The 72,089-nt window shown below is 28.7% G+C and overlaps 10 protein-coding genes across 10 annotated transcripts; 9 read left to right on the top strand and 1 right to left on the bottom strand.

Moving 5' to 3' along the window:
• Positions 1-561: 561 nt before the first annotated feature.
• OCT59_026668 (uncharacterized protein) lies at positions 562-2,378 on the top strand (the record flags this gene model as incomplete). Its single annotated transcript, XM_066143331.1, has 12 exons — positions 562-579; positions 805-904; positions 978-1,119; positions 1,201-1,260; positions 1,372-1,496; positions 1,581-1,598; positions 1,696-1,712; positions 1,798-1,850; positions 1,935-1,950; positions 2,031-2,083; positions 2,146-2,283; positions 2,369-2,378. The coding sequence occupies 12 exons, from the start codon at positions 562-564 to the stop codon at positions 2,376-2,378; spliced, it is 750 nt and encodes a 249-aa protein (XP_065992860.1).
• A 1,887-nt stretch (positions 2,379-4,265) lies between these two features.
• OCT59_026667 (uncharacterized protein) lies at positions 4,266-5,067 on the top strand (the record flags this gene model as incomplete). Its single annotated transcript, XM_066143330.1, has 6 exons — positions 4,266-4,275; positions 4,399-4,410; positions 4,496-4,513; positions 4,564-4,645; positions 4,745-4,772; positions 5,002-5,067. 6 exons carry the CDS (start codon positions 4,266-4,268, stop codon positions 5,065-5,067), a joined length of 216 nt encoding a protein of 71 aa, XP_065992859.1.
• A 4,765-nt stretch (positions 5,068-9,832) lies between these two features.
• Positions 9,833-10,980, top strand: OCT59_026666 (uncharacterized protein; the record flags this gene model as incomplete). Its single annotated transcript, XM_066143329.1, has 2 exons — positions 9,833-10,137; positions 10,249-10,980. The coding sequence occupies exon 2, from the start codon at positions 10,543-10,545 to the stop codon at positions 10,978-10,980; it is 438 nt and encodes a 145-aa protein (XP_065992858.1). The 5' UTR covers positions 9,833-10,137; positions 10,249-10,542.
• Positions 10,981-12,640: 1,660 nt separating this feature from the next.
• On the bottom strand, positions 12,641-13,351 carry OCT59_026665 (uncharacterized protein; the record flags this gene model as incomplete). Its single annotated transcript, XM_066143328.1, has 3 exons — positions 12,641-12,654; positions 12,810-12,853; positions 13,134-13,351. The coding sequence occupies 3 exons, from the start codon at positions 13,349-13,351 to the stop codon at positions 12,641-12,643; spliced, it is 276 nt and encodes a 91-aa protein (XP_065992857.1).
• Positions 13,352-17,387: 4,036 nt separating this feature from the next.
• On the top strand, positions 17,388-19,297 carry OCT59_026664 (uncharacterized protein). Its single transcript, XM_066143327.1, has one exon. It carries the CDS (start codon positions 18,564-18,566, stop codon positions 18,852-18,854), a length of 291 nt encoding a protein of 96 aa, XP_065992856.1. The 5' UTR covers positions 17,388-18,563; the 3' UTR covers positions 18,855-19,297.
• Positions 19,298-26,958: 7,661 nt separating this feature from the next.
• Positions 26,959-28,063, top strand: OCT59_026663 (uncharacterized protein; the record flags this gene model as incomplete). Its single annotated transcript, XM_066143326.1, has 4 exons — positions 26,959-27,051; positions 27,201-27,333; positions 27,411-27,485; positions 27,567-28,063. 4 exons carry the CDS (start codon positions 26,959-26,961, stop codon positions 28,061-28,063), a joined length of 798 nt encoding a protein of 265 aa, XP_065992855.1.
• A 564-nt stretch (positions 28,064-28,627) lies between these two features.
• Positions 28,628-31,442, top strand: OCT59_026662 (uncharacterized protein; the record flags this gene model as incomplete). The annotated part of the gene is made up of 9 exons (XM_025310630.2): positions 28,628-28,687; positions 28,764-28,898; positions 29,044-29,078; positions 29,174-29,218; positions 29,313-29,442; positions 29,508-29,716; positions 29,784-29,862; positions 29,947-30,186; positions 30,267-31,442. The coding sequence occupies 9 exons, from the start codon at positions 28,628-28,630 to the stop codon at positions 30,381-30,383; spliced, it is 1,050 nt and encodes a 349-aa protein (XP_025180488.2). The 3' UTR covers positions 30,384-31,442.
• A 13,311-nt stretch (positions 31,443-44,753) lies between these two features.
• Positions 44,754-45,286, top strand: OCT59_026661 (uncharacterized protein; the record flags this gene model as incomplete). The annotated part of the gene is made up of 4 exons (XM_066143324.1): positions 44,754-44,863; positions 45,015-45,028; positions 45,098-45,173; positions 45,262-45,286. 4 exons carry the CDS (start codon positions 44,754-44,756, stop codon positions 45,284-45,286), a joined length of 225 nt encoding a protein of 74 aa, XP_065992854.1.
• A 4,222-nt stretch (positions 45,287-49,508) lies between these two features.
• On the top strand, positions 49,509-49,950 carry OCT59_026660 (uncharacterized protein; the record flags this gene model as incomplete). The annotated part of the gene is made up of 3 exons (XM_066143323.1): positions 49,509-49,552; positions 49,648-49,693; positions 49,768-49,950. 3 exons carry the CDS (start codon positions 49,509-49,511, stop codon positions 49,948-49,950), a joined length of 273 nt encoding a protein of 90 aa, XP_065992853.1.
• A 9,950-nt stretch (positions 49,951-59,900) lies between these two features.
• Positions 59,901-60,370, top strand: OCT59_026659 (uncharacterized protein; the record flags this gene model as incomplete). The annotated part of the gene is made up of 2 exons (XM_066143322.1): positions 59,901-60,263; positions 60,335-60,370. 2 exons carry the CDS (start codon positions 59,901-59,903, stop codon positions 60,368-60,370), a joined length of 399 nt encoding a protein of 132 aa, XP_065992852.1.
• Between the last annotated feature and the right edge of the window lie 11,719 nt (positions 60,371-72,089).

Genomic DNA, 72,089 nt, shown 5'->3' with positions numbered 1-72,089 from the left:
ATTGCACAAAATAAAAGCGCGTTTAAGTCTGATTGTAATATATACTTTTTAATTCATACATCAGGAAATTCCTTTGTGATCAAATGATTTTGATCATATGGTTCAATGTAAAGTAAGAATCTTTCAATAAATTATATGTTATCTGAAATCTCATTTACACTTGTGTGCTTGCAGACAGCTTGCTCATGAGGCTTACGAATGCATTTGAACTAAGCTCAATAGGATTTAGCCGTTAATTTACAAATCACATTTCACGCGAAAAAAAATATAATCAACTCACACTGAGTTATTCCCGAAAACATATATTTATACAATAATTGTACAACTTTCATGTATGACAATCAATCACTCATGGAATTATTATAAAAATCGTTCATTTTTGCCCAAGCTTGAATCAGAAAAAAAAAAAAAAAATACCTCCTAAATAAAATTTTATAACAATACCTATTTTCACTGTTATTAAGCACTCGTGCTTAATACAGTCAAACCTCTATAAATGCACAATGTGCAATTATGGAGGTCTGACTGTAACAGTGAAATATTATTATATTCTTATCCATCATGGAGATTACAGAATTCGTAAGAAGACCACGTGAAGGAAGACCGATTTAAGTTACATTACGATGTATCGATTACACCTGAAAATATAGAACTTGTTTTGTGACTCAATGCCTTTTTTGTTTTCCTTAGTCTACTTGATTTCCTTAGTTTATACTATTTGGTTTTCTTAAGTCTATTCTATGTGGTTTTCTTTAGTCTATTCTGTTTGGTTTTCTTTAAGTCTATTCTATCGGTTTTCTTTAGTCTATTCTATTTGGTTTAGTTTATTGCGGCGAGAAATTGGTGTTTAGTAATAGTGGGAGAATGGTACTACTCCTTGGATGCGCGAGACCAATATTCGATAGTAAGTAAAAAAAAATTATTTTTCGTTAAAAATGTGTCAGTATTGAATATTAATATTATTAAATAAAATTTAGTGCAACTAGAAAACAAAGTCGTGACGAGTGGACCTTCACCACAAGAATTTACGATAAAAATAAAGAGTTGGGCACATAGTGATGCAGAACTAAATCAATTTTTTATAAGCAAGAAGCAGCATGACCAACAATTGCCGAACGGGTAAGTTTTTTTATTATTTTCCTTTCTTTCTTTTTAATAAAAATGAATCTCATAATGGATTATAATCATTTATGTAATAAGTAATAATGGCGCTGGACGTAATAATCGGTCACAAGGTTTCTACCGCACATGTTACTGTAGGTAGATCATTCTTTACCCAGAAGGAAGCAAGTCCTATTACTGGAAGAGCTGAGGATATTATCAATCCGCCCGTCCCAAACATTGACTTAAGTGCAATCGCTTTCTATCAAGGTGGTCCACATATACAAATTGTAACAAAATATTGGGACTCGGATCTCCTGACGAACTACGTAGGGGCCTTTCTGAAAGGGACCATCAAATGGTTGAGAAAACAATCAAAAACTTCAAAATAAAAGGTAACCATAGAAACGAAGCCCGAACTAGTTATAATATTGAAAGATTAACACAAACTTCCGCATCGCAAACTATGTTTAAAAAAGATGATAATACCCATCGATGTAAGAGCCTATTTCCAAATAGCGCGCAATAAGCTTTTAATTTATCCCTTCCTTCCTTGCGTTGTCGTAAGAAGGGACATTTTCCATCCTCTTGAAGTTTGCGACGTAATTCCGGTAAATTATGTGATCCATCTAGCAATATCACATAATTATAAGAATTTATTTTCTAAACAAAAAAAAAACATCCTGTATATAACAGGATCAACGATATATGAGGAAACTGAATGGAAGACTGGTGGACGAGATGATGACGTTAGTCTTCATTTCGTACCAATAAGGTTTGAACCGGGGTCAAAATACTAAATGACCAAAACGAATTTATGCAACAATCCGGAGTGATCAAATGGCCGTGGTAGGTTTAAAATATGTATTATTGCGATATAGGAATGAATTATATTTTGATTATAATTTTATCTTTAATAACGCAAACAGGTGAATGCGAGAGTTCTTCCCCCCTTATCACCCGCTATCAAGAGTTCATTCGCGTGGAACTTACATGAGAAGAAACTCGCAACTCGGCTCTTGGTGTGTTTTGGCTTTTTTTAAGGCCTGACGTTTTATCCGGTCATGTTGTCTCTTCGTTTGTCAGAGAACTAGCGACCCGTGTGTCAAGATACAGGGAAGAAATATATCCGGATCATCTGACAGATAAGAACATTCGTATTTTTGTATTAAATTTTTTGATGTAAGTGTACTTTATAATTTTTTAATAATTATGTGAATATTCTTGTTTGGATGATGATAATAATTAATTTTTATAAAATTTATAGGTTTCTATAATTTATTTTATATGAAGCGGGATATATTATAATATATGATTATACGATGTTGCAAAAAATATTAATTATCCAAAATTGGGAGATTTTTTGTAATAATTTAGATTTAATTTTATTCACAATTGTTATCGCAGCTTGTAATATAATAATTATAAGTAATAAGTGAAAATGTTTCGAGTGTTGTGGCTGTTGGGATGGAACGGAAGCCGAGGTCGAAGATATCGAAGCAATCAAAGAAGTACACATTTATATCTAAACAACATAATGTTTGGACAACAAGATTGCGTACACGTGCAACAGAATATAAGCAGCAAAACATTAAAAATTCAAAGGGACCGAGATGGGAGGTTGTTAACGAAGGGGAAGGTTCTTTCGGAAGTTCCGTTGACCAACTTTAAATGAAAGTGAATATCTTAACGCATAAATTTCATAAACTAACTTCTTATAAACACCTTTTTCTTGAGTTAACGATTTCTAAAAAATCTCTTTCACAAATCATTGAATTTTGTAGACTACAAAATTTTTTCAAACTTAATTTGATAATATTAATATTAAATATTATAAATATAAACAGCAGTAAATAAAAATACGTTTTTAAAGTCCAATGTCATGCTGCTTAGTATAAAGTTTATATTAATAAATTATAATAAACGTTTTTTATAATAATTATTCTGCAATTTCTACAAAAAATTTTATATATATAAATTCTGATCCAGAGAAATTTGACCGTCAAAGCAAACAGTAATTGTTTATTTTGGGTACCTTGCAACACCGATAACTGTATCGTTAACACGTTTAATTTGGCGTATAATGATTAATTTGAATAGAAGATAATAAGGGTACTGTCAGATATTACCTAATATCACTTTAATATAAGAGCTTCCCCCAGGACCCCCAGGTAGATATGTTATAGATATAATTCCTTATATAATATTATATGTAACCTAAGATCTTTAGTTATATATAATTCATATTATTTCATTTTAAAACTTAAGAACTAATCGACATACATTGTTCATCTAAATGGATGATCATGAAAAAATGTTTATTAGCGGACTTTTTAATCTCGCAAGATTTATGATTATTATCTCAGAAATATTTCATTATCTCAATAAGTTATTGTAATAGAATCTTTAAATACATTCGCTATAATATGGCATCCATACATACCATTCATATATTTGATAGATCTTGTAAATGATGTTACTATTTGTATGTTTTCTTCATTAGCCAAATAAAATAAATTTCATTGTCGCCAGATTGTGCATTAAAAGAAAGTTTTTTTTACAATCGATTGAACATTTAATTTTACGGGTCCCTTAATTTAATGAAATGCTTTTTCCTTTACTAGAAATATGACAAATACTATAAAATTAGTTGGGCTTTTTAAATCTATTGAATCCATCACATGTAAGATATTATTTAATAAAATTTTTGAAAAGTAGAGCATCCTAATACTAAATTAGTCTTTAGAACATTTTAATTTGTTTTTGCTAATGATTTTTATTTCAATCTGATCACTGGATGGTGAGAAAATGATAAAAAGAAATAATATCTTTGAAAGTTAGTATGTTGATGACTAATATAAATATTAATTTTAAAATATTAATTAATTTTATTTTATCAACATCTAAGATTCGATAATTTGAATTACTCACAATCATGTGATTTTAATAATTATTCATTATTCATTAATATCTGTATAATTTGTACTACGACTTTGCGACATAAAAATAAAAAAAATAATTATTCATTAATACATATCCAACCCATATACAATTTCGAGGGGCTGGGGGTTGCATTTATAGAGAGTTGACTGTACTTCGCTTTTCAATAGGATATCTGCTACAATAGAAAAATCCGGTGTTAATAAAAATAACGCTGAAGAACCATGAAACAAGGTACAAGAAGCTTTAATGTAGTAAAAGAGGAGGTCGAGATATCGGTACATTCACCTTCCAGAAGATAACGTTGTAACAAATAAAGCAACGCTTCATTCCCCCGTAAATATTCATCGACCTAAGGTTTGAGCACAGGTATATCGTAGCTTTACCTTTTTTTGTTCTTCAAATAAAGATTTGATTATGCTAAGTATCAGTTAATTTATACTGTTTTTAATAGTCTTTAAAGACACGACAAGTGAGACATTAGTTTATTTTAGAGCGTATCAGGGTGGGTATACCATAAAGATAATGCAGTATACGCGTACCTTGTTGATGGGTTTGGAGCAAAGAGAGATGTCTGCAACGAGCGCATAATAATATCACATGGGTAGATTTTTTTTAAATTTTATGATTTGTTTAAGTAAATTATTGATATGAATATAATATAAATCGTTGATTTTGGTTGAAATTCAATATTTATTTTTAGAGGCGGAAAGAGTTATAAACAGAATGAAGTATGATCTACTGATAGTTCAGTCAATCCTTGTTGAATAATTATAACAGCTGTCAGCAATAACAATAATTATCGGTAAAGGTTCCTGCGCGATATTGCGTACTTGGGTAAGTATTATTAAGTATCTTATATAAGAATACATATTAACACAATCTAACCAAACACATAATTATTTACCAATTTGAAAATTATGAAATTATGATTTCAAATATAACATTATCTAATTACAGGGGAAACTTGAAGGCGGTGAAAATTTAAACGACGAAGAGGCTTTAAACGAAACGAAGAGGCTTTAACCGACGAAGAGGCTTTAATTGATAATCTATTACTTAAGCAAAACTAGGAAGCGTAGTTTAGTCAAAACCGTTTATTCGTTGGAAATTCCGCTTTGAATCGATAGATACTCAAGAGTGGTGGGAATACCCTGCAGATAAAGTAGATTTAGATAATCCAAATTCTGATGATAGTCCAAGCTCCGATACTTGAAGTATATGCAAAAAAAAATATTTTCAAATTTATAATTCATGGATGTGTTTAAAAAGTTCATGCAAATCTTTTTGAAAGGTATATATATAATCACATTTTCACCCATATTTTCTATGATTAAATAAAGATAATTTAAAATGTTGTTCAGATATGAAACCCTGTTGAAAGGAGTTGGGAAATCTCCACAAGGCTTTTTCTTTTTTTATTTCCTGGGTTTATTTCGGAGAAAATTCTATCAAAACCGCTTCCGTTTGGTATTATTCCTTCTCCTCCGATTAGATATAATGATCTGCATTGGAAAGGATATCACTGTTTAAGATGCTACAAATGTTGGTAGCACCATCGATATTATTGCCGAGAAGTCACCCAACCGCTTAAGACCATATTCCTAATTCAATTATAAGTAGGTACGTTTCTTTTTTTAAAAAAAATTTTTAACCTTCTTTTTTTTTTTCTGAAAAAAATTTTTTTGTTAAAAAAGAATCAAAAATTATTTTATATTTATTATATTAAGTCAGCTAATGAATAGAGAGGAGACACCACTACAAAATCCGAAATGAAAAATTCTCGCGTGTACTATCTCAAGACGCGGTACCAAAATAAAGGCTTTCAGAACAAACTATCAACCTTTTCATATAGGCATTTGGATTCGAACTCATCAAAAACAATGTCATCTAGTCTACAGACATGGATATCTTGGTATGCTGAACGATCATTGTATCCCACTACTTGCGCTTTAAAATACGTATGCGAATTTTTAGTGGATATGTTATCGAAAGGATTTGCCTATAACACAATCGTGGGTTACCGTACCGCAGTTAGTGAAACCCATGAACATGTAGACGGGCATTCGATCGAAACACACCCGTGTCGCAAAAACGATGCTATCTATTCACATCATAATCCTCCACCAATTCTACTCTGATGACCCTATAGATATAACACCTTCACTTGATTATATAAAGAATTGAGAACTAACGACGAAATGTCCATTAGAAACCTAATAATCAAACAGCCTTCCTGTAGAGCTCAGGATACACTTTAGAATGTAGAAAATAGCTAGATCCCGTTCATTGCAAAAAAGCTTTACGTAGGACGATATGAAGAAGATTCTTTACTATGTCCATATAATGCGTTACAGTGCTTATTAAATAGAGTCCAAACTTGGAGAGATGTTCCTAAGAATAAGCATGTACTGTTTCTGATCTCGAAGCTACCACATACACCCGCGGCTACAGATACCATCGCTAATTGGATCAAATCAGTGGTAAAGCTTTTTCTCCGAATTCGTTTGCAAAAGCTATTTGAGTGTTGTCTGCTTTTTTTACAGAACGTAGGAGGAGACTTGGCAACAATATTAGTATTAGACAACTGGTCTAGAAACTCCGTATACCAACGTTTTTATCGGAGTATAAAGTCAATGCTCGAAAGGAGCCAGGTGTCAACTTTGATTTTAGATAACGTTAGATCAGTTAGGTTATGATATTAATTTTAACAAATGTACGAATCTATGAAATACATTTGTAAATTAGGGACAATAGGATGTTGGACTTGCAACTTTTTATTGAAGAAGATTCTATTCAAAAAAAAAATTTATTAGAAACCAAATTTACAATTTAATTTTAAAAATTGTAAAAATATAAACCATTTTCATTTGAATACTGATAAAGAATTCTATAAATTACCAAGTGTGGGATTGTTTTTTTTTAAACCTACAATCTCTTGAAAACATTATAGAATTGATATATGTGTTCACTAGAATTTCAAGATTATCAGGCCAAAAATTTAAATTTAATTAAAGTAATATCAAAAAATTGTTCAAATTTAAAGTTTAAATATGGATATAAAATTAATAGGATTTTTTCTAATTGCATATATTTAGAAAAATTATGCTTTAACTTGTACTATATTAATTTTCATAAGTGTAAGTAATACTTATAAAGAAAATTACATTTTTTATATTTTTTATAATAGTATTAATTCAAATTTTTAAAGTTTTTAAATTTAAAAAAATACATTTATAATAATGTTAATCTATATTATTATTCATAGTTATAATTTATTAAACTAAATTATGCAATTTTTAGATTAATATTGGATAAAGTAATTTAAGACTTAAGAGGAGGATTTTTAATTGAATTAATTAATATTAATCATTAATTGATTCAATCAATCTATCCTAGTATCACCTTCAAAAAAAGCACTGTATGTTCATGTAAAAATCATCACATCCATTACATTCCTTAATGTTTTCATTGTTTATATTTATTTGAAGGACTTATTAGTTTTTTTGAGTAAATAAAATCTTATTTTTCACATTTTATTTATTACTATACTATTCACATAATAATAGTGCATAATTCCGCATAATGCTGCCTAACCAGTGCTTTTTTTTTTTGAGATAAAGCTAGGGTAATTGATTTAAATTTATCCAAATTGGTCAATTATGGAAATTTAGTATATGAAAACTAATTTATTTTCTAATTTTTGCATAAAAAATACCTTAAAATATAGTAAAAATGTTAATTTAAAATAAATAAAAATAAAAATAAGAAATGAGTAAAAAATGATAAATTTTTATAAAATTCAATTATTAATAATGGTTTAAATTTAATGATTAATCAAAAAATCAATTGTATATGATCAATTAAGTTTAATTGATTTTTGATTGATCATGTATGTGTAAGAGATAATATAGATAATATATAATATAATAATAAATAGAAATTAGACTAGCAAAAGTAAACAGGTCATTACATAATAATATAATAAAACTATTACAAGATAGCTCAAGAGTATTATTTTTTAATTATAAAATACACATATGAATTCATATATAAAAATAAACATATCAATTATACAAATAAATATTAATATCATTATTATATAAAATATTTTATTAATTGGATATATATTGTGAAAGAAATTTAGATTTTATTATTATATTTGTTTTTCTAATTGTTTTTTTTTGTCTATTATACATTATATTAAATAAGAAAATTGATAAATGATATAAATAAATGGAAGTAATTTTACATAAGTTATTAACAATTAATTGCCTAATACTATAACAGTAGAAAAGTAGTAAAAAGTTCTTTACTATATTCTAAATAATAATTATATAATATTTTTTTAAACATTTTTGTATATTAATTAATTACTAATAATTAACTAAAACTTTGGAAAATAATAATTCCACTTTTACTAATTGGATTTATATAATTTTAATCTTATTTAAAAACTCTTAAGTAAATGTAAAGTATTATTTATATTATAACAGAGTAGTATAATAAGATTCATATAAAATTTTGGCATTTGACATTAAGATTTTGCATAAATGACTTCTATTCTATGATTACTTAAAAAAACTCAAAAATGGTATTTCTTTAGACTTTTAGTAGACCAAAAAGTTAACTCCTAAAAAACAACATCATTTTAAACAGCTTGTTTTAAAAAACAAATATTTAATATGCTTTAAACTTGCAGAAATCTTAAATAATTATTATTTTAACTTCAATATTTACTTAAGAACAGTTTTTAATGTCAAAAACTGTACCACTTTTTAGTTTTTACAGAAATTCATAGATAATGCTATGTGGAATGGATAATAAAATATAAATTGGAAACAAGTTGTTTTTTTCCAATAAAACTACCTTTCAGATATTATAAAATACTTAAAAAGTATTTTATAAAGTTGGCATCCAGTTTCCATAAAAATCTATGGTAAAACACCTACAAAGTTCATACTTGAGGTACTTTTTGGCAAAAGGACCAATTGGATTTTTTCTTTTCACGGGTATTATGGATGGTACCTTCTATTATAAAATTTTAGTTGAAAATCTTTTTAGAATAATAACCCTAAGTATAATCTAAAGAAACAATGAAACTTCTTATTCAGAAATATCCATAAGGCCTTCCAATAGTTCAAATCTGATCGAAAATTTATGGAAAGGAATAGGAGGGGATTGAAAAAAAGATGGTTAATTTAAATTTCAGGTAATTGAATGTGATGGTAATAATATATCAAATAATGATGTATCATATTAAATAAGCATAAGTAGTATCACTAATAACAAAAATGCTAATTACAGTATAACCTTTTTTTTTTGTAACACTAATATTCAGTTCTGATAATCTTTTTTCAACGAAAAAAAAATAAAAACTGAAAATAAAAATTTGGTTAAAGAGAAAATTTTAAATCGTTGTATTCCACTTAATCTAGTTTCTTCTGCTATTCGCTCTTTCAACCTTTTACAATTTTTTATACGCTCAAGTCTGTTAAAACTAAAGTATTTGAAAAGAATATCTTCAAGAGAAAGAACACTACAAATGACAAGCCAACCGCAAATTTCTTCTTCCCAAGAACTTTTGGTAAAGTCAGACCTTGCGATTTATGAGCCGTGACGGCCCACGCAAGAGAAAGTGGAAATTGCAAACGAGAGCAACTTCCGGTTTTACCTTCCCACATACGTCTTATAGGAACAATAGGTACAACCGGAATCCCTTCTATATTCCTAAGAGTTGGACCGTTATACTGTCAAATACTAAAATAACTGCAGGTAAAGAGGTGTACTCGGGTTTCTCTTTATATAAAATATCTGTTATTGTCCCATTACCTTATTTATAAGACCAGCAGCATTCTGCATAATAATATTTCAGCTTCAATTCCTTTTGCAGTTTCGGAATCGACCTTAGAAGCTTCAGATCCACCCGTATGTACCGCATGAATCTTAGCAACGGTTGGTTTAATAATCGAAGTTTATTTATCCACTTCTTCCCATGTTGTTAGAACATGAAGAAGTTTTTTTCTGATTTAGGAATATTTTCTGGAATTCGCGTCATTAATAATTCCCAGTCGGATCGTGTAGACTTTCCATCACGTAAGTGATATGACAGATTTCTGAATTGTTGTTGTTTATCCGAGTTACCTGTTTGTCTTTGCATAGCCTCAAGTTTATAAATTTCTTGATACGCATTACGACTATCCTCAGATAAATGATCTGATTTTCGAGAGTCCTGAGAATACATGGGCGCCACATACCGGAGGTAACTGCCCAAAGTCACCAACAAAAATTATGGAGGCTTTTTAGAAAACTATCAACCTTTTCATATCGGCATTGGATTCGATCTCATCAAAAACGATGTCACCTAGTCTACAGACATTTTTTAGTGGATATGTTATCGGAAGGATTTGCCTATAACACAATCGCGGGTTACCGTACCGAAATCCACGAACATGTAGACGGGTATTCGATCGAAACACACCCGGATGTCGCAAAAAAACGATGCTATCTATTCACATCGATAATCCACCAATTCACTCTGATGACCTTACAGATATAACACCTTCACTTGATTATATTAAAGAATTGGGAACTAACGACAAAATGTCCACTGATGCAATATTTAATTTGGCTATATGTTATTACAATGGAAAAGGAACAGAAAAGAATTTAGAAAAATCCTTTTATTGGCATCAAAAAGCAGCAGAAAATAGACACACTGATAATCAAACAGCCTTCCTGTTAGCCCTAGTTACAGCAAGTAGACCTTCGGACTTAAAGAAGGTGAATGTTACAACAATTAAGTCATCTAGCTCAGGATACACTTTAGAATGTAGAGATCCGAAGGAATACAAAATAGTTAGATCACATTCATTGAGTACATCTAAATCTTCAGCAAAAAAGCTTTATGTGGGACAATATGAAGAAGATTCCATATAATGCGTTACAGTGCTTATTAAATAGAACCCAAACTTGGAGGGATCCTAAGAATAAACATGTACTATTTCTGATCTCGAAGTTACCACATACACCCGCGGCTACAGATACCATCGCTAATTGGATTATATCAGTGGTAAAGCTTTCTTTTCCGAATTCGTCTGCAAAAGATATTAGAGTACTGTCTGCCTTTTTCTTACAGAACGTAACGTAGGAGGAGACTTGGCAACAATATTAGCATTAGGCAACTGGTCTAGACTTTTTAACAGGGTAGATGAAGTCAATGCTCAAAAGGAACCAGGTGTCAACTTCAATTTTAGATAACGCTAGATAAGTTAGGTTATGATATTAATTTACGAATCTATGAAATACATTTGTAAATTAATGAATAATGGAGTGACAATAGGATCACGTATTGGCCGCCCTAATGACATAATGGTTTATTCATACTTATTACAAATTTATTGGATGCACATTTATTTTGATCAATTGATAAAAAAAACTTAAGTATCTGTCGGTCTATTCACCCAGCCCTCCTTTTTTGTATATATTGTATAATTTATTTTATCAATAAAGATTTCCGTTGTTTAAATAAAAATTTAATCAAAAAAAAAAAAAGTGTATACGGGACGTAAACCAGTTATTTCACGGATCAGCCTTGATCTCATTTTTTTTATTTGTGGTAACACGTTATCAATTTATTTGTAATAGATGCAGAACTAATACAAAGGAAAATTTACATAACACCATTCATATACATCAGAACCCTTTTGTTATTCTTCCCATTACGAACAAAGCTAACCGACCCTCTCCTTTAGCATCAGCCTTGATCTCGTTATCACGGCAGCATTACATTCTCCACATATTCCATATACCTTCTTTTCTTTTTTCTATTTCATCCATATAGATTATTCTATCATCAATCTCTTCCGAATCAATAGAAGAGATTGTAACATCATAATACTAAATGAGTAATTAAATATATTTAATACTTAGATCATATTACTTATGATAAATTATAAGGTTAAATTGCATTTACCTGATATTTATCCAAATCAATATATTTCTTCTATCAAAATTGGCAAAAATAACTCGATGTTAGAAAGATGATTTTGGTACCATTCGAACCGTCTCGACGAGGGGATTCCAAACGAGCTATTGACCGTCTTTCTACGATCACTCATTTTTCAAAATCGATAGGATAGGTTTCAGCAAAGTACAAAAAATTTCTAATCATTTCTGCTGGATTTTCAGCTTCATGGGCTAATCCATAGGCAAGTGTAGATAGGCAAGTGTAGATAGGCAAGTGTAGATAGAGTAGAAGTCTTAAATCGAGGTACTGTTAATTCTACAACAATTTGTTCTGGATATATATATATCCTACATCATCAACAGAAAAGACATTCCTTCATTATCGATATTTTCAACAGTAATAGTTTCAGCTTCAAGATTTAACATGCTAAAAAAATAAACGATGATAACAACTAATTAATATACTAATTTATCACCTCACACAAAATAAAATATTGCTAAAACAGGGCCTTTTTTTTACCTTCATTAATCCAATGCCCAACCTTTTTACAATATACGCATACATTATCATTTTGATAAACGACAGCTTATGAGCGACAGTTTGAAGAGTGACAGCTTAAAGAGCGACAGCTTAAGGAGCGACAGCTATAAACCAAATTAAGTTATTGTTAGTATAATCAATCAAAGTTGTTAAGGGTAATTGTGACAACGCTACTACAGCTATTATTAATGTCAAATAAATAAATTCAAAAAAAAAAATAATTTTGAAAACAAAAAACATAAAAAATTTTATTAATTACATGATATCTTTGATCCAATATTACTTAATACATCATTAATATTGCTTGAAAATTAAGAGGTAAGTAGTATAAAGTTTTAACCCTTCAGTTCTTCATAAATAAATGATATATCTTGAGTTGATATATCTTGGAGAGATGTATTTTGAGATGATACATTTTGAGATGAGACAAAAAAGCAACAGATGGATAATAAACAGACAAAATTATTTGATATAAAAATTCGTATATAATGAAGAGAAAATTTTATATAAAGGAATGATATATCTTGAGGTGATATATCTTGAGATGATGTATCTTAAATATATTTTGAGATGTAATATATACTGTATATCTCGCGATGATATGTTTTGAGATGAGACAATAAACTGTATATCTCGCGATGATATGTTTTGAGATGAGACAATAAACTGTATATCTCGCGATGATATGTTTTGAGATGAGACAATATACTGTATATCTCGCGATGATATGTTTTGAGATGAAACGATATGCTTTATATCTCGCGATGATATGTTTTGAGATGAGACGAAAAAGCAATTCATAACTTTCAAAAATTTTTGATGATTTGTTACTTTCATTATATAAGGAATGATATATCTTGAGGTGATATATCTTGAGATGAGACAAAAAAGCAACAGATGGATATTTAAACAGACAAAATTATTTGATATAAAAATTCGTATATAATGAAGAGAAAATTTTATAAAAAGGCGAAGTTGCGTTATTAAAAAAAAAAAACGAACGTGTTTTATCCAATCAGAAATGACTCACGTGACAACGAATCCTCACGTGATTTGTCAATTCCTCGCTTCGCTAGTCGCTACGTTGGGGCCGGAATTCAAAATTATATTAGAATAGACAAAGCGAAATTCTCTGTAATCACTTGCAAGATTAGATGGCATTATACTTGCCATTATGGGTATTATTCCAGCAATATTTCCTTATCTCAATAAGTTATTGTAATAGAATCATCCGCTACAATTTGGTATCCAAACATACCATTCACATATCATTCATATATTTGATTGATGATGTTACTATTTGTAAACTTTAAATACATCACTTTTAATTTTATAAACTTTTTTTTTTACAATGCTTATATCATTTATATCATTATATCATATTTCGTGTCACAAATTAAGAGTTTATAAAGACAAGTTTCATTGGTTTACGATAATTCTTTGCCAGTTTCTTAGTGTAAATGTTTTTTTCGTAAAGTCTTAGTTAAGGCATCAAATACCAAACTTCTTTACACCAAATTATGCATTAAGAGCACCAGCACCAGCTATGACCATACCCTGTTGTATAAGACAAGTTATAACGATTAATTATCAATTCCTTTATGTTTACTCATGCTTTTAGAGATGCATGTTCTTTAAAGTATCTTTTTATTTAATGACTTTGTTTCATCATATCAATACTATCATGGTAAACTTTCCATGCGGATAACAAGTTAAAAATCGGTATTATCTTCTCGAATAAATTCGTCCACATCTGTTGGAAATTCTCTCTCGTTACAATTGTCATAATTATTGAGCCTTGACGATTTGAGTTTTTGAGCATTGAGTGAAGATACTTGTTTTCTTGATCAATTTAATTAGTTCGGCGATACTACTCTACCACCAGTAAAGTATATCATTAATTTTACCCATTAAGATAAGTATTTCTTTCCAGCTTTATCATTGAGTGGCTGAAAAAACCATAATCAATGTATTTTTTTGTTGCTACTTTGACAACGGACTCCACTTTTTTTTATTTCGAATGTCATGCCACCGGAATTAAGAACCATTTTGCATCCTTGAGTACTTGCAATTGTTAAAGAAGTACCGCTCTCCCACTACAATAAACTACAATTAGAATAGACTAAAAGAAAACCAAAATCTCCTAATGGATCTATTTCCAGAGGAGAATTGGTTTCCTTTTTATACTTTTAAACAATAAGTTTTAACAAGATGAACAAATGATGTCTTTCCGATTCCAAGATTCCACAATTAACATTGCAGCTATCCATTCTTTACTCTTATATTTGACCCCTTTCCTATCCCACTTGCTTTTCATATCGAGATTTTGATTGCCATATTTCTGTACATAATTGAGCAACAAGCGACTGCAGTAATAGAAGCTTTGGATTTAGAAATCTTGGATTGAGATTTTTTTGTATTAACATGAAGAAAATTATTCCGTTTTCCTTGGTCTTGAATCCTGTTTGATCACAACATACGAAGTTTTAAAATTTTAAAAATTTATAAAGTAACACGGCGCCTAATATCTTTTAATTCCATAGATAGATCGCCAGCAGAAAGTCTTCAGTTTCATGCGCGTTTCTCGTTCTTGCCTCAACCAAATCACCTCTACATTTCTTACAATAGCGCTCGTTCAAGTATATCCAAATCAAGATTTAACTGTGCAATATTATTTATCAAAATCAGAGAATTTCATAGAAGAGAGTTGGCATGACAACTATAGGAATTATAACAAGATCTTTCGTGGCTCTGAATTTTTTGAATTTGTTTGATGTTTTCGTTTAGCTTTTGATTTCTTTGCTTTTTTTTTTAGATGGTGTTTGTTTTAGTTTGATCGGCACAATTCTGTCTGTGCTGGACGAACCATCATCAAATGGTGATGATGTTGAGAATGACATTGATGAATCATTTCTTCGCAATAAATCTTTTGGATTTTCTTCAGGTGGTGTGTAGACATGGGAGATCATTTGGAAACTTTCTCTTGATAAGAACTTTTTCTATATCCGCCATAACCGGAAATAGTTTTATGAAAACTCAAATTATTTTCTGTTGAAACATCGACATTAGAAATACTGGATCTATTCTGCAAATCATTTTTAGTTTCCGAATGATTGATTTCTAATATTTCTGGTGGTGCATCGCAAATATCGCAAATTCTCATTCTATATTTTGATTCAGTGGAAGGAATCTTGACATGTTCAAGTTCATTTTGCTATTAGTCGATGACTGTGGTGAAGGAGGTTGCGTAAAAGATTCGATTGAAAGCACATTTTTGCATTTTAAGATATTTCTTTCGATTAATTTCTTCAACTTTTATCGAAATAGTACTGATCCCCACCGATTTATCTTGAACTTAATTAGAAGTAATATTTTCGTCATCGAGAAGATTTAATCGCACAATTATTAGAAGATTATATAATACTATTTTTGTTCACGTTTCGTTTTCTTGGGAGGTAAAGTGACTTTGATTATTCTTCTCAAAATCACCATCATCACCAATCTTTGTTTTTAGAGCTTTTCGGTTATTGCTTTTGGTATTATTTCTGTAGTTTTTCTCGAATGCCTAGGAGTTCATCACCATTTACTTTCATCTCATCGCCGTTTCTCGTAAATGTTTGAGAAGTTCTGCTAGTTTTGGAACTTTGGAAAGTTCCCTATATAATGGACTATTTCCTGCATGTTTTACGTACGGATGTTTGGTTTAAAGTGTTGATAGGGATTATTGGAGTTTGTTCTATAGATGGTTCAATAATTGAGGAACAACATCTTTGTGAAGAAAATCATAAAGTAAAACTTGTTGTATTAGAGCGCTTGTGTTCTTTCCTTAGTCATTAACATTGATTCATTTTTAAATTTGGTGTTTTTTTTTTCGATTAAGCCGTAATAATTGAGAGCGATATAAAGTAAATTTTGAAGCAGAAGTTTCTTGTGAAGTAGAAGCTTCGGAGCATTCTAATCAACGAGTTCTCGTCTGAATCCCTGTGATCATATTATTACGCGCCCTACGCGCCCGTTACAGACATCTCTCTTTGCTCCAAACCCATCAACAAAGTACGCGTATCTTTATGGTATACCCACTCTGATACGCTCTAAAATAAGCTAATGTCTCACATAACTCTTGTCATGTCTTTTAAAGACAATATTAAAAACAGTATAAATTAACTGATACTTAACATAATCAATCTTTATTTGAAGAACAAAAAAGGTAAAGTTACGATAGGTCGATGAACATTTCGGGGAATGAAGCGTTGCTTTATTTGTTATATCGTTATCTTCTGGAATGAATGTACCGATATCTCGACCTCCTCTTTTATTACATTAAAGCTACTTGTACTTTGTTCCATGGTTCCTTCAACGTTATTTTTTATTAACAACGGGTTTTTCTATTGTAGCAGATATCCTATTGAAAAGCGAAGTACAGTCAACTCTATAAATGCACCCCCGGGACCAGAAAAAAGCGTGCAAATTACAAAGGATAGAGAGTAAATAATTAGAGGTCATATAAATTTGGGACTGAACTAAAGTGTGCACTTATAAGTGGTACATTTATAGTGTTGACTGTATGAATTCAACTATCTTTAAGAACGAGAGGAGTAGCTTCGCTTTAGGAAAAAAAGGTTTTAATTGTTTATGCGGGTTGGTCAATACTTGATATATATTAATCACTATTAATGAATAAAAACACATGATTGTGAGTAATTGAATCTTAGAATACCTCCAATGTTGTATAGTTGACAAAAATCTATACAGTATAATTTTTTATCTCCAAAATTGATACCATGTAACAGAAAAAAGACCTAAATTTCAAGAAATATAGGTATTTTCATATCGAAATTTAGGTTTTTTTTTTTCATGTTTTAGTAATATTCCAGCGTTTTTATATGTTCTTTACAACTTTATTCTTTATTCAAAATAAAAAACATTATCAAATATAAACAACTGTTCTGGTAGATATTCTGGTGCCGGATAGCGATGTCTATCTTGTGGAAATATTTCCTTTAAACTTTTAAACAAGAAATACGTAAAAATCTCTATAATACTATCACCCATTTTTAACCTAATGATCCAGAAGACCGAATACATGTTGGTTAATGATATGGGTAAACCTTTTAATCATTGAAGAGGATTCTGTGTACAAAAAAAATAAAAAAAATACTAGAAAAAGAAATTTATAAATTAATTTTTGATAGATATAATAATGTAAAACAATTTTCTTTTCGTACTACTAGTCAAGTAAAAAAAGGCTTCACTAAGTCTAAACATTACGTTTCTCCTATTCAACCTTCACAAAAATCAAAACACGCTAAAGAAACTTATTTTAATATGGAAAATGTTTCACCGAAATTGTCAGTGATGATGGTGATGATATGGTAGTGATGGCGACAATAATAATGACGAGGAGGAGGAGGAAGAACTATACCAAATATTAAATGACGTGGTAGCAAAGAAGGCTGCCAAGTTAAAAAAAATTTATGTTGGTATCATGTGTCACATTTATTAATCCTAGATTGGGAAAGATGTTTGGATAAAGCTTCTTTTCCGGATCTTCAATTCCTTGTAACTACGTTTTTTGCCAAGTGGTATTGAAAGTTTAATAATTGAAAAATCTGGTGTCTCCTGTGTACAAAAATAAAATAAAAAAAATATACTTTTTGATAGACGTAATAATTTCTTTAAAAAATGGCAAAACTCAACAGAGACATAATTTTCTTTATATTAAAAGAATTAGCAAATCTCTTCATTTATGTCTTTTAGTTAATAGAACTTGGTGTGAAACGACGGCACCAATTTTATGGAAGAATCCTATTACTTTAAAACAATTTTCTTTTCATACTACTAGAGAAATATGTTATTACCCAAATGCTAAGAATTTCTTCTCAAATTTGAACATCCCTTTAATCAGAAAGTTGAGGACAATATACCTCTTCGAACTAACCAAGATTTGCCAGATAATATTACTTGTTTTTTATGCCATAAGTTGGGATCCTGCAGTTCTTGTGTTTATATTTTGATGAAAATAATGGTGGTAATTATAATTATGATGATGGTGATTGGTGATAATAATAACGATAATGATAATTATGATGGGGATAATAATGATGATGGTGATGATAGTGATGATGGTGATGATAATGATAATGATGGTGGCGATGGTGACAATAATAATGACGAGGAGGAGGAGGAAGAACTATACCCACTATTAAGTGACGTGGTAGCAGAGAAGGCTGCCAAGTTAAAAAAATTTATATTGGTATCATATGCTACGCTCATAGATCCAAGATTTCTTACAAGTTCAGTGTAGCTACAATCATTGGACCTAAATAATGATTTTGGTAGAAGTGATGTAGACTGAGAGAGTGAGAATATTGGGAAAGCTGTTTGGATAAAGCTTCTTTTCCTGATCTTCAATTACTTGTAACTACGTTTTTGCCAAATGGTATTTTTATGATCGAAAATTTTCAACATAGATTATTTAGGATTCTCAGATGACTTAGTTATGATTTAACTATAAAAGTAAAGAACCAGTCATTTCTCAAATTTTGGTATTGCTGAAAGGTTTTACAAAATTTTTAATTTAACTCGTTTTTTTTTTTGAAATTCCGTATTTTTAAACACACTGGGATATATTGATGTAACTGCATTTCTCTATGAAAAATCATCTTACAAATTTATTTAATTTATTACGTTATACCGTACATAATCAATAAATCTTAATATATAAATTCCCCGATTTGATCTTAATAAAACAAATTAAGTTTCTGACCTAAATAAATTTCGTCAAAAATAGAATCAAAATTTGTAAAACTTTAAGCACTTTAAATTCCACGTTTCCAAAGATATTACCATACCTGATACTTCATTTGAATGATCGAACAAATTATGATCAAAATTTTACATCGATATGATAGATCCCTGGTTACAAATTAATTTTGATCAGCTGAAATCTTATTTGTCAAAGCTGCGGCCCGATCTTATTTTCTAAGCACTAAATAAAAAATATTACCTTAATTACCTGAGTGAATTATTAGATTTTGGAATTCATAAGATGCACAACTTGGGAAAAAACATTTTTTCCGATTGAATTTTTTTCAAATTTGTATGTAGTATCTATTTTTCGTCGATTGTTTACGTCTTGAACCATAGAATATATCAAATTTAACATTAAATGAAACATAATGAACGCGAAATATAAAATATTGCAATTTAGCAGTTAGAAGAAAAAAAATCATAAACGCTCAGTTTATTTTTTAAACATTTTTACATTTTTTTTAATATTACTCATATGCCAGGTAAAGGGTAACGATAGCGTGCAACTTGTGCAACATTGTGCCAGAAAATAAAAGCAAAATGTTCTGGCGAACCAGTCTGCCAAAAACGTGACAAGTGGAATAAACATATTATTGATGAATAACAATTATAATCTAAATATTGTAATGTTTGTATATAATATAATTATAAATATAAATACATGTGGCAAAATTTGAGCTTGAATTTTGATTTTAATCTTCTGAAAATATGTATCAAATCATATAGTAAATTTGGTACAGGAGTGATCCATTATCAATAAATGGACATTTGTGATGCGAGTAGTACGCATATAATATTTAATAGTTAAAGTTTTTAATATATGTTTCATATAGTGATGACAATAATCAAATGCCACGGAAAAAGAAATTTTGATAGAGAATGAGTAATCACGTCAATTAGTACAGTATGACAAATAATCTATAGACACGTTTAATTTTTAATACAGAAAATTGTAAGGTTAAAAATGTTTATTTATATTACAAAATTAATTTATTTTTATTTAAAAAAAAAAAAATGAATACATGAAATGAAAAATAATTAATAATATAATAAGAAAATAAGAAAATTCTTGTTTTTGTAAAACGACGTGGTATTTTTCTTGATGTATTAGTGGGAAACGACGTGGAATTTTTCCTCTTCTCCATAATACTTTTCATACAAACGAAGTTGTTCTTGGTGATTACAATCAGGAATTCAGGAAACGAATATAAAGTATTTTTCCTGATGTATGGTCTTCGAGGAAAGTATTTTTCCTGATGTGAATTCAGTCTTCAAGAAAAGTATTTTTCCTGATGTGTGTAGGAAATAATGTACTTTTTTCCTGCAGGAAAGTATTTTTCCTGATGTGATGACAGGAAATAAAGTATTTGTTTGGACAGGTTTTGAGCCCATAACCTGTCCAAAACGGTTCTTCCACGCGTGATACGATTTTAGAATTAATTTATTTCCTATAACTAATCCACCTGGAGGCTCCATCACGCCAATAAATATAATATAAAATATAAAATAAATAAAAGTAAAAAAATAAAGAAAAAAATATATATATAAGGAAAGAAAAATATAAAGAAAATAAAAGTAGAAATATAAAGAATTAAAAGAACGTGTAAAATATTAAAGAGATAATATATTCATTAAACTATAAATAGTAATATAAAATAAATAATTAAAAGAAATAAAAGATAAAAGAAAATAAAATAATAAAAAAATATAAAGAACTAATAGTAAAACGTATAAAATTTAAAATATGTAAATAGTGGCGACGATGGATGAGGCGAAATAAGATATATAGTAAATAAGATATGATATTGATATTATTTGTATAATTGAGATAATATTTGATATTTGATAATATATAATGGAGTTATGTGAGAAAGTTATTGTGTGATATTATTTTTTTTTTTTTGTAAAAAATAAAGAAAAAATCTAGAGGAAATTTCAGAGCTTTTTTATAAGAAAAATATTTGGTATTCACATTCACGAATAACAATATTTGTAATCTTTGAATGGACAAAAATATTATTACTAAAAATACATGACCAATTAACAATAACTTTATTATTAATCATAAATTTGTTCTAGACATTGAAATTCCGTAAAAAGAATAATAAATAAACTATTTATGTTTAGTTGTGACATGAGTCAACAAAGAAAGATTTTACGAATTTCTACAACGAATTTCTTCACACAAAATTAATATTGTTATAACCGTGAACCTCCGCGAACTTTATGCAAATAGGCGTTTCATCTATCAAGTAAATATTGTAACCTTATTAGTAACAATAATTATCTTTATTCTACCAGTTGAAATGTTGAATTTAAATTATTTAATCTATCTAAAATAATGTGAATTCAATTATTACCGCGTCGTAATTTGTTCAAATTAATTTATAAAAATAAATAATATATTACAGTTGGAATATGTTCTTCCATGTGAACACGTTCAATGATAAAATTTTAATCAAATGAGTCATGAAAATTTTATTATAAAGAACGCTTCAACTTTAGTGATCGTCTATCGATTCTATCGATGTGTCACAATAGATTGCCATATATGGTTTGGTTTGTAATGCCGAAGATTTATCAAAGCCATCGTGATGTGAAATATTTCTTCCAGTTTAGGATTATACTTTAATAATATTTGTTACATCAATGAAACTTAATCAGTAATCATTTATTGAAATTTTCACACAGATAAGCCTTTTTCACGAATAGGGAAAATAATTGGTGTAATATTTGGTTTGTACCCGATCCAAGTATTACAGTAAATCAGTAACGAATTTGAAATTTGTTATTGTTTCCCATTTTGGCAATTACATATTTTTTACAATAAAAAGTTCAATGTAAAGTATATTTTTATTTATTAAAAAGAAATACTCAAATTGTATGTAGAAAATGTTTAAAGGAGCAATATGCACTATTTATCGAAAGTTATAATGTAAATATTCTTGCAATTTCTTATATATATTTTTTCGGTACACAAAAAAAAAAATAAATAAAAAGAATTAAAAGCTCAAAAATATTTTTTAAAAAAATATTACGAAATTTTAAAATATGATTTTCTCACCTTGTTTTACATTTATGGCAAATAGATTGATAAAATCCTAATTGTGGATACAAATCGGGACACGTAACATCCGATCGATAAACAATAAAATGGAACTTTTTCAGTTTAATGAAATTCTGTAAAAGGAATAAAGATAGGGATAAAAAATATCCCTTGTTTGTTTTTTTCTTGTGTCATTATTCGTTATCAAATATTTGTCGAATTCTATTAATTTCAAAAAGTACAAACCATATGAAAAAAAAAAATGTATCTATCATATAATTTTACAGTTTTTATATTAATGAAGTCTCTACAGAAGATGCGGTAATTGCTTTTTATAATCGTTTCGATATCGGGAATTTTGCCACATTTAACAAGAAATAAAGCCACAATTGCAAAATTGCAATATTTCTTTCAAGAGCAACATCAAAAAAATTAGTTGACCTTTTGTACGACATTCATTTTTCTGCGCAATTAACTTATCTTTATAAGAAAAAGGAGGAGTGGATAGTACATATTTTTTGACGGAATTAATTTAACCGAAAAGGTTTTAACAAAAGTGAAAAAGTTAATTTTTAACATTTAACATAAAAAGAAATGTAATTCTAAAAGTAATTGTTAATTATGCAGTGATACGATATCAATAACGTAAGTAACGTAATGCAAAAATTCGACTAATCATTATGCTTGATATACTGATATGTACACAAGATCTAGGTTATATTTAGTTTATAGTTTCTAATAATATAACTTCTTTTAGAATTACAATTTCGCAATGAGTTTCTATCATAATATAACTTCTTTTAGAATTACAATGACACTATTTGAATAATCTAGAAAAATCATTTAAAATCATCGTATCACTAAAAATTTTTTTGTTTAAATTTTAAAAAATTAAGATGACAAAAACATGTTATTATGATTTTTTAGATGGGAAGAATAATTCATAATTTTAGATTCGCTATTCAATCCCCCAAGAAGCTCTAACGTATAAATTAATTTTCGATAAATCAAACCAACGGGGTAAAATTAATACTTGCGATTCATTGGTTGACGATCACGTGAGTGGACAGAAACATCGCGTGACCACAAATTTTCATATTGCATAGAATTGTCTTTCGACAAATTACTGCTTCGTCAGACTTTCGCATTTAACGTTGATTTACGTGAAATTACAGTTTCAAAATGAATATAAGAGGATGATCCGCTAATATAACTGTAGCGTGAGTTGTTTTAAGTCAATAAAGCTTATCAATTATTGGAGGAAAAAAAGCGATATTAAAGATGATCCAATTTGATAAAAATACAAGAATCAGTATCCAAGATGACGTAAAAAAAAAGATGCGGGGTGCGTTTACAAAATTGTATAACGCCTGATCCAACGGATTACAAAATTGATTTGATCAATTAATCCAGTGACCAGCATAACTTATACTGTACTACACCATCTACAATGGACATGGATTGGTATCTAAATAGGATTGTTCATATTCACAACTGTTAAATCCAACTCAAATAATTTAAATATGGATTGGATCGAAAATTCGAATTGCGCACCCAATTAATTAATTATTCATATATTTTTGATAGTAATTAATGCAAAAAAGTAGCTTTCATCTTTACAGATTTCATTCAAAGAATAAACTGAATTTTGTTCTTTATTTTATAATTCAAATATTTATCATTTTTAGGATCTTATATGTAATTATTCGCCCTGAAAGGATAAGACAAATAAAAAATATTGGATTATGATCCGTTTAGATCCAATTTTGGGATCATATGGTTCGAAAACATGAAATTTATTTATGTAACTCATGTAATCACTCTAAAAACAATAAAACGTCTAAATATTTAATGCAAATTGTAAATAAATAAAAATTGGTTTATAATGATGTAATATTGGCTGGTGGCCTTTCCCTATTTTTTTTTTTGGTTTTTTTTTTACGTTCATTCGCTCATAACACCACTATCACGAAATAATTTGTGTATTATGTATAATGAATTCGATCTTTGTACTTTGGAAATGAATCACTATAATGATGACGCGAAATTGAGAACAAGGAAAATTTTATGATGAATATTATAATGAATATTATCTTGTTTAAAAAATTTTATTTAAATTATTTTCACCAATTTTGCTGATATTGTAATATATACAGTCAATAACAATTACTTAAAACTCTCATCAAATCTTTTGCTACGAATCAAACATTCAAAATTATATGGAAAACTTAACGAATATAAAGGCCACTTTATTAGGATTAAAATATGATATCACTAGCTAATCAAATGATAGACAATTCACGTAAGGTTAACGACATAGACACAATAGCCTAAGTCATGGAATCTACTATTCAATATATATATATATATATATATTAATTAAATTGCAATCATTAATTAATTGCGTATAAAGAATCAGGCATATTCTGAAACTAACCAGCTTTGTAACAAAAACTTCGATCGTGATCGCTATAATATCATTATCATCAAAGATTTGAGGAAAAATTAGATTGAATAAAATAAAAAAGAAATACTATTTGCTTAACAGTTAAAGATTCTCAAAATATAAAGTATTTTACCTCTTTTTTTTAACATGAAATCCTCTTAAAATCAATGTTATTATAATCCTTTTCAGTAACGTTCAACATAATTCTATGCAATATTTGAATCGTATAGTTAAACATAAATATTATATAATATTTGCACTGAATAAAAACCCTGAAAATTTATTAAGTAAAAATAAACTTATTATTGAACATTCTAAACTAATTTCATAGAGGCAATAAATTTTTAAAATTTTGATTATTTTAGTATAAAAGAAGGAAAATTCTATATAATAAAAAATTTTTAAACATTATATCTACCTTAAAATTTCATTTCATCGTCTCTTAATAGGTTAAGAAACACATTTTATTAGTATTTACAGCGTAATTCTAGAAAATTGTGTGATCTGTATTCTAAAATCTAAAGCGCGACGTCTAAGTTAAAACAATAAATTTATTACAGTAAAAGTCTTTGTGCTAATATACTGTATATTGCATAGAGAATTAAAGTAAAAAAGGAAAATTAAAGAAAAAAATTTATAAATTATCAAATATATTATTTTGATCGGTGGCTTAGAGATCAGTGTTGTTTCACGTGATCATATTGGGACTGGTTGGGACGGTTTAATTTGTGAAATCTATTTTTAGAAGCGAGGATCCAGTTGTTCGCAGCCGCTTGCTCAGTTGAACGAATTCAAGATAACCCACATGAATATTAGTGATCATGGAATAACAACTATTTGATTTACATTTTTACCGTTTTACTGGTACGTAACTACTGGTCACTTACTTTTTTAATTCAATTTTTATTGATTTTATAAAATGGTTTATAGAACAATAGATTCCCATTTAATATTCGTCTTTGGATCCTAAGAGATTTATATTGCCTGGAAATTCATAAAGGAGCTTGGCAAAATCACACTCCTTCTTTGGATCTTTTGATTTAATAGTTAAAGACTTAACTACAACAAGATTTGGGGTCCTACATTACCTAGTGGAGAAGAATTGCTAAAAGAAATCTTAACAAGGTTCAAATCACACCTTAATTTCCAAAATTCTAGAAAGGGTGACTTAGGCAGACCTCGATGATGACAAATATCTGTTCTGAGATGACAATCGATAATCGGATCCGTAAACTGATTATGCCAGACCAAAATGAATCCCCTGTTTTAACAAGAATATAGTGTATTTGTTATTATTAATGTGAAAAATTTATAAGATTTTTAATCAAAAATTTTCAAATTATATACATTAATTCCACCTACGTCGATATATATTTATCAAATTGAAAAGAAAACCTTCTTACCACATGGCTATATCTAATGTATCTTCTGATAGAGCCGCTGATTATAATTCAAATTCCCAATGCAGAAATTCTTTGTTCAATACGTTCCTTTCTGCAATCAAGCTTTCTTCTCGCTTGTAGTTTTTCTGGACTAAGTACCAGTGGAAGTTTTTCAAAAAAAATCTGATCAAACTACTCACCTTAACGTTGGACCAAAGTCGGTATCATCATTGGTGAAGTTCGAAGAGAATCGATCTCAGTTTATAAGCAATTATATCAAAATGTTGCATAATGTAGCACAATAGAATTTTTAAATATGATGTGTGAATTTTTGGCCAATAAGCTTGCAGAGGGAAATCTTTTGACACTATTGCTATTGCTCTAGACTTATGATATAATATGTTAATTTAGGAGATAATACTTCAATGTCTATTAAAGAAGGATATATCTCAAAAAACGACTTTTCTAATGGCTTTGGTTACAACATATCGTCATCTAGATTTGCATAGATACCAGCTTCGATACTGCATGTGATCATAATAATCACCAAACAATGTGTGATGAGTTGATGATCTTATTCTTAAACACTTTTAGTTGTATGTGTTCAGAGAGCATAAAATGCCGTTGCACATTCAGCTGCAACTTCTAAGCAGAAAATTGAACTAATAGTTATCAGCCGATATCAGGATGGGTTACGGCTTTTTCCTTGATGTCTTATTCTCCGATGAATATAAGAGTTTCATTCTTCTTGATTACAAATTCTTCGAACTCACCTGCTATCCTGGAAAAAGCCCGTTCTATTTCCGGAGGAGCCGAAGTATGGCAAGAGTATATCAATCTGCCCGTCTCACTAGGGACAAAATGATGATAAACATTGAGTTAAGTGCAACCGCTTTCTATAAAGGTGGTCCACTTGTCCAAATTTTGAAAAATATTGGAACTTAGATCTCCTGACGATCTACGTAGGGCCTTTCTGAAAGGGAACATCAAATGGTTGAGAAAACAATCAAAAACCTCAAAATTAAAGTTAAGCATAGAAACGAAGCCCGAACTAGTTACAAGATTGAAAGATTAACACAAACTCTCGCATCTTCAAAAAGTTGCTAATAAATATATTATTGTAGAGTTGTTATTCCCATAATTTCTTTGCATCAAATAATTTGATATATTGTATAGTGTTACGATATCAAAAAGATAGAATATTTTTTACCAACATTACCTACTCATCTGAGCTTGAAGTTTTGAGACAACGTAACGTTGAGCTGGAGGCAAAGATTGCCGAGCATAAAGGTTGAGCGCGAAGAATGGAGTATAAGCGCTTCTTTGTATGAGGAAAGATTGACAAGCTTAAAAAGAAGAATGCTGACCTCTTTACGGAGAATTTTGATCTTAAACGCGAGGTAGCGAATTTCAGGAAGGAACAAGAACTAAAAAATACGGAACTTGAGAATAGACTCGCGAAGGTGGTACAGAGCTTTTCGGTGGATGAGCAGGCTTCTCCGTCAGTGGATGAGCAACCGCAAGTGGGAGATACAGTTATTTTCTTGATCGAGGAACATACGAAAAGCATTAGTGAAGAGATAAGACAGAAAAAGCGAAGTGAACGGGATGCAAAGGAGGCGTCTAAAAAATCTGAGAACACTATGCACGACGAGGATCAATCCAACAACATCAGTCTGGACGCGGATGGGCAACCTGTTAAAGAAGAGAAGTTGGATGCGACGCCTGAAGATGACTCTGCACCCAATGACATAAATACCAAGTCGTCTGAGGAAAAGAAACACCGACGTGAACTATCTTCCCAGGACTTATGCGAAGCGTCTTCTTAAGTTGAAAAATCCCAATCACATAAGAAGAGGGAAGCGGAGAATATTGTACAGGATGTATCCGATTTCACGGCCACTTCGACACCTGAGAAAAATCACATGGTTGAAATTTCCATGACGGCCCGTCATGAAAATCTGATACAGGTAATCCCTCAAATATATTACAAAATTTAGCGTGCTTAATACAAGAAGCATGGGATGCGAAAGATGAAGAAATTCCAAGCTAATCAAAAAGAAATATTGTGTTGGTGCTCCTATATTGTGGAATTCGATAAAAAGACCGCAGAGTTTACGACCGAGTATAAAGTTGGCGAGAAAAAAGCAAAAGGTATGATTTATGACAATCTTATTAAACTCCTTCCTCCTGGTACTAAACGTAACACTTTATTAAAACAAACTCAGAGAGCAAGAGATATATGCAAATTATTTGAGAAAATAGGATTTGATAAAATCAAGTATATCACAACATATACTGCGAATTCTATTCAGAATTATTCGATAGTCAAATTCAGACTATTATTGACTATTTCTCCAAAAATCCCAACATCGAATTACCCGATGATCAGGATGACTCTATTATCGATTTCGAAGATTTCGGATGATCAGACTAATGCATTGGAGGTGCACGTTAGTAAAATTCGGTGTAACAATTTTTTTTTCATATAATTAAATGCGTACCACACTCTTTATTTTTATAATATAGACAAGAACCGGTATTACAGCAAATGCTAGAAGCACGAATTACAAAAACGAGACTAAACTAAACGGATGCGAGTTAATCCAACCCCCCAGCGGAGAGTATAAATTGAAAAATCACGTGAGGATTTCATCTTTCACGGTGCGTCACTGTCGCGTCATTTCTGATTGGACAAATTGTCAAAACTGTCAAAATAAACTGTTGGTTGATCATTTCCTTTTTAGTTCAGCCGGCTGACCAAAATAATCTATAAAACAAAACAAAAAACCGTTAACTGAACCGTTAGTCCGTTACAGAGGTTTACACTTCTTTCTTTACCATGTATGTAGAATTGATGTTATCGCTCATTATACTCTTCATTTCCTTATATTTATATTATAAATAATAATACTGATAAATTCTTTTTTTTTCTTTAGCATAATTTTTTCGGTTTTTTTTATCAGTTTTTTGACAATAACAAAGTAAAAAGCCTTGTTTTTAGCAATATTTTATTTTGTGTGAAGTGACTAAATAAATAATTTAGTATATTAATTGTTATCATCGTTATTTTTTTAGTATGAATACACAATTTATCACTGTTGGTGACATCCGATTATCTATCTTACCTATTAAAGATAGAGCGATGTTATATCAAGATCAATTCGTTGGAGGTGTAAAAGTGCCACACTTTAAGACCTCTACTCGGGTATGTATATAACTCAAACACAAATTTGGATTTAAATAAATATTTAAATAAATAAATTCTTTTAGGAGACAAGCTTGTCGGTAGTTGCCATTGAACTAGCCAATAAGGCTGATAAACCTACAGAAATAATTGAAGATTTCTTATACATATCGGATGCAGTAACTGCTGCAAATAGTAGGTTGTTAGCCGAGAATAAAATTTCACATATCGTCAATATCTCCCCTTGTATAAATTTTTTTGGGCCATCGCGGATAACTTATTGCATTTCACAAAAGTAAGTGATTAAATAATATTTATTTTTATTTTATCTTTTTTTTTTATTAAATTTTTTTTTTAATTAGGTACCCCGATTGGAAACCTAAATACCTAAGGCTGTACGTTTCAGACGATCCAAAAGGAAAAATATCGAAGTTTTTTGAAGTAAGTATACTTTATAATTTTTAATAATTATATGAATATTCTTGTTTGGATGAAAATAATAATTAATTTTTATAAAATTTATAGGTTTCAAATGCTTTTATACATGAAGCAAATCAAGAAGGTGGACGTGTCCTAATTCACTGTTGGGCGGGTGTATCCCGCTCAGCTACCTTGGTTTTGGCTTATCTATTGAAGCAAGGGCTCACTTATCTTGACGCTTTTAATCATTTAAAAAAAAGAAGATCGATAATAGAACCCAACTCAGGGTTCTGTCTTCAATTAACTAAATATGAAATAGAATTGTTAAAAGCTCAAGGGATTCCAGTAAGTAAATAAATTTATTATGATTTGTTATTATAATCTTTAAATAATCTTTAAATAATATATGTAAAAATAAATACTAGATCAATGGCAATACCGGAAACAAAAGAAAGTATACCGAGTATGAAGTTGTTATAAACGCTGATGATAACGATGATAACAGCAGGATCATTAAAAGAAGAAAACTAAAGAGAGTTTAAATGACTTTCTTTCTCTTTAATATTCAATAAATTTTACACTTTGCCGATAAAGTACGATGAATATACCCTATATAGATATGCTTTCGTCTTTCAGATAGTATTAATTATAGAAGTCCATAGAAATACGGATGATCTTGATAGTACATCAGCTCCTTCACGTCCAGGATCAAGAGATTTAAATATATTAGCTTCTTTACATTTGATTAATGCATTTGCTTCGCCTACACTTCCACTATGTTTTAATAACATGGATACGATCTTTCAGCTTACCATTTGGCTATGTGCAAATCCAAATGTTCTTCAATTTGCTAATGATATATATTCATTCATCAATGCAAACGTCACTCGCAAATGGGCAACAGATTACGCCATCAAATTTAGCAAATCTAACAACATTAATGACTAAAAATTTAGTAGTGCCATCTAGAAATGACCGAAACTTCGCTAATAATTATAAAAATTGGGTTGGATATAACGTTTTTATTAAATATAGCGAATTTTATTATAATACTGTTTTATTATTTGCGTTTTTATCAGTCATTTCGATTACAATGTATTATTACAATGAAAATTGCTATTACAATTATTACAATAATTAAATAAAATCTGATTTATCTATCAAATAAATAAATAATAAGCTTCGTTGAATAATATCTAATAATTCGACAAAACATCTTTAATTTTTTCGCCTAATCTCCTACTTTAGCCACTAATTTATTAATACTTTTATTACTTATTTCGAAACTATTTATTGACGATAAGTTGGCAAATTTTTTGCAAAGTAACTATAAGATAATTATCGGTTGTTACTATCCCTTAAACTGTTTTGCAGCCAAATTTGCCTACAATTTTGTTTTTTAATTAAAGAAACTTTTAAATACCTTAAAATATTTTATTACATAAACCAATATTTTTGTAATAAATTCTTTAGTATTTTCTAAGTAAAAATCGAAAAAAAAAGTTCAATTTGATTAATGGGGTTTTTTAAAAGTAAATGATCGACAAATTATAACAAATAGTAGCTAAATTTTTTAAATTGAAATATTTTTTTATCTATTAACCCTAGAAATATAAAATTACCACCATTTGATGCGTCTTAATGAGAAGAATCTGATAGAATAAAATTGTCCTTCTACAAATATTATGTGATAGGATAACTTATAAAATCTAAAATTTTATATATTAATATAACCTTTTATTTATCAATTTTAGAGTTATTATTTTATTACCATTAAATGCGCCTTAATAAGAGGAATCTAACAAATATAATTTCATCTTTCTATGATCACTAGATCTCAAGATATTTTAAAAATTCAAAAATTTTTAAAATAATTAACCTAATTTAACCACATCGACAACCCCGGATATTTATCATGTCACCTTTTCATCCCCCAAAAAATTTCCCGATCATGACATTAATTAAAGATCGTTTATATGAATTCGTACAATTTTACTTAATATATCTATTTAAATAATAAATAATTATCTATTCTAAAAGATAAAATATAGGAACCTTTCAAATACCTGGCTGTATCTCCTAATGATTTAAACATTTTTAAATTTGATGAAAAAAGCTACATCATCATTTACAATCTATAATTGGCGCTAGAGTATTGAATTGATATTGTGCATGTTAAGAGATAAGCACCTGTCACAGCACTTCTTGTTGCTTTCTTAGTATGTTCTTGCTTCCTACTCTGAAGCAAACTTGTTCAAAGATTGAGTATAAAAAAATAAATATGCATTGGTCATTCTTTAAAGTATTTGTTCCTATAATTGAAATTCAGTATTTGACCCAAATGATAGATGATGTAGTTCAAGTTGTGAAGCAATTTCTATAATAAATTTAAAAGGCAATTTAGAAGTTAAAACAATTACTACTAATGAACATAGTTGTCCTGGAAAATCTGCGGACACGAATATTAAAAATTTTTGAGATACCCTTCGTCCGGTGTTTCTTGAAATTTCTGTTTCTTTTGTTTGTTTGACTTTTGACTTGATGGGTGACAATTTGCTAGTCGACTTATTGGTCTTGTCACTTGGTTCATTCGGATTACATACTTTCGTTCTGTCTTGTTGACGCTTAGTTAAAGTAATCCATAAATAATACAACAAATCTTTATAGCATTAAAATCTATCTTTCTCATCGATTCGAAATTCTCCTGTGGCTCTGATTCTTTGCTTGATAAGTTATTCTCTTTTGTGTCTGTTTCTAAATGATGGGCCCTAGATTCCATCGGGTTTTCATATGTTCAATATCTAATTCATATTCCTATTAAACTCCTATATGATTGCGTTTTTGGCCGATTTATCAAACGTAAAGACCCCCGCTTATTGATTAATTTTTCGCCTCTTTCAATTGATTTTTAATCTCCTCTTCTTTCTTCCTCTATTGCTCCTCAAAATTAATGCTTATCGTATGCAATCTAAAACAAAGATCAACGCGTTTTCTGTGAATAAAAATTTTTCCAATGGCTTTTAATCCACGTTTTTAACTTCTGAATTTCAGTAGTGTAATCTCTAAAAATATTGCCATATTTCTTTTGCCCCTCTATTTATTTTTTTTTTCCTTTGTATTAATAAAATAAGGTAGTTGAGCAATTCTCAACAAATCATAAACAGTACAACATAGCGATACAAAACTCTAGCTTCGGATAATAATACCTTTTGCCCTTACGCGAAATTGTAATGAGATTATCAGTTTAATTGAAATATTTTTACGCCACTCGGAGATATCATCACACCAAAATGTGGAGTGCCGAGTAGCACATGCTCATCTGGTAACCTTTCGAGCGCAGTGAATGCGAGCAATCTTGTAATTAAGAAGAGTTCCCTCTTATATTCATTAGAAATTAGACCGTCGATGGTTTCTTAAGGACAAAGCCATATCTAATCTTGGTTAGAAGTTGAATGCGCAACAGCAACTTAGAATCATACAACTAAAGTGTATCCCTGAGCTGTGTCACTGTGTGTTTGTGGTTTAGAACATCATTTCGATCAAATCTATGTTGTAACTAAAACCGTGAGAAATTCCATTTTCCCTTCCATTTTCTCTAACAGATATTTGAAGTATTATTTCCTAAATTAATACAATCTAATGAGGGGTTTGCATCAATAATATCATCAGAAGACAGGTTTTCTTTGTGTATTTGCCAGCACTGCTTTAACAACAGTCATTGTAGTGATATATTAGCGGATTTTCATACGCTGCTGTCTAACATCCGCCATATCATGAATCTCTCATAATCGTAAAGCGATATATAGCAATAGTGTTGAAAATTTTTCTCTCTGACGATTAAATATCTTTCAAACTATACCAATTATAACATATTCTGAAAAATAATATCCTGACACATATCTGATCTTGTATTTTCGAAAAGGCAAGCGAAAGACTTTAGTTGGGTTGCAGAAAGGATGTACTGAAAAGACATCCCTGCGTTGAGAATCTCCTTATACTGAACTAGAATCGACAGTTCTACCAGAAGAGGGAAGCTATGAAGCTAGTATTTATTGTCGAGGCCTTGAACCGAATCATTATTTGCCAGGACATGTGAATTAAGACACATGGGGCATTCCCAGAAATTCATTTGGGTCATGCTTGTAGAAAAGTATTAGTCATTCCTAAAAACGGGTCTGGTAGTATCTTGAATATAGAACTCAAATGCTAGGATCTTTTAATTTAGAATATCTAAAAGATTGGCACCAAAGAATCGGAGATCCAAAGGGAGAGAAAGAACGTGAAGAAGTACGTATGTTGATGGATTTGTTGTGTGTGATTTTAATGTCGATGTCGGTGTTACATAATTTGGTATTATTCGCTAGTATTTCATACTTGTTATGGTTGATAATAATATTGGCCATCTCGTAAAACGAGTTGGCGATTTGTAGGTTAGTTTCCAGTCGCGGTCAAGAGTGCATTCAATAAAAATTGAATTGAAAAGTAAATAACGCGTGTTAAAAGATCTAATAAATTTCTCGGTAGAGATCAAGCGTAAAACTGTGAATCAAAGAAACATTATTGTTGTGTTAATTCACTAAATATTCAGGTGAATAATCTTTGTCAATTTTACCTCTAATTTTCTTAAGCGAATTGTTAATATTGCCGTGATTTTGTGGTGATAATTTTTTTGAAAGATCTGGCATCGATGCATTACTATTATTTAGCAAAGAATAATGATGTCGAGGTGTTAAAGGAGTAGATTATGATTCTGCTGATGATAAATATATTGTTTTTCTTGATCATGAGCGTAACTTCGTCTCTTTCTCAGTAGGCGACGTCTTTGTCCTTTGCCGTTTCTGCGTCCACTTACGTTCTGTCTGGAATTACGGCTGGTTGTTCCGAAGACGAGACAAACGCATTCGCTCAATGTCGTCTTCTTACAAGCTCAAAAGATGGTTGGCGATCGAAAATTAGAGGCAAGTGGTTTGAAACTTTGAATGTTTAACGACAAAGTTCGAGAAGTTTTGAACTTTACGCGACATGGGAGTGTCGATCAACCGATCACTAGATCATTAGATTTATATTTAAACTATGAGCTAAAGTTGAATTTCTTAATTTAAAAATTTAAATTTAAGTCCTTTCATTTCTTTCGTTACAACTCACAAAATTATACTCGTCGCCAATTATTATTATATTCGGTATTGAAATTTATTTAAATTAATAGAGCATTTTTTCAAATTTTTTTTTTTAATACTAGATAGTATTAAATTTACTTATTTATCATTCATTGTATTTTATTTTCGATATTTTTTTCCGAATTTATAAATAATAGACAAACGAAATCATTAATTCCAATTAAATTTCAATTTCGTTCAAACTAGAATGTTAACAATAAAAGTCTTATTTCAGAATACTTTGAAGTTTGAAATTGGCCACGATCTTCGTTCTTACAGCAAAATAGCAAACACCACTTACTGAAATGGATAAAATTTTACTTAAAGCCACGACGGATAATGGCCCTTTCCACTTCATACTTGCTGTTCAAAAGTATGGATTTTTTTCTGAGAATGTAAGACTTCTAAGAATTTTGCATAGATAGGATTTTCACAGTATTATTGATAAAGACTGACCGCATCTTCTCAATTTTATCAGAAGTTCACAATACTCTCCTATCGACGACCTTTACCTTAGTAGAGTGGGCGTAAGTATTAAAAGTATGAGTATTGATTAGAAATATTTAAAATATTTTTATTAATATATATTATATTCTCTTTATATTCAGAGGTGAAAAAAAAAATTTATCAATAACCATAAATTTTTCTTGATCGATTGGCGATTGGCGATAACACTTTATATTCCGAAACTTGATAAATAATAATTTATACCTGATTATTTTGGCATAGTCTATCATTTTATATATCAGTTATTATTATGTAGGAATTCTTCTACGTTTAACATGCAAAAGGTGGAACCATATTGTGATCAGTTTAATAAGTCATGCTTATTTTGACATTGTAAATAGAACAACGACAACATTTAAGAAAAATCATGTGAACTATTAAATGAAATAATAAATTGTATTACTGTAATCAGCAATACTTGATGGATGACATCAATAATTCTTGTTTCTCCATCATGAAGAAAGCAACAAAACTAACACAAGAAAGAAACACGTCAAGAATAAATAGAAAGATTATAACAAATTTATAAATCCCGTACGATGAATAGATTAAAGATGTATATCAATTATAATTTTATTGGATCACTTTGTTGGATGATTACAACTCTTTTTACTTTACAAATTTTCCTTTTTTTTTTTAAGTTTAGCTTTATCGTTATAGTGGTAGTTAATCCCTTTTTTTGTCGTTCCGATAATACAACTCAATAAATGTAAAATTTATTTAATAAAGTTCCGTTTTTGCTCATGATAAAGTAACATCCTTCAGTTGTATTTATTGCTGTTATTAAAAATTTAACGATCCAAGTGATAAAAAAAAGTGAATTGACAAATCTAGAAGTATAAATATATGATTTTTTGGTCTTCAAACTCTTCTCGGGTGCCTCAATCTTTATGCAGTAAATTAAACTTCAGCCACCTATCCTCCTGGGTATTCTGTCCCTCAAGGTTCTCATGTTCGTGTCGAATGGTTAATGACAGAGCACACGCATGCTCTCTTTCATGCTATCAGTAAGCTAGGAAAAAGAATAATATCACTGTAATATTTAATGATACGTTTCAAAATTGATTGAAATGAGAATCAAAATACAACGTGAAACGTTCTCATAATTAAAGAAATCCGTGAGCCAGTGATTTTTCAATTTTCTAAAAAATTTTTATAGGGAAATTAATGAGCTGAAAGGTGATATTTGTAACGGTATGAAGTTATTTCATTATCTAACCGCCAGAACTCTCGCGATGAATCAAGCACCATCAAGCGCTTTCCAAAATTTTCGAGACGTTGAAGACTGAATTTTAAATAAAATTTGTATCATTTCCATCTCGTCCAAGAGTTAGTTAGTTATACTCCACCAAACCGATCACCTCCTGGAAAGATTTATACTGTACATCATAAGAAGTTGAGAGAATATTAAACTGTCAAGTTAAATTTGTATTAAGAATGATTTGATCTTGTAAAATTATGATTAATTGGGTGTGCTCATGAATTGCCAATTGAGTTAGTTGTTGGGTCAACGAACGAAAATTCTCATTGAAAATCTTAAATGATAACTCACATTAGCTGTTAGATTTTTTTTTTGCTGATCATTGATACCATTCGCACATTAGATTAACGCGATATACAGATTGGGTATACAATCAAAACATCTCACCGTGATTTTTTGGAAATTTTTTTTTTTATTCACCTCGATGACCTTCGTATATTTAATATGTGCAGGTCACAAAGGTATAAGGAGTGTTAAAGATGTTATTGGTTTTCTTTTTCGCTTGGCCATAAATTTCACTTTAACAATCAACATAGGTATGTTGTTTTAAAATTTCTTTTCGGATCTTATTTATGTGATCTTTTTTTCAATTCAGAAATTTCTTTCATAATTCATCACAAAATTTGCTAAATAATAATTTGAATCAGTAATTTAGGACAAATGATTCATCAGGGAGAAATAAATGTAGTATACTGTATAATGTATACTATATTATATTTAAAGGCCCAATTCAATCCTTCCACAACCAAGACTTGATAATACTCGCTCACATCCAGCTGCATGAGGTGTGATGGAAAAGAGTTTTTAAAAGTGCTAATTGAACTACTAGGTAATTTTCATTCTTTAGGAAAGTTATCTTCAATTGAAACCACCAAGTATATGGAGTTTCAGTATCACCTATTTTGATATCAAAAGGTTTTTCTCGTTTACGATATTGTTTCATTAATAATTCTTTACGTTCAGCTTTTTTTTCCCAAATTTCATCTGCTAATAAATCTCTTAAAAAAGTACTCGTGCCCTGCAAATTTCTAAAATAATAAATCATATGAAATAATTCATATTACGTTACTATTTTATCTATTACTATAATCATTAGAAAATACATAATTCGAAATAATATAATTATGTAATTCATTATTAAATACAAATTGTGTTATAATATACTTTGTTTTTTTTTTAAAAAAAAAACTTATTGTATTCTTAATTACTGTTATTATAAAAATTACAGATAAGATGCGTGTCTAAAATATATATATATATTTTTTCTTTATGATCAAAACTTACCAGTATAATACGGATGTAAAAAAAAGCATAATAAATATATTGGGTCAGCAAATTCAGCGTAATGACGGTTAAAAATTGAAATACACTGCTGGCGATAATCACCATAAAGTAATTTTTCAAGTCCAAGAAAACAAATTGAGATTGTATAATAACTTGTATGAATGCAGTATAATCAGCCATCAGGTATACAAGTGACCCATCCAATGTTTTGATAATAGAAAAGTTTTTTTTTTATATTTCATTCTATTTTATGGAATCTTATTTTAAACTTATTATATAATTTAAATTAAACGAGAAAAAAAAAATCGCAGTAGTATAAGGAATTGTTTCCAGGTATGGTTATTTTTATATATATCACTATAAACAGGAATTTATAAAAAGCTTAATTTAAACTCGTCAAATCACAGAAATATACATCGGTTTATTTGTTTTTCCTCTCAAGGTTTAGTATTAAACTTCTAAACATGTATAGGCACCGATTTGGCTACATTATAAATAGACCCGTAGTAAAACTCCATTAAAAATACTTCAAATTAAAAATTATTTAAAAATGAATCTCAAACAACACTTGCACACACACATTCCTCCCATATAATTACACGATTCTAATCTAAATTATTTAATATTATACGTTTACTTTATAAATAAGAAATTATTGATTAATATCGGTCAATTTACTTTTAATAAATCGTGCCAAAATTTCCTTATATTGATCGTATTATTCGTATATTATAAAATTCAATACTTTATGCCATCAAAAATTCTTCTTTGTAAAATAATATTATTAGTTAAATAAAATAAATCGTAGTTAATCGGTTAATCGACCGTTCATTTGTCGTTGTACGATTTATTGTCAATTATTGTACAAAAAACTGAATTCAGTAACAATGAATAAACATATAAAGAATTTAATTGATGATGATTACATGATTATTTGTCTATTTTTTTATTTGTGTAAAATCTTGGATAATTAGTTATAACCCAAAGGCATAAAATTTTTAAGTTTAATTTTGATAGCGTGATAAGAAATTTTTTATCTATTTTTAGTAAATATTTACTGTATATCATCAGTCTTTCAAAAAAAATTGTTCCATTTTTTTCATTGGTTCATCCCGTGAATATTCTATTTCGACTCAGGTTCAACTTAGAAGAATCAACTCATAAAAATCATAAAAATCAACTCATAAGAATCAATTACGGGACGCGTCGCTTATTACACAGCATCCCCTTATGGCTTTGATTGTTCTCAACCAGTTTATTTATTGATTTATGGCTGAAACTGGTTTGATTAGGTCTAGATTTCTCAATTATTTACTTTATTCTTTAATCTATACTGTAATACAAAGAGATTGCGAAGTAAAATTGGGGAGAAAAATTGGTTCACAATAAGAATTCTTGAATTTACCTTATTAGAGGCTTTTTTGCTTCTGAGAAAAATAAAAAGCCGACCATATGGATAATGTCAATGCGTGAATATCAACAAGAAATAAAAAAAAAAGGCTGGAAATTTTCAATCGGATAATTTTATTTTCTCGGATATCCGGATGATTGCACCATTATAGTAGTGGCGCAACAATTACGATATCCGGATAACGGTTCTATCCTGTTCTATCCAGATCATAATTATTAATTTATGATTGAATTTTTTTATTAATATTATTTTTTACGTTTAGTACTACGTTTTTTTTAATTAAAAAAGTTGCATACGCCTCACGTCGCGCAATTTGTTATTACATGTGTTACAAAGTATTTATGGTGATTTACTGAATTAGGATCGTGTTTTGTTGCGAAGAATTTTTTGATTCACTTAATACGAAACACGATCCTAATTCAGTAAATCGTTCACAACAAAACAATCTAAAATTCTTCACAACAAAACACGAAAACATGAAACACGGTCCTAATTCAGTAAATCACCATACGCTAATCATCGAAAGATTTTTGCTGAGCCACAATGCATGTACTCCGTTGCAATTTTGTATATAAATAGAGGTCTTGGTCGTCCCTCTAGAATGCATCTAAATGTAACAGCAATCATGTATTTCTGTTGATATACCAAAGATAATTCTTTTTATCACTTTACAGAATCTGTTGCTACAAATGCGTCATTAAATTGTATACTCCTAAGGTAATTTATGATAAAAAATTATTTACCATCAATGACTTCCTTTTCTTTTGAAATGTCGTAAATTAATCGAATGTACAAAATCTATCGTAATCAAAGAGTTTTGTGACAACAGACTAACCAATGAAACTGAATCGAAAGTTATTATGTCAACCTTTGAGAGTAAATTACGAAACTTGTCTATTCGAAATGGGAATGGGAATAATGTTAGTGATGAATACTATAATATCTCTTTGGAAAAGGATCATTCAATTACCTTTTCTGAACTTGGTCGAGACGCAATAACAATTTTAATAAAGCTGTGACATTACTGATAGGAACAAGAGTGTAATGCACATGTTTCATGCCTTATTTCGTGAAATTCAAGATCACGTAAACATCGTACCAATTGCTAAGCTTATTACCGATGTTGTCATTAATTGTTGGTCGAATAATTGGAACATCATCATATTTATTACTTCGGAACCTATACTTGGAAAAAAACGATTATTTAAATCATAATTAAATTAAACGAACAATGCGATATTATGAATCGTTTTAGATTGCTTTATTGTAATAAATGCATCATCCGGCAAAGAATCAAATGTTAGTCCTTGAATGAACGAGGCATCGCATTCACCGCGTAGTAATCGGGAGAAGGAAGACGAAGGAAATCGGAGAAGAAAGAAACCGGAAGGCACAATTAAAAAAAGATCTAATGTTGGCGGGCGGAACTCGCGCCTATAAAAATCTTATGATCCTTCAAGGTAATTTGTGATAAAAAATTATTTACTATCAATGACTTCTTTTTCTTTTGAAATGTCGTCTTTCATGGTAATTTGATAAAAAATTATTTACTAAAAGATCAATGGCTTCTTTTTCTTTTGTTAGAATATTCAGAAATTCTTTCAACACACTTTGGGGTTTTGCCTTTTACAATACTGTAGTCTTATGGATTCGAAATATCACGAGGAATACGAAAAGGCTTCTGCGTGCATTTTAAAGGCACTATATTTTTGCGGCGCGTTCCGCTCACCTACATTAAATTTTCTTTTAATTAAATTTTCTGTTTTCTTTCCTCTCCGATTTTCTTCATCTTTTTTTTCTCATGACGATAAATGATTTTTTTTTTTAATTTTACTTGTATTTTTTTATTTTTTTTTGGAATAAATTTATCATTAGATCAATATGAGTAAAGTCTGACTTCGATGAATATACATAGGATTTTTAGAAGCAAATATTAACATCAAAAAAAAAGAAAAAATATGAACTAAATATTAAACCCAGAATTTTATTCATATTAAAAAATATGTAAAAGAATAAATCTGTTATATATTATAATAAAACGTTTTTCATAAAAAATTGTATTTATTGTTAAGACCTATAAAATTATCGAGAATTGGACCAGAAATTCTAAAAAGCAGATCATATAGAGATAAAGCAATCTAGTAATCTACCCATGCGTGATATACCACTTACAACCAACAGGGTGGACATCCTTATATCACCTTGCCGATCATTTGCCGATCATATAGTAATTTGGTGATATCAGACTTTAAGGCTTCGGGCGAAGCCACAGAAGTTCGGGCGAAACTTGAAACTTTTATGGGTTATAGATTAACAGCTTTAGAATTAATGGCCAAAGTAACACAGTAAAATTTTAGGTAACACAAAAGTTATGGCCGAAATTATACTGGCAATCATATTGTTATAATTTATATAATAAATAGAAGTTTTTAAAATATCATTTCTCAATCAATTTTGTGTAAATATTTATGAACTTATAATCAAAATGTTCGTCTTGATTTGACGAATTCAACAAGCCATAAAACATTAAATTCTGATCACTGGCTGCTGCAGTATCATCAAATTACTTTTAATTTTTCTAATTATATGATGTAATTTTGGCTAATTTTGACCATTTTGACCCTCAAGATGATCAATTCAAATTATTTTAGTTTTATGTATAACAGAATTTGCAAAAAAACCCATAATAGTGATAATATCGAATAGATAATTAACAAATGATCGGCAAAATGATCTGCAAAAATGTGATAATATGAGGATGTCCGCCCTGTTCTTACAACCAAGGTGGCAAAAAGATCTCCATAGGATTTGAAAAAGTAAATCTGTAAATTAAAAGAAAGGAAGTTATTTTAAAATAAAAACAACAGTCACTGTTGATTACTGATTTAACGCTCCACAAGATATATAAATAACGCACATGATACATTATCATAACTGTAAGGATTCTCAAACTGTAATATCGGTGTTGCTTAGATTTCGGCTTATACATTGGATTTACTACTTTGTTAGCGTGTTCAGTTCGAAAAGCATATTTTTTGGCTGAAGATATAAACAATCGTGAAAAATTTAGAAAGTCTAAATGATAAGAATTTTATATTAATTTTTTTAAAAAAATTCAAAGTTCATCGAATTAATATTTATCATTGGCAGCGTCCCCAGCAGATAATGAATCAATTTCGTCCTTTGTTCGATATTGATTGCAAACTAAAAGAAAAAGAATTGATGCATTGACTAGTGAGGGCATAATGATAAAAAAAAAATTGTTATTCAAAGGAAGATGTTCTAATGTAGAAGAAAAAAAAATATACAAAGAAGATTCATAGGAAAAATCGGATATAACAATCACATAAAAAGAAACCCAAGTCATTTAATGATAATTGACGATGTCATACTGTTAAGAATTCATCACTGGGTATGAACAGTAAGAGCAACATGAATAACAATCACGCGGTTTTGATGCTTGAGCTATAATTTACACTTTGTTAGTATAATAAAGAAGGTATAATTTCATGAAAAATAATTTTCTCGATATTATTAATATATTAAAAAGTGATGTGTTGAATAAAGATCTTCAACGTCATTACACAGAAAGCAAATATCTTTTGAATCAAATGTCTTTAAAAGAGATTAAAGAAAATGAAAAAGTTATTCAATGTGATTTCCCTTTCTATAGCGAATTTTGATATAACGAATTTCAAATCTTTATTGTGGTACGCATTTAATCATGTGAAAAAAAAATTGTTACACCGAATTTTACTAATAAAATGCAGTATAACGTTGAACGAAGAAAAACTTATAAATTCACGGATGTAAGTGACCCCTTTTATAACGAATTTCTTTTTAAACGTTTAATATGACAGATTTTTGCAAGATAAATTTTAATATAAAGGGCAGTTTGATGCTGGTTTTATAGAATTTTTCTCAAATAAGCAATTTACCACTTTTAATTCAATTTATCAAAAGATGGATGATTTATGTTTCGAAGTTTCCTTTGCCACGTTCTACAAATGGTTTGATTTTCCTCTATTTTACTGCATTATACCAAATTTTTTTGCTATACCGAATAATTCGTTATAGCATTAACGAATTTTCTCATAACGAAGGCCTGACCAGCCCGGACGCCTACTTCGTTATATCGAGGGCTGGCTGTACTTTCTAAATAGGGTATACACTATTTCTGTGATCTATTACATAGTCGGAATCTTTGATTTATGCATGATAAAATTTTAACAATTGATTTGATACAGCTTTGATTTCCGATACAATTACACCTAACGGCCGACTCAGATTTGCCAACATAAATCGGAAATCGGAACATAGCAAATCTATAATAATCATTGTATTAGTCAAACCACCAGACATCTAATTAATATATTTGGTAACAATAAGAACTTTTTTTTTATATATTATATATATATATATATATATATATGTTAGTTTTGACATTTATAATTTTTTTTATTCTATTCAATCGTTTGTACATACTATTCATTCATACATAATAATCATTCATACTATTTATTCTTCTTTTCATCATAGCTATGGTTCAACTTTATGCAGATATTCTCTTATTGATTATGCTCGAATTACAAGATGATATTTCATCTTTACATTCTTGCATCCTTGTAAATAGATCCTGGTCTCGGATAGCCATACCTTTCACACCTAACGGCCAACTCAGAATTTGCCAATATAAATCGGAAATCGGAACATAGCAAATCTATCATAATCATTGTATTAGTCAAACCACCAGACATCTAAATTAACATATTTGGTAACAATAAGAACTTTTTTTTTTATACGTATTTTGTTGTTTTGACATTTATAATTTTTTTCATTATATTCAATCGTTTATACATACTGCTCATTCATACATAATAATCATTTATACTATTTATTCTTCTTTTCATCATAGCTATGGTTCAACTTTACGCAGATATTCTTTATTGGTTATGCTCGAATTACAAGATGATATTTCATCTTTACATTCTTGCGTCCTTGTGAATAGATCCTGGTCTCGGATAGCCATACCTTTCACACCTAACGGCCGACTCGGAATTTGCCAATATAAATCGGAAATCGGAACATAGCAAATCTATAATAATCATTGTATTAGTCAAACCACCAGACATCTAAATTAACATATTTGGTAACAATAAGAATTTTTTTTTTTATATGTATTTTGTTGTTTTTGACATTTATAATTTTTTTCATTCTATTCAATCGTTTATACATACTATTCATTCATACATAATAATCATTCATACTATTTATTCTTCTTTTCATCATAGCTATGGTTCAACTTTATGCAGATATTCTTATATTGATTATGCTCGAATTACAAGATGATATTTCTTCTTTACATTCTTGCGTCCTTGTGAAAAGCTTTAAAAGCAGGCGGAAGTTGGCTAACAAAGGAACGCCGATTGGCTAAGAATTTATTTGTAGATCCTGGTCTCAGATAGCAGTACTTTTCCTATGGAAATATATATCTCAAATCAATGGAATTACAGTAATTATGTGAAGGACTTTCTACAGTCAACGCTCGTTATAGTGAAGCTCGTTATGGTAAATTTGCTTATAGTGAACTTTTTTTATTCCCCCGGTTCACTTACTAATAAATCTTATTCGTTATAGTAAACTTACTTAGACTGGAGCCTTTAGTCGAATACATAAATTTCAGGCGGGCCAAATACGGAGTTTTGGGATGGAGGTGATATAGTAAACTTTTTAAAAATTTTATATAGAACGTATATTATAAAGTTTATATTCGTTTAGTGAATATCATGTGAAATCATTAGGTATATTGTTCACGAATCACTTTAAACACAAAATTAGGATTGGTATTCCACTTTATTATTGATATTATATGTATAAGGAATTAAATTTACAAGATCATACTATGAAATGCCAATAGAACTATTATCAGATAAAGAAATTATAAATAATTCATTGGTCTAAATATACACAGAATTGGAAATTCTTAAAGGCTTTAAAATCAAAAATTAAATACTTTTGTTAAAAGAAACTTTTTATTGTATTAATATAAGGTTCACTATAAAGAAATCTTTCGTTTTTGTGAATTCGTTATAGTGAACGAAAATGGTTGTAAGTAAGTTGGAACCGAGGGTTCACTATAACGAGCTTTGACTGTTTATTGTTATGCATTAGTCGAATTGATAAAAATTTGGTTCTCAAGGTCTATTACTGCTTTTGGTAAAGTCAGACCTTGGCCCACGCAAGAGAAAATGGAAATTGCAAGCGAGAGCAACTTCCGGTTTTGCTTTCCCACATACGTCTAAACTAAAATAACTGCAGGTAAAGGAGGCTTCTTTTTATATAAAATATCTGTTATTGTCTTACCCCATTTATAAGTCCAGCATTCTGCATAATAATATTTCAGCTTCAATTCCTTTTGCAATTTCGGAATCGGCCTATGCTAAACACCAACCTGGGTGATTATATGGAGGTTTGACTGTACTTAGAGATTCGGAGGGAGAGAAAGAGAACACTTTGTCCTCCTCAAAGTAGAGAGGTATGAACAACAAGTGCATTTGCCGCTGAACTTGTTATATTTTACGCCAATATAAGAGGTATAATAAATATTTTTTGATATATATATATATACATAATATAATTACCTAATATATTTTTATTTTTTTTAAATAAATTTCGTTAGAATACGCTGATTGCGGGCGGTACTCTTAGTGTCAAGATTTGTGATATATAAGAGGTATAATGAATTCTTTTAAATATTTTTGATATAGATATATACATAATATAATTACCTTTAAATTTTTTTAAAAAATAAACTTCGTTAGAATACGCTGATGGCGGTTCTCTTAATGTATATAAGAGGTATAATGAATTCTTTTAAATATTTTTGATATATATATACACAAAATATAATTACCTTAGACCTAAAATAATTTTTTTTTAAATAAACTTCGCTAGAATACGCTGATGGCGGTACTTTTAATGTCAAGATTTGAGGGTGATTATATGGAGGTTTGTACTTAGATCTTGAGGGAAAGTTCTTGCGGTATGGACAAATCCGCAGCTTCACAGCCAACGATAAATTGGATGCAAATACCGCGGATAAGAACCATCAGAGGAATAGGAGCATCTGAAATAAATCGTAAAAGAAAAGAAAGACCATTTGAAAATGAAAATGATCCATACTTCCATGGATCATGTTGACGTTAATTATAATTTCTGCGTGGAATTTCTACCTCAAGAATTAGGACTCTATATGAGAGGTATAATGAATTCTTTTAAATATTTTTGATATATATATATATACAGACCTAAAATAATTTTTTTTTTTTAAATAAACTTCTGATGATGGTACTCTTAGTGTCAAGAAAGATGATTTGGTAAATTTCGTTTGTTTTACATTCTTATTTTTCTTATTTTATATTGTTATATTGTTATTATATTATAATTTTAATATTTGTTATTTATTGCATCTGATAATAGCACTACAATATTATGATGTTAATTCATCAAAATATTAAATTAGCAAATCTTGGTTTGTCCAATCTTCCCAATAAGTATGCATTAGTGTACTATTATGGGAAATATCCAGTGGACATTTCCCGTTAAAAATGCTTTTATTTGGAGACACCTGTTCCTAATACACCTGAAGATTATGTAAAATTTATACCGGTAAATATAATATAATCTTAATTATAATCTACGAATTATTTATTCTCTAATTGGTTAAATTATAAATGTGCTTACACACACATATACTTTATATTTATTTACTTATATATCTCTTCCTGTCATCATTTATGAACAGAATCCACAAATTCTTGTTATACTGCAAAGGACAACGTGATGAAAGGAGATTCTCGCGAACGATTCTATACCTGAATTACAACCTGGAGACATGTCAATGGAAATTCAATCAAATGTTCATGGATTTAAGGAAAAAGCAGTCGAATTACTTCTTTCTAATTGCTTTTTTCTATATCATAAATGGCTTGCCGCCATACTCACAAATGCGGGCTCTGAGCATATTACATGAAGCGTTATAGTTGATTAGTTGATCTAACAGGGATGAAATGAAGTGGAAAATTTTATAATCCAATACAATATCGTTTTTATGTATGAGAGGGAGAAGGAATTGTGAAATACATGAACGAAGGCAATCTATAGGTGTATGCGGGAAGTCGATCAACAAATTAAGTAAATTAGAAATTTAATAAATTTAATGAATTTATTTTATTTTTTATTTTTAAATAAAAATCTTTTGAAATATTTAATCACGTGAAAGTACATGTATAAATTCTACATAACGTGGTGTCGACGTGTCGTGGACCATGGTGGCAGTGTGTCGGTTAAATGTGGATGAGTATTTTTTTTTCAACTTGAACACGCTTATGGATATGTTTCATCTGGCAATTTTAATTATCAGCAACTAAATCTAAAAGTTTCATTGCATCATTTAAGATTCCTCGTGGATATACCATTATCTCCAATGTCAGTTTTAAATATCGAGGGTGAGTCTTTAATTTGTTTTTAATTAATTTTAATTAATTTATTTTTATTTTTTTTTTAACTTGGAGGTTTCATATTCAAATTTATTTTATCCACTTCTTCCTATGTTGTTATAACATTGATGAATTCTGAAGAAGTTTTTCTTTCTGATTCAGGAATATTTTCTGGAATTCGCGTCATCCAATCGGATCGTGTAGACTTTCCATCATATTGATAGATCAATCCATGAAAGAATGTGATTCTCTGTGAGGCTAAGAAGGTCTCTATAACGAACGTGTAGGAGGACTTTTATACGACAAAATTCCTCCCACTGGGGACCATTTCGAATGGGAGGTGGACGTGGCTAAATACGTACAATGTTTTCACCAGAGCATTCTACCCAGTTGCCTTTTACTAATTTATATTGCTGATCCAATTTGAACAATGAAAGTTCCCCAAGTTCGGCCGATATCTTTGTAGAGGTGAGAGATCTATTTCCATTGTTCTCATCATTTTCATTACTATCACGAAGCTGTCGATTCGCTTCTTTGTTAAGTTTTAGACTAACAAAATTTCGGCTACTATGATAGAGCGGTAATTGAAGATGATGACAAGTTTCTTGCACCGAAAAATCACGTTCTTTGACTGTGCGAATGAGAAATGCTTTAACAGCTGGATCATTGGGTTATCATTAGAGCTTCGTCCAACACTTCTGAAAAGGCTAAGGGCCCTAAGGACCGTGGTTTTGCTTCACTAGCATACTTAGAAACATACTGTAAAGCAGCATGTGGTAAGGATGGCTTCAAATCAACATTTGCCCTCCATCCCTGTAATTGAATGGATTTATAAGTGGATCATTCTAGCAGTTGTTAGTTCTAGGTGACCATTATTATCGATCAATTCAGCAAATACGAGAGCACCACATTTCTGGTGTTTCATGATCACATCTTTTTGATAAAAGGCATATTGCGTAGTCCTGCATATCATCATTAAGGGTCTTCAGAGCGCTTTTGGCATAGGTTGATTGTTGTAACTAAAGAATCCAAGCAATGTACTACTACTTCCATTATTTCATCATTATTTTTCATATTTTTTCAATCAATTTCTGGTGCTTATTTTCGCTTGGCTATGCCATGAACTGATGAACATGAACACTACCATGATGATGTTGATACCACTAGTCAACTAATCCCCATTTAAGAATTAACACTTTCTCAAAAAAAAAAATTTAAATCGCTTTTCAAAGAACCATGCAGCAATATGGAGATTATCTATGAGATCTTTAGGCAGCTTCCTGGGCTGTTTCTGTGTTTACAGAATTTTCTCCATTAGGCATTAGATTATGTAGGTCTTGCTAATGTATATCTGCGCTAAATGTAAAGAAAATCATTCTCTGAGACCTTATCTGTTTTATCAGATCTAATAATTCAGCTCTACGACGCATCTAATATTGAATAGTACCACGCAATCCCATGCCGTAATACTTTGTCTGCTTAGTGCCTTAGTCTATTTATTCTACCGAAACACATTTTAACATTCAAAATTTTATTCTTTTTTTTTTAATATGCCTGAACTTATAAAATTCGAAAATTTTCTTTTTTTCAGACGGTAGAATGTGGATTTCGGTGGGAAAACGAATATTTTTTTTAATTTTTTTCATTTAACGAAATGTTTCTAACATTTCGTTCTTTTCTTTTTTTTAGACGAGTATGGATGTGTGAATTCAGTAATTCACGAAGATTTTTCTTGGTGAGAAATCGGAAGATATTTTTTTTAATTTTGTTAATTTTAACGAAACTAACATTTCAACTTTTTCATTTTAGTCAGATCTGGGACATGGATTTCAGTGGAAATTCAGAAATTTTCTTTTGTTTGGATTTAATTATGAATCAAATAATTGCAATTTCAATTGTAATAATATTTATAATATATTTTTACCAATATTACTCACTGAATGTTTGTTGATGATTTGCCAAATCTCAATTTCGCATTATGAAAAATTATAAAAATTATATTTTAGTTAAGTCAAGGTGATTTTTTAATACAAATATCCTGGACTAGATATCCAAAGAACGACCATTAATAAACGTGGAAGGATCATCAAAAATGGGTAGAAGCACTTTCTACTTCACAGACTGCACGTACTTTTTGGCAACGTTCTGTTCAGTTTCAGAACTTGATATTGGCTATGCAAATTTGGACTTAGCTAGTGGAGTTCCTTTAAAAAGGGTTAGACTAGGTTAAATATTGAAAGTTGTGCTAATGGATGGGTGTGTAGATTTAAATTGCGTAATAGTCTTCAAGAAATTCATGTTTCAGGGAAAGCTAAAAGTGCACCGCTTGAAGGTTTTTCAGAGGAACGTATACGTTTACGTGCATTTTTGGCTAAATATGATGAAGATATTTATAATGCAGATGAGACAGGCCTTTTTTTTTGAATGGAACCAAATCAAACACTTAGTACTGGAGCAGTTGCTGAACGTAAAAAAGTAAGAATATTTCAATTTTATATTATAAAATATAATAAAAAAAATTAATTTATTATTTAATTACAATTAGTTATTGATTTTTTATTTATTTATAGGATAAAAGCTGGGTTCTGTTCTTTTTATGCTAATGCTACGGGCTCTCATAAATTAACCCTCGATGCCTTAAAAATTTTAACAATTTGGCTCTTCCTGTGATTTATCGTGCTAATTCAAAAGCATAGATGAGTTTTGATATTTTTATTGAATGATTAAAGCATTTAGATAATTATTTTCGTACATTATATTGAAAGAGTTTACTACTTATTGATAATGCAGGCTCCCATTTTAATCTAATAAGACATGAAAAAGATGATGATGATATTAATAATGAGGAAATGATAGATAACGAACAAGAATCAAGTCAAAATCATAGGCACCACCAAATACAAAAGCTCATCTTCAACCTATGGATGCGGGTATTATTCATAGTTTTAAAATCAAGTACAAGCAGGAGTTTTGTAAACGTTTAATTCGTCAATTTGACCCTGGAATAGATTATGTAAAGTAAGTTATAAAACTATTTTTTAATTAATATTAATTATTATATTAGAAACAAATATTAACTAAGGAGTCCATTGATTATATTGCTGAAGGATGAAATAATGTTACTCAAAAAAAAATACGAAATTATTAGATTAAAATCCATCTTATGATAATTATGATGTAGATGAAGAAAGTCTTCTTAATCGTTTGCCAGAGTCCGATGATGTAATAGAATATTTTAAGATACTTGATCATGAAATTCGACCTTACTGATGAAGAAATTATTAATTTGGTACAAGCTGATTAATCAAGAAGTAAATGATGACGAAATACCTGCAATATCGGTAAAAAAAGCAGTTAGTGGACCGGAAACTTTTATTAATTTTTTTGAGCAACAAAATGATATAATGGAGAAAATATTTAGTTTAATTCGAAAAAGCAAGGTACACTTAATTTATTTTTTAATGGTTGTGGTATGGAATAATTGTATTTTTTTTATTTGTTTAATGTAATAGGGTAATGCAAATTTAATTTTTACAGTTATAATAAAATGGGGTACTCGTAATTTTCAAATTAAGGTATAAATTAGGAGGTGGGTGGGATGCATTTATTATTGAAAGTTAACAATGATTTCAGTTATAATGAATTTTCATTCAATTATTACAATCAAAAATTCATTAAAAAGGTAATCACGTTAATGATACAATTATTTACTATTAAATTTATTAATATTTTATTTAAAATTATATAATAAAATTTTTTTGTATAAATCGCAAATTATATCTTATGTGATTATATAAAAAATATCTTGCTATAAGGGGTGGGTCTATACTAAATAATCTTTCTATTATTTTGTAAACTATATTTAGAATGTCACGCTACATTGATATATTTTGTACGATACTCAATAAATTTATTCTACGAATCTTTCTGATGAAACATTTTACAATAAACGATTTGACAATAATTTCGATCCTATGAGTAAATTAAACTTCACTACGGAATCTAAAATCTTTTTTATGATTTCCGATACTTTCGAAAAACCTTGATTAATAAAAAAGAATTTAATATAAATTAATCGATATAACCCGTACTGAAATTAAATTTTTAATTGTACTGTAAATTAGTTTGAAATTAATATTATGTGTAGTATTTCTCATGATCGTGCATTTAAAAATATAAGTTACTTTCCGGCCATTAACATTTAGGTTTTGGTCCTATTCTGAATTTCTTATTTTAATAAAAACTCCTAACGTGTATTTTGGTAAAAATTTTCAGAGATTTTTATCTGTTATTACTTATTTTGATAATAAAGATATTAGATGAGTTTAGCTTATCGTGACATTATTTACCTGTTTCTGAAACATCCGTATTCCATAATCACCATTCGGTTATTATGGTTCGCTTAATGATAAAAATGATAAAATGGTAATGCAATCACATAAATTTCGCAATTAATTATAAATGATGATACTGGGGATCAATATTTTATTAGGAGCCTGGTATGAAAAAGTAAGTGAATGATTAAGATTGATAAAGTGCAATTTGTTGCTTGTGTGCATGATGTATTCTGGGTGGAGTTAAGGTCGCATCAAATAATTAAAGTAGATTCTATCATTAGAAAATGTGATATGTCGTCATCTTAAAATGACAATCATGGAAATTTTTGTTTCATAAATTTTTAATCTTACAAAAATAATTTGATTTATTAATTTAATTACAAAAATAATGGCTCGAAACAAGTAACGCATTTTATAAGGGGAATTTTTCTTTCTTTCAAAAACTATTTCTCGCGATGATCTCATGATTAAACGTTTCAATAAGTCTATTTTTAAGTAAGAACCTTTTTCATTTGAATTTCTTAGCGAAATTACAAAAAAAAAAAAACATTTCAAAATAACAAATACGCAAATCCATACAAAATATTCATTCTCGTCTTTAAATTACAAAATTTCCTTTTCCTACATTAAATTAAAAAAAATTCGAAAAAGCAAAAAAATCAACTTACAAAAAATTTTTTTCGAAAATTCCGTGAATATTCCACATTTTAGAACATGGATCATTCGGATCATCAATATTTTTTATGAGATTCACACAAAAATTCATCATTGTCTCAAAATTCTTATTTCAAATTATTTCTGTAAATTATATAAATGATCTAAATTCATTCTAAGAAAGATCTCGCCTATCGCTTTTATTTCAAATAACAACCTCTCCACATTAACCTCTCATCAGAAGTATCATTCTTCCTTCATAGATATCAAGAAAATGTGTCTAAAATAAGTTAATTGTAAAAAGGAGTTTATGAATTGTAAGAAGTCTTTTAACAAACTGAACGAGATACTTTTTAAAATTTTCAAAAACTTGGAGAGTAACAAGTTAACATCATACTAGACGAAAATTCAATAACAATCGGCTCAAGTAATTTTTTGAAATTATATAAAAAAAAGATTGATTAGCCAGAAAGAAAAATGGTTAGTCAGATAATCATTTCAAATTATGTAGCCAAAAAAAAAACTCGAAAATTCTGTTGCTATGCGGATCTGTGAATTGTGATACAAGTATATATTATATACAATATAGAATTATCAACTGTTATCAACGTACTGTAAATAATTATATTGAAAAAAATATTTATTTGATTTATTGTGAAACGTTTTCTCCCGCAAAATATGAACGAGTCAATAAAGGAGATAAGGAAGATTTATTTCTTTCATATGTAACTTTTTTTTACAGATGAACTGAAAATAAGCCTTTACAATTCCGGTAAAGATCATAATAATGCAGGCCAAAAAAATCCTAATGCGGGCCGAAATTTCCAATTTTCTTTTGGTTTATAATGAGGATATGATAAAGAGATTCCATAAATTTGTTCTAAGCGTCTATAAACAATTACGCAAATATGCAAAGGAGAAGTTTGGTTGAAATAATATCATATTATGATAATAAAGCTCTGTAAAAGAACAAAGAACATGGATCAAAAAAATTATTTTTATGTTGTTATTATAAAAGTATTCTATATTTTAAATCAAATTACGATGCAAACATATGTGAGTATGTGAAACATTACAGGAAATGGATTGCATAATTTTACAAATTATTTCGCATACACAAAAAAAAAAAAATGTCATGAGAACTCTTAAAATCTTTTTTTTTTTACTAATTCCGAATGATAATTTATTGATAATTTTAAAAAAATATGTACATTCGGAAACTCTAATGAATGCATATTGGCGTTATGACAACCAATATTCTTTGTTGTTTAATGAGGTTATTTACTAGTTTTAGTTTTATTTTTTATTCTTATCTTCATTTTTTAAAAAGACTTGCCAAATGTAGTTTTTATAAATTAATAATCAAAAAAAAAATCAAATTTAGGTAAATTATTACTTCTTTCTTTTATCTCAGAAAAAAAAGCTTATCGCGATAGAAAAATATTTTTTAAATATCGTGAAATTTCAAAATTTTCTTTTATGTTAATATATTATGATTGTCGAATAAAAACTTTCACATGGGATACAATAGATCTACTACATGCATGTTAAAAACATGTTGTCAGATAAGGAATTCGAGATGTCGATAAATGGGCGCTTTGCAGTAGAAAGGGACAAAACTACTAAAAAAAATAAAAAATGAGTTAATATAAAATCTGAACAAATTATAGCATTTAGAATATTTTTGGTATATAAAAGAAAATTTGAATTTTTTTAGTAGTTTCGTCCTTTTCTACTGCAAAGCGCCCAAATATCTTTAAAGATGGTTTAATACTTGCATTTTTTTTATATATTTTCCTTCATCTGATAAAAATGCCATACTATAAATAAATGCGTCCCTACACACACATATATATATTATTTGTAAATTCAACACAAAAAGGTATTAATTTTTTTTGTGAATAAAATTTGAACCCATTCTATTGATTACCTTTCTGTGACACCAATCGTGATTGATAAAATATAATCTAGAACGTGTAATCCGTGTGAATTCGTGAATTAAAAATGTTATTCCGAAAAAAACTTACATGTGAGCCTGTGACATCTACAGTTAAAATAATTTGCTCGTAAATTCACATTAATTTTATAATAGAACGAATAAAAATAATTCTTAAAAATTTTTGTTTGCGCGACAAATGATTATAAAATATTACACATAATAAATAAATGTAATATAAAATTTAATTGCCACACGAAATTTACAAAACATGTGAAATAAAAATGCCAAGAAATATATCATATGATTCTATAAATTATTTATTTGGAAAGTATCAAATTCTAAATGATAATTTATTTAAAATCTTATTTATTGTCCTATAAAAGGTTAGTTGTCGTTTTAAACATAACTTTATATGCAATTATCATAATTAATAGAACTTGAAGAAGTCGCATTTTAGATTTTTGGATGTATTACAACATTTATAGTATTTTTAGAAATTTTTTTTAAAATATTATTACTTGCATATTTTCACACATATAATGTCAAATAAGAACGCAAATTATCCATGTTGAATGATTCTAACTCCGTTTAACGATATTCCGATATGTGAAAATAAATAGAAAAAATTACGGAGATTTGTATTTAATTATATACATTTAATAATATTAAATAGTTATTTTTACATTATTTAATTAATTATTCGCTTTGCGTACATACATCTGATAATCAGCCAATAGCATTTACTTGCAAATATATACACACACACATATATATTTTGAAAAACAAACTCTTAATCATATTCGGGTTGAAGGTTATATCAATACATCAAAATATTGCTTATCTTACGAAATCTGGAAATTCGAAAAAAAATTTTATTTATTTCAATACAATCAATACAATAAATAATATGATTCCAAGTATAGAATAAGAACGTAAAGAATCGTGAATCTACGAAGTGTTCATCAGCCAATTTTTTGTTACATACATAGAATTATACTTTTTATTATCCAGTCATTTGTTTGCATGAATAGAACAATCAAATATTACTTGTTTTGATCACAGAATAAAAACAATTCAGTGAGAATTTTCTTTATCGTAGCTATTTAAAAAAACAAACCCCTCAACCGTAATAAAATTATTCGGTGCAAACTTTATATCCGATAATATCAATAACCTTATTCGTATAAGTTATTTACAATTTTAACTGTAACATTTAATAATTAATTAATTTTTAATTATATAATCTTTAGGACCAGTTACATTCATTATAGTATGAACAGAAAATGCAATTATCCAATCGTTCGCGCATCTTAATGAAAATGATCATCGTCTGGTCATCTGGTCATGTAACTGTTGTTCTCGTATCACATTCCTGGCTAATTAATGTTTATCAAAAACATTATTATCAAAAAATATAATTTCTGTTAAATAGAGATCTAAAATTCTATTCTTTCCTTATATCCTAAAAATAAATTAGCAACGCTAAAAAAGTGTTACTAATAATTAACATCAAATCCGAATCCCAATTAATTGGAGAAACAAATCCTTCCCCCCAGTCTTTAACGTGCGGTAAAATAGACCGGGAGGCAAGAGAAAAAACACGTCCATTTCTCCAACCCATTACTTCCGTACCCGACCACTGTCATTTTTTTTTTTTTTTAATAATGAAAAATTAAGATGTTTTAAGAAGAAATTAAGATATTATAAGATTTTTTTTGGTCCATGTCTCGCGTTTTGTTTAGTGATTGTAAGAATTCGATATTTATTTTTTTCGTTTTAACGTTTTTTATTTCGATAATGTTTTTTCTTCCATTTCGTAAGACAATTATAATAAAAGAAATCGGGAAACTTCGAAAGCGTTTATTTTAATAATTGATACAAATAAATTTAATTTTCATAAACTGTATGTATAAAACTATAAAACTCACTAGTAAAAAAATTCTCTGAAGTCTTACTAGTCAAATTGTTTTACAGTACTTCAGCCCAAACTCACGATATAGTAAGACCGTAGGCCAATTGAATTTCCTTTTTTCAGTTTTTAACATGGTAAAAGTAAAGAGGTTCCGACCTAAACCCAGATCCGGGTTTATAAATTTTTCCAAAATCCAAACCCATGCCAAGGTGATCGTATTAACCTTTAATTTGATTAGTATAGTTCCTAAATGTATTTTATTTTATATCTTTCCCAACGTTTTTATAACGCTCTTAAAACTATAAACGTTTTAATGAAATCACCAATCACAACGGTGGGTTAAATATATTGATAAAATAAATAAATCGTCGATTTAAATCTTATCATCAAGTTATTAGTTTATTGGACTGGGTGGTAAAATCAATTAAGTACTAAATCTAAATCAGGTTATCTAACTTTTTAATACTAATATAAATTCATATATGTATAAAAGATAGTTCATGTCCAAGCAACCAAATATTATTAGTTCTTATAAATGAACTATGCCTAAAATCAGAAAATCGCTCGCTCATTAATAATCCTTGGAAGTTACCAACAATGCATTTATTTGCATTAACTTATAAATTTTCTTTTTCCTATCAAATGCCGAATATTTTTATATTAAATGTAACAAATAGTTTTGTTTCAAGATACAAAAGAGTCAGTAAAGTTGTATATCCAATTTAACAACAGGGAATTATTTAGATGAATTAAAAGAAATAAAATGCAATAAAGAAAATCCATTTTAAGAATTTATATCAAATCTTGTATTGTTTCGGCGAATCTTTCTAATAAATTGTTACAGTCCCTATAAAAAAAATTTCCGATAAATGATCATTTTTCTAGTTTTGATTCCGAAGAAACTCAGACACGTGATCATTTTTCTGAAAATTTTTTATAGGGATTTAAGCGCACTTTTTAATACCCCTATTCTTCGTCATATTTCTATCCAAATCCTATCCAAATCCTATTTAATTAAAAGTTTAAATTTAATTCATTTATATTTTCATGTTGCACCAAATATTAACTTATAAATTTAGCGAGTATCCTGATACGCTATTTTTTTTATTACTTTTTTTATGGACGTAATATAAATATAATGATTTATTGTAAAATGCAAAATCATAAATTTTTGTAAACTTTATTTATTTTGATTAATTTTTTTTTTAAAAAAAAAGATCTTGTTTTTAAATTCAATAAAAATTTAAATTATTGCGTCATAGAGATATAATAATTTTTTTATTTTTTTAATATACTGATTAAAGATGTTAATAAATCATTTTTTAGAATTTCTATATTATGTCATTATATTTCAATTGCTAGGAGGATAGTTTCGGGATAATGAATGTCGGGAATAATGTGGTTATTGGATTCTGAAGTTTCGGGATTATGATTTGTCGGGATTGTGAGCGTCGGATTTGTGTTGTAGCGGGATTCTGATTGTCGGGATTTCGTAGTAAATCTTATATTTACTGTAATTAACTGTTAAATTAATTCACCTACATTAAGTATTCGACGCAAATTAAAAATTTTTTATGGGAATTAACAATGTTTTAATCTGGGAGAAATAAATATGCATAAAGTCAAAGCACATTCAAATAACCGACGTTCACAATGATCGCGCTGATAGACTACTAGCTAAAGAGGGATACACAAGATCCACTAATAGTAACCCAAAATTTTTCTCTCGTACTTAGAATCATTTACATATAGTCGATCAAAATAGGTAAATACAGTCAGACCTCTATAATTGCACTCTCCATAATTGCACCCACTATGTATACCCTCTCTAAATGCACCCTCTGGTTCGGTCCCAAGCTTATATGATCTCTAATTATTTTACCTCTATAAATGCACACCCTCTTTAAATGCACTATTTTGAAAATTATGCATATGGTCCCAAGGGGTGTGCAATTATGGAGGTCTGACTCACTAACTGTATTCCGATTCAGGCAAAAATTTTTAATAGTTCGCCAATAATTCAAGTTGAATTGAAGAGATTTTAACTAAATATTTGTTGATTGTGGAGGTTGATGGCAGACTCAGGTCAAATTGATAATGTTCGATGTATATATGATGAGAAACCGCATGATAAATCGCATCATGTGATCTCATTCGATAATATATCACGTGATATTATAAATATGTAATTCTGGCCGGCATCGTGAGTTTGGCCTGAATTATACTGCACTATTTTTAATTGACTAATGAATGAATGAATGCAAATCGGCTTTGATTTGTCAAAAAAAAAAATTTATTTTTATGTGATGCACTATATATAGATAGGGTAGGGTTCTTTGTTGCGTTAACATACATGTAATATAACCTTTCTCTAAAGAAAAAAAAACATACGGATTGACTTATCAGTTATCATGAAACAATTGAAACGTTTTTTTGTCTCCTGAAAATAAACATAAACACAAGTAATGAAAATATAAGGATTTACAACCTAATTATAATCCTTTTTTAAGAATAATATATTTTTCAAAAAATTCACACGAAGTATGTAATAATTTTAAAATGACAATACAATTTTAAAATAACAATACAATTTTAAAATAACTATATAATTTTAAAATAAAAATTCAATAAAAAAAAAAATATGAATGCCAAAAGTAGAAAACAATAACAGATAATTTTTTTAAAGTTAGCAGATCTTAGATATTCAGGGCATAGCTCGATCAATTATAGAAAAATGCGTATAAATAGAACAATCCGTATATAGCTCTTTGAATTTCTTTTCTGTAAAAAGAATAATGAAAACGATTAATATATATATTTATTTTTCTTTTTTTATTATAATTTATATATATAATAATAATAATAATAAATTTATTTCTTTTTTATAAAGAATTTTGTAACACAAAAATCTTTTAAGTTTTAAATGGACAAACATTATTAACAAAAAAAAAAATAAAGAATATTACATTTGGATTAGGAAATTCCAATGCATGTTGGCGTTCTAGAATTGGTGTCTGACATCTTTTTTTAGACAAAGCAGAAAAAGTTATAAATGAGTAGTAGAACAAATTTTTCATCACAAACGCACTTTCTTATTATTATGTCGGAAAATATGGATATGTCGGAAAGCATGAACATCGATAATAATGATATTAAAAATGATCCTGAGATCGCTCAGTTGATTGAATATCTAAAAGCAAAAAAAAGCGCTGCGACAACAACTAAAAGTCCTCCTGAAACTATTGTGCCATCAACTAGGAATTTCAATCGTCCCGTCAACCATATCAAACACTTTAAACAAATGGGACATCCCTACATGAAAAGCTCCAAGAGAATCCGTCATAAAGAGGATACCCATGGCGAAAATGAAAAAGTCCATCATAAGAAATCGAAGATCACCGATGAAGACCCAACAAAAATCGTTTATAACGAACAAAATGAAGACAATCAATTTTTTGATAAAGTAGGTGGCAATTAACTTAAATAGCTAATAATATAAATTATGTATTAATTTAAAATTTGTTCTTAAAAAAGAAACAGGAAGATGCTCGCACTGAACAGTTTTATTAAATTTATTACGATAATTTTTTATTAAGTATAACTTCCATGCGTAGGAACTTCTGTAAAATAATCCTGTAAATCAATAAATCTTTTCAATATTTGGAGTCGTAATTTTGTTCTTTTCTGATGTAATTTTACTGTTCAGTAATCGTTTCACTTTAATTAGATCATTAAGTTTGTACTATATATAGGCATGTGTATGATATGGTATCGTATGGCTACTGCAATACTGAATAATCAATAATCATATCGAAATCAAAAAATTTAAAAACTTAAATATTTTCTTATTATTTAGCATAACATTTACTTTTGTAAATTAAGTAGTGAACAAGACAATTATTTGTTAAATATTTCCTTTATTCATGTACATTTATATATAATTTTTTTTTTGATAGTAATTAAAAGACATATTATATAAAAGAAATGTAGTAGTATCAATATAATTGGATTTTTTTTTATTGATTAATATATTTAACGATAAGATCATACTAAGATTTTTTCAGAAATCATACATATATATATTATATTGTCTTACAGAATGTTTATAGAAGATTGCTCCTTTTACCTCATTTAGATACTTTTCGTCATGAAACTTTTCCTGCAATTTTTGTTTTGTGTTTTGTGTTTTTTAAGATAATAACTGGTTCTTGGTGTAACATCAATGGTCTTGTTACTCTTTTATTACGTTTATGCAAATATTTTCCTTAAAATTTGCGTCAAATACGTTAATTGCCATGAAGTTTAGTATAATAAATGTACATAATTTATAATATATAATATCGCGAAAAAAGCATAAATTTATTAAATTATAATATATATTATTTTATTTTCAATCTAAAATTGTAATATAAAAATTTTTAAAATAGAAACCAGTGAGTGACATATTTTAATAATTGATAATTTTGGCCAAAACCAGATGTCTTTTTTCGTTTTAGAACAAGGTATGGTAAAGAAATTCTATATATAGATTTGTTCCAGGCTCCTAATAAAGAAATACAAATAGAACAATAGAATAACCAGAAGAAGATTATTATAAAAATATGTTGTTTATTAAAAATTTTTAAATCAAACCATTAAATAATTAATTTCAATAACATAAACACATTAAATAATTTTACAAAGAATTTATAAAATTATAAGCGTCAATAAGAACTTTCAAAATCTAATTTAAGTAAGGGTTTACTTGATTCTAACAAGTTCAAAATGAAAATTTTATTAATAATTCTTTCAAAAAAATACATTTTCGGAAAAACAAATGTATATTAGCGCTCCAGAATTGGTCATCTGCCATCTTTTATTTATTTTTTTTTTAAAAAAATAAATCATGTTACGTGTTCCACTAGATAAATGCATTAACCTATAATAGAGGTGCAGTTACGTCAATAACGTCACTGCAGTTATAATAATTTATATAACAACCTTAATGAGTGACGTAGCTAAAAAAATCTAATAATTTTTGTGCATATCATCTTATTTAGTTCCAGCAGGTTCTAAATGACGTTTATTATTAGAAGTGTACAATTTTTTAAAACTTCGAAAATTCAAAAATTTTTATGCATCTTTTGATGGAAGTACTGGTTGCGTGGGATTCCTATACACCTATATATGCTGATATGGCTACACTAGCTACACATTTTTACATATTCCGCGCATGATTTTACATCTCCAGTATTTATTATTTCTAGTTTTCATAATAATTTAGAATTAGAATTAAAAATTCTTTCTTAATTAATATTTTAGAACAAAACTCACGAGAATTATATAATGAATATTTATTTGTTTACTATTATTTAATAAAATTACGTAAAAGAAATTAATAAAAAAAACGCTAAAAACAAAAATTTAAGAAAGTGCGAATAACTTTCTCACGTTCCTAATTTCAAATGCGAAATGTAAAATCGTGCAACATACCGATACCATAAATATCCTATAATTCTATCTATTTTATCAATGAATAATTATTTACAACACAACTATTGGATAGGGAATATCACTGCGAAGCAGTCTGTTGATGTCCAAGATCATGCTTCATATAAACAAACTATATATAGTACTACTTTACTTGTAAAATGTGATATTTAATCTAAATGACGTAACGCAAAAAATATCAAAAGTACTAATTATTTGTATCTTAGTCTAAAAATTATCAGTATATCAGATTCTATTTGGCGCATAATATTTTCGTCAGAATTATTTATTATTTATTTATTTATTTTTGAAACCCGCTTTCTTCCAAAAAAATATGAAAATAAAATTCTAAAGATTTATTTCAAAATTTTAGTATACTAATATGTTATTCCCGATTAATTATTGTCATGTTGTACGTAATGGCACAATTCAACATCGACCATTATCCCAACGTTAAAGTATCTGATAAACAACGAGCAATTTATCAATCATATAAACATGAGACTTAAAAGTTTATGATAAATCATACTTAAGCTTTAGACTAATAAAAATTATATAAAGTTGCTTAGTTTTACTTGGTCTTTATTGGTTGCAAAAAATTTTGCAATTAAACAAGTAATGATATGAAATTCTTCGATAAACTTCCAAAATTAGGAAGACTTTTAATGTTTCATAAATAGATTACTACTGTAATTTATGAAACAAGGAGAAATAACTTAATTGGCTCGTGACCAGTTATGCTCACAGTAATATGAATCGGCGAATCTTTCGGAAAGTTTCATCTCAAACAAAATAATTTCAAATATAGGTTATAGGACTGTAGGAGTGAATCAATGAAATTCTTCGATATTAGCCGAATTTCTTTTTTCATCAATTCATATTATTTCATTCAAAACTTAGAACCAATCACGAATGAACATTACAGTATGGATAAACATAAATGCTAGTACTTTGAACAGTTGTCCAATCATACGTTCATCTAAATGGATGATCATCCGTATAATCAATTATACAGAATAAGAAAGTATATATCGGATCTCTTAATATTGTTAATTTTGATATTGTTTCAGTTGTTTCTTATTACTATTTGTAAACTTTAACGTGCCTTTGATGAGTTCAATTATTTAGCCATATAAACTTTATTGAAACAAGGTATTTCTTTTAAATGTAAATTTTATTGGTTTAAGATAATTTCTTTAATGTTTCTTTCGTAAAGTTATAAATTGACGTTCCAGAATACCTGCTAAATTTTCTTTATCCGTCCGGTTGTGCTTCAAAAGACAAAAGCGCTTAATTTTTAAATTATGTTAACAATATTAATTAAATACACTTATTATTATTATCTGATATACAGTGGTGTGCAAAAAAAATGACAATTTTTCAAGTCACGTTAATTTTTTAACCAATAAACCAATCAAAAAATAAAAAGTATTATTTTAAAGCTAAAACATAGTAGACTTTATTAAAAAAAATTAATATGGTATTCGTTCACCATTTCTGTCAATAACCTCCCTACAACGTTGCGGCATTGAATTTACAAGATTAATTAGGAGGTTATTTGGAATTTTTACCCATTTTTCATGCAAAAAAACATCTAATTCATTAAGATTTTTTGGTCTACGCAACTCTGTATTTCTCTTAACAATTGCCCAAAGGTTTTCTATGGGGTTTAGATCTGGACTATTGGATGGCCAGTCCATAACCTCTGGGACATTATTTTTGAGAAATTCCTTAGCAACCCGACTAGTATGTTTAGGATCATTATCTTGTTGCAGCCGCCAACTATCTCCTAACATACTGTACACCTCTGGAATTTGTCTTTCTAATATTTTTGTGTAAAATTTTCCATCCATTATACCCCTAAAACAAAAAAGACTTGTTTTACCTCTTATGCAAAAACCACCCCATGCAAAAATTTTACTTCGGTCTTTTGGTATGGGACGAATTGGCCGTTGTTTTTTATACCAATGTCTTACTGTGTTGCGGAATAGCTGGAAAGCTGTCTCATCACTAAATAAAGTATTTTGCCCAGTCATCATTCATGTGATTTTGTGCCCATTCAATACGTTTATGCTTATGGGCTGGAGTAAGCATTGGTGTAGCAAGGGGGAGTGCATTTTTGTATCCGTGACTGGTCAAATACCTTGAAACTGTTGAGCGAGAGACGTTAACACCAACATCTTCCAATTTGGCAGCAATGAACTTGGCGGTAATTGTGGGTTTTCTTCGAATATATTGTCCAATTTCACGAGCAGCCTTTTGCGTTATTTTACTAATACGTCCATTGCCACCTCTATGTTTCACATCTCCGGTTTTTTTGATTTTTTTAAGGTTCCTATATATTGTCCTAAGTGGTATCTTTGTCAAAGAATGAATTTTGGCGGCAGTACGTATTCCTTGCCTCCAGAATTGTAATATCGTTTGTCTTTGAGTTTCTTGCTTAGATAGTGGCATTTTATACGGTTAAAATTTTTCGTTAAAAAATAAAGTAATCACGGGGCTTTCATACGCATATTTATTTGTGTAGATACGACTAAAATCGGATAAGTTATGCCTGCTGATCATTACTCAAAAAAATTGTCATTTTTTTTGCACACCACTGTAAATTGTCGATGTCGATGTCATGTGATCATCATGTGCCGGTTCGGAATTGATCGATGCTACGAAAGTTTAACATGTTTATGTCACGGGATATATTATTCTTTTATATATATATATGTTGTTATGTATTTGTTGTTATGTATTTATTTTTATCTATTATTTATTATTTGTTTATTTATAGTTATGTTACGTAAAGATATTTTTAGTTATTTAACGATTAGATAAAATCGGAAGCTTAGCAGTGCTGAATTAAAGGTGGTGTCACGGGATATTTTTTTATTTTATTTTTTTTATTTATTTATTTTTAGTTATGTTATTTTTAGTTATTTTTAGTTAATTAGTGATTAGATAAAACAACGGAAGCTTAGCGGCTGAATACAGGTGGCTGTATAGACAAATGTGCCCAGATCGCCACAATTGGCCGGGTGGCAATTCTGTTCGAAAGACAGATTTGCACCAGAATTTTAACAATATAAAAAGGACCGTTGTTGGAGGTGCAGTTGGAGTAATTAGTTAGAGATTTTTTTTAAGTTCAGTTTAAGTTTAGTATAGGTTTTATTTTCAACAGATAGATATACGGATATTACAGAGCGCCGATAACCGACCGTTGCCATCCCTAGTTACTACCTACCGAACGTCAGAAACCGGTGGTAACAGTGGCTTAATAGACAAAATACGACCAGATGGCAAATCTGTTCGATAGTCAGATTCGCACCGGATTTTTAACAATATATAAAGAACCGATGGTGGAGGATTGGAAAAGTGCAGTTCGTGTAGTTTTATTAAGTTAAAAGATAGATATACGGATATTACAGAGCGCTGACAGAGGCAGTAACATCGTATTTTTTTTATTAACGAATAAACCTGCCGATTTGTTTCTGAACTTCTTATACACGTTTTATCATATTTTATCATACTGTTAATTATTACTCCTTATCGTTTATTATCGTTTATTGTCATTGTCATTTATTATCACTTATTAGTTTTTCGTTATACATCATTGATTATCTGTATACATTTTATTACTAACTGTTTCCTATACACACACAATCCGATTTACCCTCAGTTTATCACATCGTTTATTATCGTTTATTAACCCGTTCACTTTACATCATTATTTATTTGTATACACTTTTATCCCCCTATAAAAACGAAATGTGCTAAATTTGTTGTTCATGTGTAATAAATGTCTAAAAGAGCACCATTTGTTTAATTTTCGTTTTTTTGTAATAAGACATAAATTGGACAAAATGGTGCTTTTTTAGACACTTATTACACATGAACAACAAATTTAACACATTTCGGTTTTATAGGGTCCTATCACTTGTTATACAACGTCATATTACCCTATCATTTGTTAACCGATCCTTATGTCTCTTTCTGTTACTACCTGACCGAACGTCAAAAACCGGTGGTGACATTAACATATTAAACATATTAAATATGTAAGATATATTAAACTTAAACATGTTGAATATGTTAAATTTATTAATCATTTAGTATATGTAGTTTTATTATAAATACAGGTCAATTTTTTTGTAGTAATATTTCTTTTAGATAACAACAGATAACGATATTTAATAAAGTTTATCTTATTATTATTTATTGATAAGTTTAATATTTTTTATTCGTGGTTGAACGTATATATATGCCGACGTAAAGTGCTATACTACACGTCTGATTGGATATTTTCGATATACCGTTTAATTATACACTGATTATTATACATAAACCTTCTGCTTACATAATTAAATCATTCGCTTAATTATTTAAGCATTAAAGAACTGATCCAACAATATTCATAATCTAATGGAAGGTTGTTGCTTTATTATAATTTCATTCCATGTCTAAGATTTATGATAATATTATTGTCTTAAAAGATTTTAAAAAAATGAAAGTATGCTTCTATACAATAGTTCCAAACATTGTAATTAGGTTTATTTTTATGAATTATAAATTTTTTAAGATAATTAAGGAAATAAATAGTATTATTCTATTATATACCCAAATTATGATCTTTATTTTAATAATTGATTACTATGTTTTTGCCCTATAAAAAATATTTGTCCGATAATTATTCGGAATGGGGTCAATTTTCCGAACATTCGCACGTTATTATACAATATTTGTTACAATTTAATACAAGATGCGGAGATTGAGAATTTTTTAACCACATTAAAAACGTACAATGTCATGATGAATGTCCAATAAATGTCAAGTAAATGTTCGGAACGGGGTCGATTTTCCGAACCAGTGTTTGGACAATATTTTTTTATAGGGTTGCTATTAGATTGGTCTAAGCTCGCGACGTGCTGGATCAGGTCAAATAAATTAAATGCACACATTAATCACTCAATTACAAAGTTTAACAATAATTTATGTAATTACTATCCTCTTGACTTAATATTGAACGCTCTTCTTTAAAATCTCATTTTTAAAAGCCAATTTTATTTTGTTAGTGCGATCAATTAACCCGTTGAAGCTGCCTAAATCAATCACGCACTTCCTACTTTCATGATAAAAAAATACTGTCTTTAAGTATCATTTATTTAATCCAAATGAACGAATTAAAATACTTGAAATAAATAATTAAAAATAATGAACTAAGAATCAATATTTATTTAATTTTTAATAATTATCAGTAACAAAAACAAATAATGGTAATTAACAATATCAAAATATAACTTCAGTTGCTGAAATTAAGATTATTTCAGGTTATGGTCAAAAATTATATCTTAATTAGTTTATATCGATCAATACTGATTTATTACCTGTTTACAGTCAAACCTCTATATACCGAGCAAGTGAAAGTTCAAGAAAAAAGGGTCGATATATGATCGATGTAAATTTTTTTATATACCGAGATAAATATGTCACGTGAATAAGAATATTATTTTTGGCCAGAATTAAGATTTTAATCATTACCAGATATGTTTCAAACCACGTGATTATATTAAGAATTTTTATGTTTTATATGAAATTCGGTATAGTACTATGAAATCGGTTTTTTAAAAAAGTTCGGTAAGTCGAGAGTTTAGGTTCGTGTACTGTACATTTTTTTGGATCATATTCATTTCATTGATACAATTTATATAATTTGAATATTTAACTCACCTCTTTATGATAATTTTGAAATTTCTTACCTAATTTCCTACTAATTTCTTTACCCCAAATCCCTTATCAAATTATTACCTAATCCTTTTACCCAAGGCCTGTAAAAAAAGCCGATCCGTTTTTTATATTCCATCTTTTTCCGTTAAAGGCTCATATTACCAGAATTAATGACCTTATACAACAGAATTATTTATCAAATTATTTACATTTCACATTTTTACGAAGTTTTTACGGAAATAATGGATAAGTTTTTTTATAGGGCCTTAACCCATTAGAAAAATAGATTATGCTTTTTATGCATAAAAATTTCAAATAATGTACGCGAAAGAGCGCTGATAAATGATACAAATAAATACATTATTATTTAATTTATTTTATAGTATGAGGTTGAAGGATCGCAGAAGGAGAAAATTCGGGTAGAGAAGAGAGTTTAGGATAAAATAAGTTCATTAGAAATAGATCAAGTTTTTATTGTTCTCCGATCCAAAATTACTAAAATGTAAAACAAAGTAATTAAATAAAAATTTTTGATTTGCATTCTAAGTAATTCATTGATAATGATCACCCATAAATTGAGATCACGTGAAGGCGGCTCATGCTGACGTGATTCATTGTTCTGCCTTTACTTTGTATTTGTCACCTAATTAATAATTATTAAAATATTATACCCTACCTGAAATCGATAATAGATGATAAAAAGATATTTAAGATTTTTTCTGTATATGAAAGATCAGTATCTTACTATAATAGAATTATACAAATAAGAAACGTTGTGATAGTGTTGTGATACTATGATAGAATATCTATACTTATATAACTAATAAAAAAATATGCCGAATAACTTGTAATAAAACCTGATTCTTGATTTGAATGGATGAAAAGATTTTATAAAAGTGGGAATAAAAAAAAAAAATTTTTTTTTCCCACCGGAGGTACTTTTTTAAGTTAGACCATTTTTTATCAATAATAGATTATGTTATTATTTCAAGAATTAGGATAATTTATTTTTAATTTTCTATAAACGAATTTTATTGTATTAATAAAAAATGTAAATAATTCAATTTCAACATTCTGCATAGAATCGTGGAGATTCCGAAACTTCTTCAAATTGGTATTCCTTTAACGAATAAGATTGTAAACTAGCGGATGTATATGTCCAAACTCCGACTTTTCAGTACGTCATATTGATAATTTTAAAAAAAAATTCACTTTAGGTTTAGTCGAATATAAGAATCTTTTTTTCTTTTTTCTTTTGACATTATTTTGCCCTTTATCTTGAAAATTTCGTTCTTTTTAAATTTGAAGTATTTTTTAACTATTCTAATATCTTCAAAAAATAAATTCTTCAAATGTTTATCATTTTTAGACAACTTTTAAATATTATTAACAATATTAACATACGTTATCAGCATAATAAAAAGGCAGGAATTTGGAATATACAGTATCGATCATAACAACGATATGCAATATATGCATGACAAATATGCATAAAATAGAGAATGTAAAAAGGTTAGCTGCGTCACCTGCGCCAACATATATATGTGTTTTACAATATATTATGAAACATTTTCTCCTGCAGCAGGAGAAGGAAAACATAAAAAAAAATTTCACATGGAACCTATTGTAACATAGATAATAATTATTTTTATGACGTTACTATAAAAGTTGGTTATCTATTAGAAAATTTTTTTACAATAACCACAACAAAGGATAAGGTGATTTACGATGAATAGCATATAGTAATACAAGATATTCATAAATTATGCGGCTCAATGTGTATCTATTATTGGTGGCATTTGAATAGAATGTCTTCCATATATCCTTCTCTTGATTCTTTGTCTTTTAGCTGTTTTTATCTTTTTTGAGGCATTTTCTGTTTGAATAATACAAATAAATATATATTTAAGAGGGAGATAATAAAATTATAAAAAAAAATGCCGTATTATATAATGATAATGATACTATAGTAAAATACGTTTACAGTAAATTATTTTAATATAATATATTTAATAAATTAAAAATAATTCAAGTATTTACAGTGTATGTGATATTATATTTAAAAACAGAAAACCCATGAAGAATGGGGCATTTCTTAATTGGCATAGTTTTTTTACGCCAATAATTAATTTAATATTATATAAGCGATTTCTTAATCTTTTTTATTTCGTTGGCGTCTTTCATTAATCTCATTTAAAGTTTTTTAAACAAGTTTGCACAAAATAAAAGATTAAAAGCGTGTTTAAGTCCGATTGTAAAATATACTTTTTAATTCATACATCTAAATGATTTAAAATAAAAAAAAACCCTTCAAAAAAAAATCAGTAACCAGAACCGGAAATTCTTTTGTGTAGATCAATCATCATCAAATGATTTGATCATATGGTTCAATGCATATATGGAAAGTAAGGAGTCAAGAATTTTCAATAAATTATATGTTATCCGAAATCTGGATCGATTTTGGTTAGTTATAATATCACTTATGTACCATGTAATACGGTAGATTATATTAAAATAGATAAATTATTTTATTTATAGTTACCAAATTCATATAAGTGTTAATAATATTATCTATTTTTGTATACTGCTTTCTACCAAATTGGAAGACAATTACAATGTTTTTTTTCATGAGGCTTACGAATGCATTTAATCTAAGCTCAATTAGGAATTAGCCGTTAATTTATTTCATACGCAAAAAAAAAAAATATAATCCAACTTATTCTGAAATATATATTTATGTGTAATTTATTTTAATTATACAAGTCGAATTGTCGAAACAACTTTCATGTATGACAATCAATCACTCATGAATATATCCAAATTATTATAAAAATCGTTCATTTTTGTCCAAGAGCTAAGCTACCAGGAAAAAAAAAAAGAAATAAAAATTCCTTTTTACACTCCTAAATAAAATTTTATAAAATACCTATTTTAACTGTTATTAAGCACTCCCGAAAAGAGTGCTTAATAACAGTGAAATACGGTTATTTTATTATTATATTCTTATCCATAATCCGCGATTAAATATGAAAATATTTAACTGTTTTGTGACTCAAATACTCAAATGCCTATAAAAAGAATCAATTCTCCTCTGGAAATAGAGCCATGAGGAAATTTTGGTTTTCTTTTAGTCTATTTGGTTTTATTTAATGCGGCGAGAAATTGGTGTTTAAACAATAGTGGAAGAATGGTACTGCCTTGGTGGCGCGAGACCAGTATTCGATGGTACGTAAAAGAAAAATTATTTTTCGTTAAAAATGTGCCAAAACTGTATCTAAATATATACTTGTAATTAAAAGAATGGAAATAGATACTAACTTTTAGCAAATGGTTTGTAGGAAGAAAAAATATGTCGGAGATATCGCTACTCAGTAAATATCTTTAATTTTTTTTTATTTTTCTTGGCTTTTGAAATTATAAAAAAGTTTATTAATTATATTCAATAAATTTGGTGCAACTAGAATGCATAGTCGTGATGAATACAAGGATTTACGATTAAAATCAAAAGAGTTGGGCATATCGCGATGGCAGAAATTAATTCAGTTTTTTACAAGCAAGAAGCCACATGACCAACAATTGCCGAACGAGTAAGTTTTTTTTATTATTTTCCTTTCTGTCTTTTTAATAAAATGAATCTCATAATGGATTATAATCATTTATGTAATAAGTAAATATGGCGCTAGGCGTTGTCATTGGTCATACAGTATATGTTAGTGTTTTACATCCCGCAGGGAGCTCATCCTATCAATCCTATCACTGGAGGTGCTGAAGTCGTGCAAGGGTATTATCAATCTGCGCGTCTCACGAGAGGAAGAATGGGATTAACATAGATTTTAAGTGCTACTACTATTTATGAAGGTGGTTCACTTATTCAAACTTTTAGACGTTAGATCTCCAGATGATCTTTGTAGAAAGAGTTATAAGAAATCTAAAAACAAGAGATCCCAAAATGAAAAACAATACTACATTTGAGAAAGAGGGTAATTTTTTTTTTTTTCTTAATTAATAACATTACTGTAGTAACATATTTCTTCAACGCTTACAATAGGCAATAATTATATTACCCAATTTTTCCTTACGTCATCGATCGTATGGAAGAACATCTATC

The sequence above is a fragment of the Rhizophagus irregularis genome, chromosome 6 (genome assembly GCF_026210795.1).
Source record: "Rhizophagus irregularis chromosome 6, complete sequence".
Classification (NCBI taxonomy): domain Eukaryota; kingdom Fungi; phylum Glomeromycota; class Glomeromycetes; order Glomerales; family Glomeraceae; genus Rhizophagus; species Rhizophagus irregularis.
The sequence above is the reverse complement of the archived record's forward strand: the minus strand, read 5'-3'. Positions and strand labels throughout refer to the sequence as shown.

Excerpts from the sequence above, each read along its gene's own strand:
- OCT59_026664 (XM_066143327.1), top strand. The coding sequence starts at position 18,564 with ATGAAAATAATGGTGGTAATTATAATTATGATGATGGTGATTGGTGAT.